General features: G+C 46.0%; 1 long non-coding RNA gene across 1 annotated transcript; it reads left to right on the forward strand.

Moving 5' to 3' along the window:
- Nucleotides 1-34,764: 34,764 nt before the first annotated feature.
- LOC129383142 (uncharacterized) lies at nt 34,765-58,277 on the forward strand. The gene is made up of 3 exons (XR_008611048.2): nt 34,765-34,943; nt 54,750-54,844; nt 57,863-58,277. It is a non-coding gene; the product is annotated as an uncharacterized lncRNA (long non-coding RNA).
- The last annotated feature ends 13,812 nt before the right edge of the window (nt 58,278-72,089 follow it).

A 72,089-nucleotide genomic window follows, 5' to 3' on the forward strand; every position in this document is an offset into this window, starting at 1 on the left:
GAAAGTGATTGAAGCGCGACTAAGTGATAAGGGGACAACCAACCTTAAACAAAAACTGTTTTATTTGAAAAACAAGACACAGATTGAACATATTCAAGTAAAATACCATTTCTATTGAAATTTATAGAGATGCGATCAGAAAAGAAAATACCTCTTCAATATTACAATTAAAAACGCTTTTTTTTCAGCACTCATAAAGATTGTTCACCTGGCTATCTATTGCTATGCAATGCAGCTGGTATAAGATATAGAGAGACGCGCTCGTAAAATTTCACCTACCATTACACGCCTTTTCAGGTGCTGTGTTGCTTTGCTTGTCAACGTTTGTCCGAATTCTGATGGCGTTGTGCTTACAAGGCGTGTGTCATCGCGAGTAACTCGATCAGTCAGAACTAGCGAGTTACGATGGCGAATAATTTTTCGCATAGCTTCCTTCGATCGGCTACGCTGGCCGACGGGCTTGGCGTCCCATGAGGTTACCAGCATTAAAAACCCAAAGGTATTTTATGGGTGCGATTGCGATACTAGTAGCTCTTGAGTTTCACTGCATCGCTTTCCACGCTAATAGCTCGAAACGGCCATGGTGTCCAAGTACGGTACATTTGAACATACTACCCTAATGGCAGGCCACGAAAGTACATGTCGGGACTTTTACAGCTTAATACCGTCGCTTCTCTTTTAACTGATATAGCGTTACTTTACTTTGTGTTCCGCCGGAAGCCTTTCCCTCGTAATATTGATGGCGCTAAGCCTCATGAACCGCCGATGAACCACCATGTTTCGAACTTATGGGCTTCTATGGAGGCTTCGCTAGCAGGCATACTTACCTTGACTTATACGCACTGGCGTTCCACGGATGCAATCTCGAAGGTCACGTGCTTCACCACATATGGCGGTGAATATCGAGGAATTAATTTTCAGCATTAGCACGAACCGTTTCCCTACGCAACTCTGAGGCCACACAAAAGAGGGAGTGGTGATTTCAAGCACACTTCTTTGGTACACCGCTATTGGGCGCTGTACGTCTGCTGTGCTGCCAGCATGCTAGCCTGCGCGCTGGCAGGTATGGTCCGGCCGTACAATTAAGCGCGCTGCGCACCAAAAAAGCTTAGTGCGGCGCGCACACTCGGCTGCCCCGAGGTAGCGCTGTTAGCCTAGGCTTATCTAATGTCCCTGAATAAAATTTAAAGGTAGTGGCTTCCTTTGAGCTTTGTTGCTTTCCCTTTCGCCTGCCACGCCTTTGGAGAGTCGACCCTCCTATTGCTCGAAGCGCCGTGGTCGCGTAATAGCACGCCCTTTTTTGGTCAGTAGCAGACACCAGCGCCATTCAGGGGTATCAAAATCGCGCTTTGGTTCGTTTCTTGCGGCGGAGTTTTGGCGGAGAGCGTTTCGCTAGCGCTGGTGCCGTTTACGTACCGCGGCGATGCCTAGCGTGTGTTGTTCGTATGGGTGCAACAACCCAGGAGGCTAGGGGAAAAGACTTTTCCTTATTCCATTCGGAACAAGCAACGCGGCTCGTCGAAAGAATTGGCTGCACAGGATCGGCCGGGAAAACTTTGAAAATGCGCGGGACCCGCACCTTTGAGAGGAAAGTGGAACCATTCATCAGAAGTCACTCGTATTTTTTTGGAAGATTTGGCGAGAAGCGCGAGCGCCTGCAGCCTTTCTTCGCACTAAATAACGTTCGGCACGGCTGTAGTTGGAAAGGTTCACTCAATACTGCGGAAGCCGTGCTTCATGTTGTCTGAGCCTCGCCGTTCACGCTTCTGGTTCGGCAGGCTTCATTGCGATGTTGCGCACATTGCTTGCCGCACTCGTTTCGTTGTTGTTGAAACCGTTTCTGGGCTCAGACACGAAAGTTGCCCTTCATATGTTAGTTCGACCCGCCGCTCAGTGACGTGTATTGCATACTGAAATGACGCGCATTGCCAGGCGTATTTTTTTTTTCTTGAGTTGGACTCCGCTGACAAACTCGAGACTAAAACAGCGGTTGTCATCGTTTGAGCCCCCGCTGTTCATGCAACTCGCAGTGCAGGTCTAGCTTTTATGTTGACTGAATTGGTGCACATATATTTGCGGGATTGCTACCAAAGTCTGCAGTTACTGCGCCGAGGCACAGTAACGGCAGCGATATCTTGAGTTCGCCATATCTGCGCGCATAATAAATCAGAATGCAGATACCTGCTAAACACAGACGAAATTATATTGGGTTCAAAGATGTCGTGCAAATCTAAGCTGGTTGAAGCATCAGTAACGCAGGTAGGTCAGGTAAAATAAACCTCTAACGAAGGGGCGCGCAATGACCCAGACCATGTTCAACGTTCGACGTTGATGAAATTGTTTTGGCCATGCACACGGTGGGCTGACATGTCAACAGTCCTTATTTTCGAAATTATTTGTGATATGCCGCGTTGTATTTTTTCTTCCGTGCCTTGTGACATTTTTGAGAAAGTTGTACCATACCAAATCGTATTTTATTCATCTTTGGATCATTTCACCGAAGACCAATCTGAAAGCCAAATCCTTCGGAATTAAGACGTCATGGAATTAAGGCCAGATTCATTACCAAGCCCTTTTGTAGTACGAGAAAACTCACCTTTGACAGAGCGTATTATGAAAGTAGCACGCCATCATCGGTTAATGCAAAGTCTAGACCACACGTGTCTCTAAACAATTAAGGGGAAATATTCACATACAAAGCGTATGTTGCTGCAATTTCTCTTGGCGGCGTTGAAGTTCAAATGAAGCTGATCAAAAGGCGGTGCTCGTGATAAAAGCACTGGATTAGCTCGCTTGCGCACACATCTCCACCTTTGATCCTCCTCCATCTTGCGTGCTATTGCATTGTACGACTAATGCTTTTGTTGCGTGACGCTTTCTATTTTTCGCCTTCTTCAATAATGGTTGTTTTACTTTGATGTAACCGTGCTCCCGTTTACGCTAAGCCTTCCCGAAAGCGACGCGCTGTATTTATAAATAAATAGATTTTGAGAAATCTACATGCCCTATGCAGACATGTGGGAAATGTGACCAGTATATTTTGTGTTCGGTGTAATTAACAATTCGATTGTTGCTGTGTTTAGGTATGGTAATAGATGCTTGGGTTACAACTACGTACCCTAATAGAAGAGTAAAAGATGGCCTCCTTTGTTATTTCATACTTGGTACACAATTGCTTGCTCCTTCCAGGCGTGTGACTGCGGCCCTCAGAAAATACCTGCACGGAAACTCATGCTACCGAATGTGCTAATTTTCATTATTCCAAGAAGTATATATTTTCTTAAATATGTCTGCACCGTATCTAAAACACTGCTTGTGCGTTTGCACATTGCGTTGGCACTTCGCCTTGAATATTTGCCCTAGGACTGTCATACTCAATGAGTATAGAAATAACCATAGGCATTACAACTTGAAGAAGAAATAAATTCTGTTGTGTACGTGCGAAAAACACGACGGAATTATTAAGCATGCCGTAGGAGGGGCTCAGGATTAGTTTTAAACCCTGAAAATTCGTTAACATGCATTTAAATCAAAGTAAGCGAGTCAATGCAGCATGTTGGTGTGGGCGGATTGCGCTACGGTATACTACACGCCCTAATATGCTGACAAAACGCATAGGTGAACGCAAGACTGAACCAGCTGGCGACTCATTTAAATATCTGAAACCGGCTCAGAAAACGAAAAACAAGCCTATAACTCCAAAATTGTGAAGTGTAGGGCGTTTTCTGCACATGACAGGCTGTTGCACAAGTATTCTATTTTTACTTGCCAACGTGATTGAAGTGGGGTGTGTGCGTGGAAAGAAAATTAACAAGTTTGAGAATAAATGTGCGTAAGCACGGACTTTGCCCGTTCGTAAACCGTCAGGTGTCATTTCCAAGTCAGTAAGCAATCACTTAGCAGCTCAAAGGGATTTTTTTTTTCCTTCGCCTAATTCCAGCCGCGGCAACAGTATACCGGAGCGCTCGAAATCCTCAGCGACGCACGAAAGGCCCTCAGATATGTGCGCCACGGTAGGACGACGGAGCCGGGCACGCCCACCGCTGAACTTACGTTCTCTCCGTGCGAGTAGGACGGTCGGAGCTAAACCTGCTGGTGAGCGCAATCTAAGAGGCCATGATATGTTTTGTAGACTCCACGCGGGCGGCGCTAGCTGACGCAGCATGTTCAGTGGGAAGCGGGAAAGATGAGCTGGGCTGCTGCCCAAGGCTCATATGTGACGTGTTTCGGGACAATATTATGCGTTTCAGCATTGGTTGATCGCTAGCCTCATTAACGTTGGCAGCAGTCGTCAGTAAGGATGTTCTTTTTTTTATGTTCACGCGCCGCTTGAGATATACAAACATGGAATTCGATGCGGTTTACATTTTATTGCTTCAAAAAGCGCATGACGTTGTTTTTTATCACACATTTGAGGCGCACATCTAACTATTGGCGATTAAGTGTGCGATAGGTATTATGTGCAGGTTTTATCATGGGGACAAAATTACCCGCTGGTCAAGAACACCACATCGGTGCCCGTGCCGTTTTACATTGTCCTGAATGTGAATAATGTTTACGCACAGACTTACTTTTTTAAGATCATATGGTTTTGGCGCACGTGGGATCTAAGCCTCTATATGCCATCTTTGCCGAAAAACAGCCCTTTCGCACCGGCAAATAGTGGTAGCGAGTCGCAAGAGGTATCAATACATAGGTCTCAAGAGGCATGAAGAAGAACGTTAGAATGTTTACCGAAGATTACTACACACCATAATGCAAAATTTGAGCGCAGCTCTATGCATATCTCTATTTCGCGTTATATTGGCTGGCGCGGACAATCTGTCTCGTGCGGCACGGCCCAAGCGGAGCGAAGTGTGGCGCGAGTGCCTCGCTAATTTGGAGATCGAGAGAGCCAGCGCGTGGGTGACGCGTGGACGCAAGTCACAGCAGCCGCCGCTGACAGACCTCCAGACGATGCGCACTACTTCGCCGCCCTCTCGTATCCATCTTACCCACACTCCGGTTTTCTTCTAACCCTTTCGCCATATCCTCATAATCAACTATCCGCCTTATGCTTCCGCTGCGCATTCCTCTTTCGTTTTCCTCCTCGCGTCTTTTATCCTCCGATGCTCTCCGCGTTCGCTTTTTCATCTTTCGCCACGTTCGTTCCATCGGTTACGCCGCCGCCGCCGACGCCGCCACTCGCCGCAGGAACGGGCGCCTAAAAGCTGCGCTCTAAAATTAGTCTTGGTAAAATTAAAGGTACAGTCACGATTACCTTCACTGCAGTCGAAAATAACCCCATTGCAGTAGAGACTGCACAATCTCCAGGATGAGTCCACCTGGCCTCGTGGTGCAAAAGCAATAGAAAGAAAGGGGGTGTCATCCTAACTCATCACGGAAGAAGACAACCCCACGCGGTACATATGCTTAAACAGAAAAAAAAAAACGTGTGAGAAAACTCGACATGAATAAAAGAAATAAAACTTCAGAAAAAACAGCCATGTCTGGCAATGGAACAAAGATCGTAAGGCTGATACTGCGAAAATATTGTTTCATAGCATTATGCAACACTGCATCATCTTTAGTGCCCCCAATAGTAGTAAATTTAAATGTATACAGGTTGTCCCAGCTACCGTGCATAGCGTATATAAAGAAGCACGGACCGTTCCGCGTGAAGATAGCCAAGTGCGTATTGGTTATGCACAGTCAGCGTTCCCAGTCGAGTAGAGCAATGCCCAAATACTTTTTGTTCAAGTCATTCAATTTATTAATGAATTGCAATTCGCTAATTTTTCTGGTTACTGTTCTGAGCGACCTGTTATCAATGAAGAATTTGTGGAAAATTGAAAGAACCTTGAAACTGGCATCATAAACATCATCATTATCATCGTCATCCTCAGTCTATTTTATGTCCACTCCAGGATGAAGGCCTCTCTCTCCCTCAATCTCGAATTACCCCTGTCCCGCTCCGACCGATTCCAACTAGTGCCTGCGAATTTCTTAATTTAATCACCCCCCCCCCCTCCCCTAGTCTCCTGCCATCCTCGACTGCGCTTCCCTTCTCTTTCCACCCATTCTGTAACCCTAATTGTCCACCGGTTATCGAACTTACGCATTACATGACTTGCCGCCCTCAATTTTTTTTCTAATAATGTCAGTTACTATATCGTCTATCCCCGTTTGCTCCTTGATCCACACCGTTCTCTTCCTATCTCTTAACGTTGTGCGTAACATTCTTCGCTCCATCGCTCTTTGCGCGGACTTTAACTTGTTTTCGAGCTTCTTTGTATATCTCCAAATTTCTGCCCCATATGTTAGCACCGGTAAAGTGCATTGTTTGTGCACCGTTTTTCTTCAATGATAATAGTACGTTTCCAGTCCGGATCTGACAATGTCTACTGTTTGCGCTCCAGCCCATTTTTATACTTCTGTAAATTTCCTTCTCATGATCAGAGTCTCCTGTGAGTAATTGATCTCTGTAAATATACTCCGTCCTAGACTCTGGAGAATGACTGGCGATCCTGAACTCTTGCACCGTAACGCGCCTATTGATCATTATCTTTGTCATTTGCATATTAATCTTAAACCCCACTCTTACACTCTCTCTGTTAACGTCCTCAATCATTTGTAGTAACTCGTAACCAGTGCTTCTGAACAGGACAATGTCATCTGCAATTCGAAGGTTGCTCAGATATTCGCCGTTGACACTCACTCATAAGCCATCCAAGTTTAACAGCTTGAATACTTCTTCCAAGCATGCAGTGAATAGCATTAGAGATTCTCTCTCCTTGTCCAAGCACTTTCTTTACAGGTATGATCATACTTTTCTTGGGGAGAATTAAGGTAGCTGCGGAATGTCTGTAGGTTTTTTCCAAGATATTTACGCAATAGTTCTTCACTCCTTGATTATGTAATGCCTCTGTGGCGGCTCGTATCTCCACTGAATGAAATGCTTTTTCCTAATCTATGAAAGCCATATAGAGAGGTTGTTTGAGAAGTGGCATATTTTCATCGAAGTGCATTTCGCCTGATTTTTTTGTGTATAAAGAAAATTCGCACAAAATAAAAAAGGAATGTCACCTGACTAATCGTCTGCCCGCATGAAAAAGCAACGACCTCAAGCACACTCCAACAGAGTTCTACTGAAACGTTCTACTCAAGTAAAAATGGGTGAAGTATATATAAACTTGTTTTGTCTTTAGATTAAAAAAATTATATGAAAAATTAAAAGAAAGCTTTAGCTCGGGTACTTCTCTCCAAATACATGTAAAAGCAGAATTCGTTTATGTCGGCAATCACTACACCAGATTAGGCGAGATTTATTGAACTTAATAGGTAAACTTAAACTCTAGTGACTGTTGGTCTTGAATTTTTCATTTGGGTGGTCAATCTTTTATAAAAAATTGGCAAAAATCGACAACTTTCAGAAAACGAAACTATCAAGTTTACAACTCTGTAAGTCAGCAATGGAAAATGATATGACAATCTTGCGAATTGCACCTAATAGTACATCTCAAGCGGACAATATTGATATGTTAAACAGGAAGCTCAGAAATTTAGCAATATGAAAATATAGCTTTTGCAGACTCTTTGTACACAACGTCACGAATTCACGTAACCTATAAATTGGCATAGGAAATTTGTCTGCTCTGAACGTTCTAATGGATGCCGTTTACGGAAGCGCGATATCTGTTCTTGATGCGGAGCTGTTACTTTGTAAGCTTCGTGCTTCTATTTCTGCAAGCTTTCAAATATTTGAAAATCTTTCTTATAAATTAAATCCCGAAATCGAAATTTCACTCCTTACAGTCACTACAATTTAATTTCTCTCTTAAATGCAACAAATTTTATTAAAATTGGTCCAGGGGTTGTAATAGAAAGGCGCTTTTGCATTCTACATGTACTTGAATAGACCGCCTCGAACTTGGGCCCGAGCTAAAGCTCCCTCTTAAAGCAAATACGTACACAAGGAATTCTGTCAATAAACTTAAAATTATCTTGATGTAAAGATAAACCTTTAGTTATAGAATGCATATATGACAAAGTGTTGAGCACGGCTTACAGCATCACTAGCTGTAAAGTCACGCGTTTGAGCACTTCTCTCCGTAGTTCAACTGTTTTTTGATTTGTTGAAAAGTGCCTTCTTGCTTTTCACAGGGTGGACTCCGAAGCGTTGTGTGGGCGGACTGCATACAGGCTGTTGTCATGTTAGCCTCGCCAATCATAATCGTGGCTAAAGTCTTCTACGACTCTTACCGTGTAAGCGTGCCACTCAGACCGCTTAGTGAGTTCAACGTCACAAAGTACATTTTAGGGTAAGAAAACGTTATTCCTAAATGTTTTTACTCGTTTCCTTGTTTACCAGACATTATTTTGTGACGAAATCGACACTCATTCTTCTATGCTCTAGCAAGCCTTAAGCCTATTCTTACTGACCAACAAATGCTAATTTAACCGGAAGAGATACGCCATCGCATCGTCCTTTTTTTTGTTCGCTAGAATAGCTACGTTGCTTGCACAAACTTCGGATGCAGTGTAGTGTAATCTATAGGAGCAAAAGGGAGAAATCCCTCTATGGAACAATGTCAAACAGCAGAAAAAACTCAGAAGGGAACTGTTTTTTATGAAAATGTTACTGCAACTAAATCTTGTTAAAACAGAGAGCTCCTATCCAGCGAGAAATGTGGAAGCAGCATGTTTGACCAAGATTTTATGTTTAAAGGCCAGAAGGCTGAACATAAATAAAATCAGCTGTGAATACTATTTAAAGGGAGCTGGAAGATTGGTGGCACAAAAAATGGACAGCGCGCAATAAAGCGAGCTTTCTCCAATGGTTAACGCATATTACAGTATAAAGACATTTCGAGATTTTAATGCAACAGCAACAGTATTAGATTTAGCTTGCTGGCATGAGCCAACGCCACGCGTAAACAGAGCTGCGTATACTATCATCACTGTCTTTATCTTCATCATAATCTCTAGACATGCAGCTTCCTTCAAATTTTAAATTCTGGGGCTTTACATGCCAGAACCACAATCTGGTTATGATACACGCCGCAGAGAGTATGCCAAGTGATGCACGCCGTAGAGACGGAGGAAGAATAGTGACCACCTAGAGTCCCTCAGAATGCACCTAATGCACGGGCTTTCTTTATATTTCACCCCAATCGAAATGCGGGCGCCCTCGCCGGGATTCGATCACGTGACATCTGGCTTAGAAGCGCTAAGCCATAACCAGTACGCACCATCCATGGCGGGTCCTCGTTCAAATACAGGAAACGAAGTTCCTAACAGGAAAAATGCACGCGCTTACGAGCGTTTTGAATTCAGATACCACGCCGATCAGTGCTTTAGAATTGAGTGAATGATAGATTTTAGAGCAAATAGTAGTAAATAAACAAAGAATACAATTGTTGAAGATGTGCCGTTGGCAACCGTAATTCCAAAGATTTGTGTACCTTCCGGGCATGTGATATTTGACGTGGTTAACTCGGCACAAATGAGTGTTATGGTAATAAATGCGCGGAGATGGGAGCTTCAGGCAGGGAAAATTCAAAGCAAAATGAAGTCTACGTTTTGGAACAGATGCTGAAAAAACTTGCATAAGTGCCATTTGGACAGACTATTTAGAAACCTTTTTGAAGTGACGAAAATTTATTCCTGTTATACCTGATCTGCTTAACAGCATGACATTCAGCACGCAACGTGGCCAGGCCCTCCTGTTCCTGTTCTAGTATTCCTGAATGCTTTTGTATGGTACAGTGAGTGAATTGCAGCATAGCCATTTATCGCATAGACAGTCATAGCAACGGAAGATGTTCACCAACCAGTTTCTTGTAATCGCGCTTAGATGAAATCAATGTGCCAGGCATCATATATGCTGAACCAATAATGTTTTCGGGGAGCCTTAACCACTGAGAAACTTGTCGATGAATAAGCTGAATACGTCAATTACCACTGCTTTTGTAAAGCTCCTGCGGGTTCTGCTCGGCAGGAGTGACTTCGACGTCACCACTGACGAGAATATGTGGACTGCACTGGTGGCTTGCATACCCTACACGATTGTACGCGTGGGGTTTGACCAAATGGCTGTCCAGAGGTTTATGGCTGCCAGGACCGCCCGTGGGGCTAAACGGTGTGTACTTTGATACTTCATTGGTCGCCACTAGCACCAAGACATAAGTACTTTGCATGCACTTACGGTAGTGGGTATCTTTTGTTGCAGGATCGCCATCGGTGGAGGGCTGATGGTGTCCATGTTCTTTGTACTCGTTGGATTCACCGGCATAGCCGTAGTTTACTGGTACAGGGACTGTGACCCTTTGCTCTCTGGCGCCATCTCTCACTACGATCAGGTTACTGAAATTTTTGGTGTTCCGTAAGGAGCTAAATTGGAAAAAAATCAGTGTAGAACGTTATTTTTTGACAAGCATAAGTAGAATACAAGTAAACATCGGTGCGATTATCGGGCTGTGTCTTGTCTCACCAAGGACAACTGTTATGCAGAATACATAATGCATACGGTTCTTTTATCTGTATTAAATATTAAGACATACATAATACAGGGTGCTTTTCTTAGATAATACAGTGTCTTTGTAATCAGATGGATAAGCATAACGGTCATGACGTTTTTGCAGACGAGATCCTAGGCGAGAATATGCTATGCCGCTTCTAACGTGAGCTTCAGAAGACTTTATTACTTAAGTATTTTTATTAATGTTCTAGGGGCACGTTTAAATGACGAATTGAAATGAACTCACGTTTTCATGCACCCTCATTTTTTGCAGATCTTGAACAAATGAACTAAATCGAGAAGTTTTTATCGTATTTCAACGCTAAATCTAGCCAATATCGAAACCGAGCGCCGGGTGAAAGCAGAAAAGGCGGCCCCGTTGGCTTATCAGACCCAATCGTCCCGTGACGACAAGTGCGAGGAACTACAAAATGGCACGCCTCGGGCAATAGCGGCAGCTGCAGATACTTTGACTGACAACCACGTGCCGCTGTGTCGGGTCAGCATTTGCCGTGGCATGCTGTCATTCAAACTTCGCCCCCCCCCCCCCCACTTCTTACGGGGCGTTGCCGTTCGGTGTGCTGCGGGATGAAGTAAGTCTCCGATTTGCCTGGATTCGGCCTTCGATGTCGATGATGAATAGCTCAAACTGCGTTCGATGTTTTTTTGTTAACGAAAACCATATGCCATAAATGACGACGCCACACAAGTTCTTCGTATAAACCACAGGCCTCACGTTATATAATAATTAAATGGTTAATTAGCGCATTGTGTTACCTAGTCTTGTCAGAGTAACTTAAGCAGCGTGAAAGCATTTCCACCTTGTCGTAGAGCTAGTACGTGAAGACGACAGGCGTCTCACGGTCATAGGATTTTATAAAAGATTGGTATTGTCTAAAGAAAGAACACTGTATATGTCACCTGAGTGACGCAGTCAAAAGAAGTGATGAAAGTAGCGCTAATGCCAGGCAGAGAAAATTTCCTCCGCATGAGCTTTTCATGCGGGTCATCTGAAGTGGATCTCAACAACCTGGAACCCGGCCGGAGAATATCAGGTGTCGTGGACGCGCCAGGCAAAGCATATTTTGATAATTTACCTTACGGCACTGTCATACAGGAACTATTGCAGTCGTATCTATTTTATTCATATCTTTTCCTTCACTACTTCCACCTAATTTTACTTTTTGTTTCTAGTTTTGCTTTTAACAATTCTTATCGAAACAAAAATAGCCTTTTTTTTGCAGCCAAAGGGCATCTTTAAATTCACTTCGCTCTCAAACTTTTTATTTCAGCAAAAGTTAGCCTAAACTGTCAACGTTCCGAATTTTAGCAAATACCACGAGGCACCCAGGACGATAGTCAGTTCTCTTGCTTTTGATGCGTAATCTGCTCTATGATTTGCTCTCTTTCAGATCCTCCCGTATTACATAAAAGAAAGCCTATCCAACGTGAAAACACTACGGGGTTTGTTCTTGGCGGGACTACTTAGCGCGTCAACAAGGTGTGATTTTGTTTTTATATAATAAGCTGTGTTTAGAAGCGTAAGCTGACCAATTTCGCCCACTTTGTCTTTTGGAAGCGTACGCACTCAGTCACGAACGCTGGCATCGTGATATTTTTATGCAGTGCACATTCATTGGTCGAGGTCTATATAACCAGAGCACTGCATCTGGCATTCTTCTCATGAAACTTGACATCAGTGTGCAACAGGTATTAGAAGGTTTTACTCAGTAATTACAGGTATATAAAGCAAATTAGAACATCTGGTGAGTAGAAAACACCAAACTGTGTCTGTAGAAGGCGGAACCCTATGTAGTGGGCAACACTTCCAGAAAAGTTCTTTCTGGGAAAATTCACTTTCAAAGTTGTCGTGCATTCCCGACTACTTGACTTCTTTGTACCTGCTTAGTCAGCAATTACAGGCATATAAAGTGAAATAAATATTTTGGTCATTAGTGAAAAGCAAGCATTAACTCGGAAGCCTTGAGGCATCAGAGCCCTGTGTCATTAGCAAGAATCCCTGATTTGAGCATTGCAAGAAAATTTACGTCCAAAGTGAACGTTGCATTCAATATTCCACTTCTTCATGCGTGCAGCACCGTGTCATCGGTCGTGAATTCACATGCAGCTACAATCTACATGGACGTCGTCGCACCCCACTTCGACTTGAGTAAGAGAAGAGCCGTAGATCTGATGCGTCTTCTAGGTAAGCAGTACCACGTTCAATCTTCCTGAGAAAGTGCTGCATTTAAGCAAGTTTTATTGCAGCAATATTTTAGACAAGTTTACGAATAGTCTCCCCAGAGAAAATTTCAATAGCGTGCACTCTACAATGTCGGCGATTTTCGTTTAGTATTTGACGTGCACCTCGCATTACGAAGCAGTGCATGCGATACCGTAGAAAGTAGATCAGTTGGCAATAAGTAATCTGCTTTCATATAACACCATTCTTTTCCTAGTTCATAATATGAAAGAAGTACAATATATATATATATATATATATATATATATATATATATATATATATATATATATATATATATATATATATATATATATATATATATATATATATATATATATATATATATATATATATATATATATCTTGTGATGCAGCAGTTATCACGACGTTTATTACGCGTCGGAGATGCGGCGAACCGACCACGCGCAAAGCACGGATCACACAAGAGCGAGCCCCACAAGCGATGAAGAAGAACCCCATATGAACCCCACATGATGTTGATCATGTACAGATGACAAAGTATAGCTTATGAATGCCCACACTAATGCCCCCTCGCGCGAGAGCGGCCATCCTGGCCGCAATTCAAAGGGGCGGCGAACGCCTCGTGAAAAGCTTCATACGGGAAACGTGCACAAACTCAGCAGCACGGCAGCGGCGGTCATTTGGAACAATAACCGGTGCCACGCGATAATTAACCGGAGAGGTCTGCTCCAAGACTTTGTAGGGGCCAATGAACCGAAGCTTAAACTTGTCACACAAGCCAGGAATACGAACTGGTGTCCAGAGCAGCACTTCCTCGCCAGGGCGGAAGCACACGACGCGGTGAGAGGCGCCGTAATGCTGCTTGCGGTCCTGTTGCCGTGCTTCAGTGTTGATGCGGACGAGCTGGCGACAACGCAGAATGTGGGACACATATTCTTCATAGGAGGATGGGTATCGATCGACAGTTGGCGCGAAGAAAGAGACGTCAAGGCAGGAAGAGGGCGAACGACCATAGACAAGGTAAAACGGCGAGTAACCGGTCGTGCGTTGAACGGCGGTATTGTACGCAAAAGTCACGAATGGCAAAATTGCGTCCCAGTTTCTGTGATCTGGTTCGATGTACATAGCTAGCATGTCGGACAGCGTGCGATGAAATCGCTCCGTTAGGCCGTTGGTTTGCGGATGGCAACTGGAGGTAGTCTTGTGGGTGGTTCCGGAGGCTCTGAGTACTTCGTCTAGTAGTTGCGAGAGGAATGCTTTTTCAGGGTCGCTCAGGAGGACGCGAGGAGCACCGTGACGCAGTATTAAGGCTTGAAGTATGAATGCAGCAACTTCAGACGCTGAGGCAGAACTCACACAAGCTGTTTCGGCGTAGCGTGTCAAATGGTCAACGGCTGTCGCAATCCATCGTTTACCGGTGAGAGTCACAGGAAGAGGACCATGCAGGTCAATGCCAACGACTTCAAATGGTTGCGACGGACACGGAACCGGTTGCAGTTGTCCGCTTGGAGCTGATGTAGGGAGCTTTCGACGCTGACATAGGGCGCAGGAAGCCACATACCTCGCTACTCTGGCGGACAAGCCAGGCCTGTAGAAGCGACCTTTGATGCGGTCATAGGTTTTCTGGAAACCAAGGTGACCAGCAGTCATGTCGTCGTTAGAAGCCTGCAGGACATGAGCACGTAGAGAGCGTGGCAGGACAGGAACCCAGCGTTGACCGTCAGGGTGATAGACATGACCGTATAGAACGCGGTTGTCAATCTTAAATTGCGTCAGCTGCCGACGAAGGCGGGCGTTAGGCGGGCGCGAAGCTCCTTGAAGGTGGTCTATGATGCGTCGACAGCAAGAGTCTGCAAGTTGCTGAGATTGGAAAAATCTGTTGTCGTGTGTAGGCATCTCCTCTACAGTGGCCAACGAGAAAGCATGTGAAGAGGGGTCGTGCGTAAGCTTTTCAGGGATGATAGTTGGAGGTCCATTGCTTGGTGTCATAGGAAGCGGACAGCGAGAAAGTGCGTCTGCATCCTGGTGTGTTTTTCCGCACTTGTAGGTAATAGTAAAGTCGTATTCTTGCAGACGAAGGATCCACCGACCAAGTCGCCCAGACAAGTTCTTCAGCGTCGAAAGCCAGCATAATGCATGATGGTCTGTAACTATGGTGAAATGGCGACCGTGAAGATAAGGTCGAAACTTCTGCACAGACCAAACGATAGCTAGGCATTCCTGCTCCGTGATGGTGTAATTCTTTTCGGCGTTTGTGAGAACGCGACTTGCGTACGCGATGACCCTCTCACCTAAAGTGTCGTCTCGCTGTAGGAGAATGCCACCAATGCCGTGACCACTAGCATCCGTATGCAGGAGGGTAGGAGCAGCTTCATCAAAATGGCGAAGTACTGGTTCAGATGTGAGAGCGCGCTTTAGATGGGCGAACGCTGATTCACATTCGGGAGACCACACAAAGGGAACATTAGAACTCAGTAATTTGTGCAGAAGTGACGCTATTGAGGCGAAGTCTCGTATGAATCGGCGAAAATAGGAAGCGAGGCCTAGGAAACTGCGCAAATCTTTGGTCTTTTCGGGACGAGGGAAGTGCTGAACTGCAGAAACCTTGTCAGGGTCTGGACGAATGCCATCTTTGCTCACAATGTGACCAAATACCTTGATCGTCTTGCTTGCAAAATGCCATTTCTTGGTGTTTAGCTGAAGTCCACCGTTGGCAAGGCACGTGAGAACTTCATCCAGACGTTTCAGGTGCTGAGAGAAGGTTGACAAGAAAACAACAATATCGTCCAGATAGCACAAGCAAGTCTTCCACTTCAGGCCACGAAGAACGGTGTCAATCATGCGCTCGAACGTTGCGGGCGCGTTGCAGAGGCTGAAAGGCATGACATTCAACTCGTAGAGCCCATCTGGTGTCGAAAATGCTGTTTTCTCTTTATCGTCCTCATGCATAGGTATCTGCCAGTAGCCAGAACGCAGATCGAGACTGGAGAAGTACTCGGCACCCTGCAGGGAATCCAAAGCATCGTCTATTCGTGGCATAGGGTATACGTCCTTGCGTGTGATCTTGTTAAGTGCTCGGTAGTCGATACAAAATCGAACAGAGCCGTCTTTTTTACGAACCAAAACAACGGGGGATGACCAAGGGCTAGCAGAGGGGCGTATTATGTTCCGTTGGAGCATGTCGGTGACGTTCTCGTCAATGACTTTCCTCTCGGCTAGCGATACGCGATAAGGTCTACGGCGCACGATAGATGTGCCATCTGTCTCTATCCGATGCGTCGTAATCGAAGTCTTTCCCAACGAAGATGAATGCGCGTCAAAGGAAGCTTCATGTTTGTGGAGCAAAGCAAGCAATTGTTTTGACTGCGAAGGTGTCAGGTCGGAACTGATGGCAGCTGCAAGAGCTGAAGGAGATGCGGCCCGTCCGGTACAAGGACCTTCAGAGGAAGCTGCTTTAAAGGAAACAACAGATAGACTCCCATTCAGTGGCGCAAGCCAATGTGCTGCCTTTAGGTCTGAGAATCTTTTCGGATGTCGGGTTTGTAACGCAGAGAAGTGCAGAGCCATGATCAAACTGAACCAGCCCTGATGCAAAGGCTATCCCTCTTGCGAGACAGCGTGCAGATGGTAATACGAGCACGTCGCCGCAGTCAATGACATCAGACGTGATAGCAACAATGCTTTGATGGCGAGGTGGTAGCGCGGTATCTTCTGCAGCAAGCAAGTGAAGTGGTGCGTCATCTACATGAAGTGAATAGGTCGTGTCAGTCATGTGGAGAACGCGTTGCCCGCAGCAGATGGAGGCGGAGGCCATAGAAAGAAAATCCCATCCCAATATGAGCTGCTGGGCACACGAACTAAGCACTGCAAATTGCACGTAATGCAGAAGTCCGTCAATGGAAATACGAGCAGTGCAGATGGCGATAGGTCTAATGGCGGCCCCTTGAGCAGCGAGTAACGTTGGTCCATCATAGGGGGTCGTAACTTTCCGGAGTCGCGAACACAATGCACGGTGAATAATTGAAACACTAGCACCAGTGTCTATCAAAGCTTCCACTTATACACCTTCTACTATAACCAATATCATATTGTACGGACGCGAAGGAGGAATTTCTGTCCTGTCGTTCGATGCAGCTTTTCCTCCAAAAGCTGCATAATTCCGTTTTCCGGACGACGCTCGGCGAATTGAGAAGCAGGTCGAAGTGGGGACGTAGAGCGGCGAAGGGGTGACGGCGAGCAGCGTCTCGCAGTACGATACGTCGGAACCGTCTCGGAGGCTACAGTAGGTGATGGAGAGCGGCCGCGCGGTGGAGCATAAGGACGGCGTTGGCCATGCAGGCTCCCTAGACGTTGGATGCTAGCTCCGGGCGAAAAGTCATCCCGTTCGTATGCGTTATATCCACGACGCTCGTCTTGCTGGCGCTTGCGGCAAAAACGTGCTATATGGCCGCGATAGCCGCAGTAGTAGCAGATGGGATGAGGAGGACGCCACTGCGGATAGCGGGTTTGGGTTCGTGCGCTGGTAGTCAGGGAAGCCATGTGGCCCGGCATTGGTTTTTGAGGCATCGGTGGAACGATGACTGGAGTAACGGCCGCTACTTCTGCGTACGTTGGTGGGGCCCGAGGGGTTAGAGGGTCCGTGTACGCTGCGCCAGCCATGGACGCCAATTCCTCCTTGACAACGTCTCGCAGATTGGTATCCGATACATGAGAAGGCGTAGGCCCTGCGGCGAAGCCAAGATACTGTAGCTCTTCGCGAATTATTGAGCGGATCATTGCTCGTAACGTGGGGTCGTCGGCGGTAGTGGTTGCAGTGGTGTCTGGCTGCAACCGTACTGATTCGAGTTCGTCGAGGCGCTGGCAGGTAGCGACGATATCAGTGATGGTAGCGGGGTTCTTGGAGTGTGCTTTACGGTCCTGCGTCCTCTGACTCCCCGTTGAACCTCCTGGAGCTTCGATCAGGTCGCCGATTGTGCCAGCTGTCCGCCAGTATGTCGCAGGACGAGCCAACGGGCACTTCTACTTCAACCATCTCGGCCTCGGCTACCCCGCACCTCCACCACTTGTGATGCAGCAGTTATCACGACGTTTATTACGCGTCGGAGATGCGGCTAACCGACCACGCGCAAAGCACGGATCACACAAGAGCGAGCCCCACAAGCGATGAAGAAGAACCCCATATGAACCCCACATGATGATGATCATGTACAGATGACAAAGTATGGCTTATGAATGTCCACAATATATATATATATATATATATATATATATATATATATATATATATATATATATATATATATATATATATATATATATATATACATATATATATAATTTTTTACAATACTGTCACTCTCAGCCGAGAGCCCAGCAGACGGGCATGAACACTTTCTTTTCCGTACATAAATACATGTGCGAGCTACACAAAGAATGAAAAAGCAACGATATTCAACCAAATGCAAAAAATAAGGTAGATAAGGTATACAATAGACCACTAAACAACGCAGAATAAGATGAACAACCGGGGCACATCATAGACAAAGCAAAAATGTGAAATATTTGGGAACAAACAAATGCATACAATTTTTTTCTAAGTACTGTCCGTGAAACATAAAGAGAATAGGGAACAAACATTAAACGTCGTTAATGATCTCTTGTGATGAGCTCCAGCTGTGACATGAACAGGGATAAAGAGTTTGTCGCTAATGACGAGTTAAGTTCATTCCATTCTCTGATTACCCAAGGAAAGAATGAGTACCTGAATACGTCATTAGAAAAGGAATACTCGGTTAGCGTATGCTCGTGTTGATGCCGTGTTATTCTGGATTGTGAATATGAAATGTACTGGGTGATATGAATTTTATACTCAGGGTGCAGAATTTGAAACAGGAATTTTAGTCGACCTTGTTTTGCTCTCGTCGATAATGTGTTGAGGCCTGCGGAAGCTAAGGGACGCGAAGGTGAGTCAGGAGAACGATATTTGCTATGAATGAAACTGGCGGCTTTTCTTTGTACGGCTTCGACTTTAGCTATGTTAAAGGCTGTCTAAGGAAACCATATTGTGTTAGCGTATACTAAAATAGGTGTCACAAATGCTTTGTAGGCCAGAAGCTTAATGCTCGTTGGGAGTGATCTTCAGGCGCCTTTTTAGAAAAATAGCTTTCGAAGTGCACTATTTGTCATATTAGTTATGTGTGTTTCCCAATTGAGGTTTGAAGTCAGCGTTGTCCCTAAATATTTATGTTGCTCAACCATCGAAAGAGGCGTGCCATTAACAATATAGGTGAAATTAGAAGGTCGCTTTGTTCTTGTTACTGTCATTGCCACTGATTGATTGACCTTAATAGACATTTGCCACTGGGAGCACCACTAGGCTAGCGTACTAATATATATATATATAGTGTCGCGAAGCAGTTTGGGCAATAAGCGTTCGCGACTAGAAAGCTAGAGCAGCGAGAGGTAGTAGAGCCGATCGAGCGCCGAAACAAGATTTTTCTCTCTCGTCGTCGTTCTCTCGCTCATAGCCACAGCCCCACTCCTCCTTATTTTACAGTACAGTAATCTCCTCCGCGGAAAAGGGAGCCCTCTCGGCGACCTACGGGTAGGACAAAGCAGTTGGGTCATAGTACGGCTTAACACGCTGGGCATGCACAATTTCACGTCCTCGACGGCGATAATTTAAAGGTAGGTCGATGGGTTCCACGATATAGTTTACTAGAGACGTATGGTTGATCACGCGGTATCGAACCTGGTACTTCGACGCGAGTTTCTGTGAAAGTCCAGGGGTAGGGGCTGGAAACCAAATCCACACAAGCGAGCCAGGAGCATAGGATATAGGAGTATGGGAAGTTTCTCGATGGTGCTTGTGGCGTTGCTGGACTTCTGAAGTAAATATACGGGATAGCTTGCGACCCTCTTCTGCCTGTGCAGCCGCTTGGGATAAGGTAGTGCTTTCCGTGATGTCAGGGCGGTACAGAAGAATAGTATCTATTGTGGGAAAAGGTTCGCGGCCTTACAGGAGAAAGAAGGGCGAAAATCTCGTGGTAGTCTGCGTAGTGGTATTGTAAGCGTTGGTGAGAAATGGTGGAACATGGTCCCATTTGCTTCGGTCGGGTGCAATGTACATAGCCAGCACGTCACCAATAGTGCGATTAAAGCGCTCGGTCATGCCATTAGTCTGCGGATGATATACAGTAGTGGTACGATGAATGATGCAACATTCCTTGAGTAGAGCCTCGATTACCTCGGAGAGGAAGACGCGGCCTCTGTTACTGAGTCATTCCCTGGGAGCTCCGTGGCGAAGGATTATGAGGCGCCCGAAAAACTAGGCGACGTCCCGTGCAGAAGCGCTGGACAAAGGGGAAGTTTCCGCATAGCGTGTAAGATGGTCGATGGCCACGATTACCAAGCGATTGCCGTCTGTTCTGGTTGGCAGAGGTCCATAAATGTCGATGCCTACTTGATCAAAAGCACGCGCTGGACAAGGCAAAGGCTGCAATGGGGCGGTTGAACGACGATGGGGATCTTTGCGGTGTTGGCAAAGAAGACAGGAGCGGACATAATGACGGATGAATCAATAGATCCTCCGCCAGTAGTAACGAAGGCGTAGACGTGCGCGTGTCTTCAGTACACCCCATGCGTGCACTGGGGGTCGTCGGGGAATGCTGCACAAATATCCGAACGCAGATGCCGATGGATGACAAGCAACCATACGCGGCCGTCCGATAGGTAGTTTCGACGGTACAAGAGCTCGTCGCGAATGGAGAAGTGATGTGCTTGGGGCCGTAATGCGCGATTGGTAGCGTCGGTGGAGTGGACAAGAAACCCAGCATGAACACAATCCACGGGTCTTTCTTCTGCTCCAGAAGAATATCCGAGGCAGCAAGGGAAGACTAGGACAATGAGGCCTTCGGGGAGCTAACCTCGTCTGTTAGTGGTGAAGGAGATAAAGCATATGCATCCGAGTGTTTTCAACCAGAACGGTACATAACTCGAATGTCGTACTCCTGCAGTCGAATGGCCCATGAAGCAAGACGACTGGATGGTGCTTTTAAGTACGACAGCCAGCACAGTAATTGGTGATCAGTTATCACGTGAAATGGGTGGCAATAGACATACGGACGGAATTTAGGCATTATTTGTCTGTTACAGAATAGTTCGCTTCAGGTTTAGTGAGTGCACGACTGGCGAAAGCGACGACGTACTCATCGAAGCCCGCCTTTCTCTGCGCGAGAACGGCACCAAGACGGCGACACCACTGCCATCTGTGTGTATTTCAGTTGGAGCGCTTGGGTCGAAATGGCACAGGATTGGTGGTGGCGTCAAGAGGCGACACAGCTTTGTGAATGCGGCATGGCAATCCGGTTACCAGGTGGAAAGGTTGTGGCCACCACGATGAAGCTGCGTTAAAGGTGCTATCATATTATGGTGGTGAAATTGCGGTTGAAACGGCGGAAGTATGGCGCTACCCCAATGAAGCTGCGCAGTTCTTTCAATGTCGTTGATCGCGGAAAATGGGCAACAGCTTGTAGTTTCGCCGGATCAGGTAGTACACCTTCTTTCGACACGACATGACCGAGGATGACCAGCTGCCGTGCTGGGAAGCGAACTTCTTCAAGTTAAGCTGGAGGCCAGCATCGGCGAGTCACTTGAGGATGCGTTCAACTCGAAGTGGGAAGGAAAGTCCGGGGGAAAGATAGCGATGTCGTCCAAATAACACAGGCATATCTGCCATTTGAGGCAGTGCAATTTGTTGTCCATCATTATTTTAAATATGGCAGGCGCGTTACACAGGCCAAATGGCATCACGGTGAATTCAAATAAACCGTCAGGTGCGATGAAGGCCGTTTTTTGAATGGTCTGATTCAGCCGCTGGCACTTGCCAGTACCGGGATCGTAAATCTAAACATGAGAAGAATTCCGTGCCTTAGAGACATTCTAGCGCGTCGTCAATACGGGGTAGTGGATAAGCGTCCTTGCGGGTGATCTTATTGAGTCGCTGGTAGTGCACTGAAAAGCGAATTGTGCCATCTCTCTTTTTGACCAGCACTACAGGAGAAGCCCAGGGACTGTGCGAAGGTTGTATGATGCCACGTTGGAGCATGTCTCCAACTTGCTCAGCGATGACGCTACGCCCCGTGGTGGATACACGATACGACCTGTGGCGTAAAGACGCATGGTTGCCGGTGTCGATGTGATGGACAACAGTGGAAGTACTGCCTAAGCAAGATTGTTGTGCGTCGAAGGACGTGCGAATGCGGTCAAGGAGATCGACAATCTGGGCCTGCTGACCTGGAGTGATGTTCGCATCAATAGACCGGGAAAATGTTGGTTCACACGGCGGTGAGGGAAGAGAAACTTGAAGGGCCTGAGCGTCAAACGGAGGAGAAGCCGGGTCGTCAGGCACATCGTAAAGGAAACTTGGTTCGATTTCGTCAGCATAACCAATACATTCATCGTGGAGCAGGCTAGCAGGGCAAGAAAACAGGTTCGATACATAAAGTGCGCTGGAACCTTGTCAAATCGGTGGAATCGGTTCCGACAGCTATCTTGTTTACGCATCGTTGTCTCTCTTGCAAATATTGTAAACACATATTTTATGTGACTTCTGCAACGTAACATTATTCTCCACTACATTCACTTCCACTGCGGAAAAGAGCCATACTGGCGACACATGGACGGGACGGCACGACAGCGGGATCATAGTACTGCTTTAGCCGATCTATAGGCACGATCTCACGTCCTAAGGGCCGTGGAACTTTGAAACAAGTTTCACGGACTGAGCGGGGCTGGTTGACGGGATCCAGAGCCATACAAATGGGTCGGGGATATATAGCATTGGGGACACCGAGACATTGCGATTGTATTTCTGCCGTTGCTGATAAGCAGTGGTGAGAGAGCGAGCAATCTGGCGAGAGTCTTCAGCGTATTTAGCAGTTTGAAAAAATGTCGTCGACTCACTCACGTCAGGGTGGTATGGAAGGATGGTGTCTAGCGTGTACGAGAGCTCGTGCCCGTAAAGTAAGAATTATGGAGAGAATCCAATGGAAGTCTGCGGAACGGTATTATGCGCGCACGTCACAAAGGAAAGAACACAGTCTCAATTTGAGTGGTAGGAATCGAAGTACATTAGCAGCATGTCGCCCAGTGTTCGGTAAACCTTTCTATACAATCATTCCTATGAGGATGGTAGGCAGTGGTAGTTGGGTGAACAACATGGCATTGCTTTAGAACCAATTTGAGAACGTCCGATAGAAAGACACGTCCTCGTTCGCCAAGCATCTGCTGTGAAGCAGCATGCCGTAATATCATGTGTTCTAAAACGAAGGAGGCAGCTTAACTTGCCGACGCAGACGGCAACAGTGAAATCTCTGCTTATCGCGTGACATGGTTGGTCGTAACGATTATTCAACGGTTGCCAGGAGTAGTGGTGGGAAGAGGTCCATACAACTCGATGCCGACGCTGTGAAAACGGCACACATGACAAAATAACGGCTGTAGTGGAACGGTTTAACGGCCGGGAGGATTCTTTCGGTGCTGGCAAGCGAGACAAGAACGAACGTAGCGGCGAAGTGGTACATTTTGCGCCAATAGTAACGGAGGGGAATGCGGGTGTAAGTTTTCAGTCCTCTGGCATTTACGTACTCTAAGTTAGCGTGTGGAGGGCCCTGCTTATGTCAGAGCGTAGATGGCGGCGAATTACCAAGAGCTACTTGTGTCCTTCGGAAAAGTAGTCGCGACGGTACAGCAACCCTTCGCGAGAATGAATTGGAGCACTTGACGGCGTATTTCCACTGAGACGGGTGCAACGTGGGTTGAATCAACAAGCGGATAACGGAAGCAAGCCAGGGGTCCTTTCTTTGCACTTGAAGTATGCTGATGATGGCTAAGGAGGAGACGTCGTAAGTTGACACAGACGGGGTCACAACACCAGGTGAGAAAAGGAGCAGGACAGACCATCTGCATCTGAGTGTCTGCGTCCCGATCAGTAAATGAAGCGAATGTTGTACTCCCGAAGACTTAATTCCTAACGGGTGAGTCCACCAGATGGAACATTCAAGGAGGAGAGCCAACATAACGAATAGAAAAGGAACCAAGTTCATCAATACTGTCAAGCCACTCGCCCCGCAGTAAAGTGGAAGGGCAGGGAAGCGGATTGGAAACGTAGATGGCAGTGGAAGTATCGTCAATTATCAGAATGGCGAAAGGAACCATAGAGCACTTGCGACGGACAGCGGTCTCAGAAAGAGTAAAAAGCACAGTTGAGCCAGTAAGGACTTCACAAGGAAGAGGTGCCAGAGCGGATGAGAAAGGGTGTATCGCAGCCACAGCGGCAACGAACCATTTTGCAGGCAGGGGTGGCGAGTCAACGAAAGCGAGGTCACACAACGGCGAAAACTCGACTTCCGCGCGAGCAGAGTCGATGACCGCATGGTGAGCGGGAAGTAAGTCCCAGCCCCCTATGACGCGATGGGAGCATTTCGAAAGCACAACAAACTCGACGGCGCATCAAAAACCTTGAATAACGACGCGTGCTGTGCGCGCCGCGAAAGGTCGGCTTCGTTGCGAACTCGCAGTGCTCAATGTAAATTCACCAAGCAGCGTCATTACTTTTCGGAGTTCGCGGCAATTTTTTCAGCCATTTCAGACACTGCTGTGCCCGTGTCAACAAGGCTAGGAGAGGCACACCTCTACGCAGGCGGCAACAACATTGGTAGAGTAGAAACGCGGTCTTGAAGAGCGCAAGAGCTGCGTAGTTCTTGCTCCCGAAACTGCGGCTTCTAGTTTTCCTCAGGGACATGCTGAGGGCGTCGCAGCTTTGGTGATATCGGAGTATTGTCAGGGGTGCACCACATGTTTGGAAAACGAGGTGCCGGTCGATAAATTGGACGGACAGCCTGGTGCATAGGTTGAGACGATGCAAGGAATGTGCGTGGTGGCACGTAGGAGCTAGCGATGGGTAGAGCCTGAGCAGTGACCACAGTTTCGGAGTACGTGCGTGGAAGCAGAGGCGTGACCACGGATCCCGCGTGATTGAGCGGAGCAGTCATCGATAGCGCAGGAGCTGGGGTAGCGCCTCAGAAACTTGCTCTTGAACGATGCGCCGTATCGAGGATGGCAGCGTAGATTGGGCAGCAGCGAGTCTACAAGGTACAAGTGACAGCTGGCAGGCAACTTGCTCGTGCACAAACTGCTTAACCTCATTAAGCTATAATGAGACCAGCAGCAGTTCTTAAGGCCGAAATGGTTTCTTCGGGCAAGCAGGCACCACGATTGGAGTCGCGTTGCTTCGGCAGCTCCCCATAGCTCTGACACAAGACCAGCAGTTGTTAAGGCCGAAATGGTTTCTTCAGGCAAGCAGGCACCGCGATTGGAGTCGCGTTTCTTCGGCAGCTAGTCATAGCTCTGACACAGTTTAATGACGTCGACCACCGTTTGTAGGTTTTTAGGGACACGCATCTGAAATGCATCGTCATCGCTACTTTTCACTATTTGTTTGATCTTGTCAGCGTCTGGAATGGATGGATTGTCATGCTTGCAAAGGCTGACCACATCTTCAAAGTAGCTTGTGTACGTTTTGCCACTTTGTTGAGCTCGTCCTCGCAAGCGCTGTCCGGCACAGAACTTCCGAACAGCTGGACGACCGAATAGCCCGAAATGTTTCATTCTGAAGGCCAACCAAGTGGTAAGGTCAGTCTAACGGTCGCGGAGCTGCTGATTGGCGATGTCAATCACTTAAAATACGACAGTGTTGAGCTTATGCGCGTCAGCTTACTTATTGTGCTGGCTTACCCGGTCGTATGACTCAAACTAGTCCTCTACATCCTGGTCGTTGGCTCCTCGGAAGAAAGCGGTGTCGGGTTGTAGGGAAGTAGTAACCTCCACCAAACATAATGGGCCGTTTTGAATCAATAGCCCTTTCGATAAAACAGACGCAGGCACACCCAGCGAAAGGACAAGAGCAGGCAACACCATAGACCTCGAGCTTCTGAATCGTCAGCATCCTGCATGAGCAGGCAGCGCGCTAAAATTCTTCACTACAATATACATACAAACGCACACCCACAATGGCATATATATATATATGTATATATATATATATATATATATATATATATATATATATATATATACATAGTAGCACCAACGAAGCAACGCGCTAAAAGACGACACAAGCCTACTGCCGACGCCGTCAGCGTTTCCCCGCGTTCGTCGTGAATGTGGGCTGTGGCCGTGACTATCCGTGCATCATCATCATCACCATCATCGTCATCATCATCCTGGCTACGCCCACTGCTGGACAAATGCCTCTCCCCTACTTCCATGGGAGAGGCCTATATGTATACCCTCCTGAGACCCCGGATGCATTTGGGTGCACAGATTTTCTCCAAAATTTCAGAATAAATTAGTAGGGTTATGAAGGTGAAAAGTGTTAAATATTTTTTCAATAGCCCTGACAGTTGCAGCTCAGCGCGATGTCCAATATATTGGACACGGGGATGCTATCCGGTCTTTTTTCACCCAGCAAGCACCGAATGACGTAACGCAGACATTGCGCTCAAACTCGTGTGCAAAAATATTTTAATAACTCGAAAGGCAAAGTGGTGAATAAAATACATAAAAAGAGCGTTCCTCTGCTTAACGAAAGTTTTTTTGTGTTCACTTCCTGTAGGCAATATTAAAACACCTTTTTCTCATTTTTGATGCAGCAGAAGAGCCGACATTTGGTGCAAAAGAACTTTGTTTTCATGTCGCAGCCCTGTAGTCTGCTACGGGCAGTGTTTGCAGTGTCTGCCAGCATTGAGCATTGGGTAGTGCTCTTTTCTTGGGGTTCTCGAGGAGACAGTCGAGCCTGCTTTGATGGCGGCTGCCACTTGGCTTCGTTCTCACTCTCCATTTCATCCTGCTTCTTCCCTTGAGCCACGAGTCTCAGCCACAGATTGGCGGAACTGCATATATTTGAGTATTTCTTTCCGCTGTTTCTTTAGGGAGCTTATGTCCCACGTGTACTGCACCCAGGAGTTGTTGAGGGCAATGTAGAAGAGGTGAAGAATGGCTCTGATTGTCCACTTGTTGACGCGTGCTTTTATCCTGTAGTAACTTATCATTCGGTCGGCCATGCCAACACCGCCCATGTTGACGTTGTACATGCGAACAATATCTGGTAGAGGGATATGGATATGTTCTTTTCCCTTACGAGACCACCTGCGACAGCTGGTGTCTTGCGGGTCCAAGCCATGGATTGAAAAAAGAAAAGTTATCGGCTTAATTCATCAGACACGCGAGGCCGGTCCCCTAAAGAAAAAAAGAGACGCGATTTCGTCCACAAGCCGCTAAATGCCAACAGTACTCGCCTGCTGTTCATAACAAGGCCATCGCAAAAGTGCGGTCAAAATAACCGGGTTGAGTCCTAGCGTCCAACGTAATGGACACGCGAAATCAAAGGAAGCGTAAAAAAAAGTAAATGCGCAAACAGATTAAATTTCGTATTCTGCGCGTACGCTGTTGCATTAACTTTAATATAAAATCAAAGGTATGCCCTAAAAGCAGGTAGAAATACGAGAAACAGTGCTTACTTCTCCGGCAGCTGCCGTAAAACGCCGCGGCGCTGAATGCCGTCATTGTGGAACTGTTTCGGCGGGAATTGGAACGATGTATTTTCATCAATGCTGCACAGATGGCGCAAGCAGGTGTCCAATGAGTTGGACAACGCGGTTTTATGAGGATGAAAGCCTTGTCACAGGAGTACTGGCTCATATCTGAATGTCCAATATATTGGACAAATCCCCATAGCGGGGTCTCAGGAGGATACTATGTAGGAGGCGATAGATGTGTGCGTGTCTATACGTGTACGTATATATATATATATGTATACATATATATATAAACACGCTTATATATGAACTTTCTATGCGACTTCGTACAAGCAGACTTGCCTCCCACTAGCACGCCGGAAGCTACCGTCAAGTTTGAATTAGCGCACACCTCCGTCGGTTGAAAAAAAGTATTGCACTCGGATCTTACAGGCTTGACAAAGCATCGCATGTTTATCGCCAGCTAACCCCGAACATGCGGTTCTCTTTAATCCCCAATCGCGCATCTTGTAGTTCTGGTACACGTTCAAGGAATGATAAATATCTGCGCAATGGCAAACATATTTTATCTGAGAGTCAAACGGAGGGAGGATAGTGTCTAAAACATACAATGTCTGAAACGTTACAGAGTCTACGTTTGGAGGAAATTTACATCAGAGCAAATAAGTCGTTTTATAGAGAAAGCCAAGCAAAACAATGTTTTTTGTTGCTGCAATTTTATATGCACTCATATGCATTTTATATGCTCCAGTTACGAGAATATCGTCTAGAGTTCTGATTGAGCCGGCCTTGGATCTTTGCAGAATACAGTGTCTCTACGCTCCTAAATCTCCAGCAGACTCGAGTTTCTTCCTTTATTTCAGCGTTTGCAAGCGGCGTTATAATGACGCTTTTTGCGATGGCCGTGCCAGTGATGGGATCGGCTACACGGGTACGTAAATTTGGAGGCACTTCCAGCAGCTTTTTTGCGTGACACATTCTCATGATTTATTCATAAGCATTTATCTGGATGCAGCTGTTCGTCGCCTTTTACTCGTCTGCTTCGGGACCATTCGCTGGGCTCGTTCTTCTTGCCATCTCGTCTCCGTGGGTCAATGCGAAGGCAAGTTTCTGGCAACATCGAGGCAAGCTATCTGTCACTGTACCTGTTCAGCAAAGTGCATTTGCATCATTCGCTCGTTGCGTTTCCTATTTCTAAGACAATATATCGACACCACCTCATTCGTCCTTGAAGTATGATGGCGTAAACAATCATACAGATGTTCGTGTCGTGTTACCGCCGTCGACTTCAGCGCCACCGTAAAGTACCTTAATAATTAGATTATGCTGCATTACAGCATAATTAATTTATTTCGGTTCAGTGTGCTGAGCGCGCGTGTGTAAGGGGCGTGAGCCGCCGAGGGTTTATAAATGAGCCAAAAATCATGGTGTTGTTTCTTTTCTAAGCTAGGTTCTTTATTTTATCTTGTAGGCTATACCACAGTAAATCATCAAATTTTAGTCTCTAAACTGTATTCATATGGATTTAGGGGTCCTTTTTTGTCACTAATTAAAAACTATCTTCACAATCGCTCACAAGTAGTCATGTTTGGGCCTATCTGCAGTGACGCGGTAAATCTGGTGTGCGGTGTCCCGCAAGGGTCTATCTTATCTCCTTTGTTGTTCAACTTATATGTGAATGATATATGTGACCACGTGAAAGCATCCACCGTATTCCTTTATGCCGATGACACTTTACTAGTGTCAAGCAACCCTAAGTTTTCATGTGCCCTGGCTAACCTTCAAGAGGACGCTATTAAAGTTAGTGATTGGTTTGCCTCAAACTTAATACTTAATAGTACCTTAAAGCTTAATAGCACCAAATCCAGGCTTGTCTGTTTTCGTAACCCGCACGAAGATGTACCAAGCGTCGCTTCCATATATTTACACCCTTCATATTGCTCTTTGTGCTCTTGTCAACCTATAGCTAGCGTCCAGTCGGTTAAGTATCTTGGTGTGCACATAGACAGTGATGTGACGTCGAATACTCATTTGACCCGCATTTGTAAGAAACTTAGAAGTGTTGCATGTTTGTTGTTTAATTTAAAAACCATGATGCCTTTTTCTATCAGAAAACTAATCGCCCAGGCTCTGGGGTATAGTGTTTTAAGATACGGTATGTGTTGTTTTTTTAACTGCTCTTTCACATGGAAACGTCGAGTTAATAGGATTTTGAAAAACATCGCTACAAGCGTCCTCTACATGCCACAGGAGAATTTGCCCAGCAGTGTCTTTAGAACAGCCGGTTTGCCTTCTTTTGAGAATCTTTTTAAACAAATCGTAGTACTTAAATATTTTTGGAACAGTGCATACAGGCACATAAATACGAAACCGGTACCGTTGAGACATGTTCCTCGTTATCTTAAACCGAGAGTGCGCACTCACTACGGTAAAGCAACAAGACGCTATTATGTTCCTGCTATCTTCAATGAACTACCGGACGATGTATTTTCTTTGTCCATCCGCAAAACACTGAGAGTTGCTGTTCAAGCGTTAGAGAACCTTTAATATGTACTGATGTTATCAGTGCATCTTTGATAATGTGTGATGGTTGTGCCAAATGCACAACCAGCTTCTGATGGAGTTCTGGTGTGGCGCGTAGATTGCCGCGGCTGCCGGTTGTCGCCGCACAAGCCCTCTTGTGGCTTCGGCGATTCCGTTTTGTATACTGTTTTAACTATACTGAATAAAGATTATTATTATTATTATTAAATATCCTCTCCCCTTCCCTCTTCCCCTGTGCAGAGTAGTAGACTAGAGCGCACTAGCTCCAGGTCGACCTGTCCTTCCTATCAATAAAACACATATCTCTCTCTCTCTCTCCTTTCAGAAGTCAAATAACGGCTGCAGTTACTGCCTCCTCCCATAAAGGAATGCTCGCAGCCGTATACCAAGAAGTAATGTGCCTTCAAGCTCCCAACAATCTGACGCCTTATTCTCGCACTAGCTTTTCGGCAAGATTTTTATCTTCATGCAACTGACCTTACCACTGTAATATTGTTTCGCGAACGAAGTATTGAGACTGGAGACTAAATACAAAGTATATTTACAAGGAGCAACTGCAGCGCTGGCCAGTTCAGCCGACAGCTCAAGATCTAGAAAGCGTTTGTAGTCTTCGTCGGGCGTCCGCGTGCATCGTCCACAAGAAACACGCAATCTGCATGTATCATTATGCCCGGCGGCAGAAGCACCGTCCCGGTGCATCTAAATATCGGTGATAACAGGACAGTAATATGGTTTGAGGCATGCGACATGCACAACGTCAGTGAAATTTGGGGCAGGTGAGGCACTGGTACTGACTGGGGCGATTTCGTACGTAACTGGAGTCACGGCTCGCAGGTATGGGCCTGTGTACCGAGACAGGAGTTTTTCTGACAGGCCAACGTGACGATTCGGGGACCAGAGGAGTACGAGAGATCCAGGTGAAAAGTGGGCGTGTTTGTTTTGGCAACCGTACAAACGCCGTTCCTTTTTTTTTAAATTATGGGGGTTTTACGTGCCAAAACCACTTTCTGATTATGAGGCACGCCGTAGTGGGGGACTCCAGAAATTTCGAGGACCTGGGGTTCTTTAACGTGCACCTAAATCTAAGTACATGGGTGTTTTCGCATTTCGCCCCCATCGAAATGCGGCCGCCATGGCCGGGATTCGATCCCGCGACCTCGTGCTCAGCAGCCCAACACCATAGCCACTGAGCAACCACGGCGGATGAACGCCGTTCCTTCTCTTGGTAGGTCAGGAAGCGAGCATGGGGCAATCTCGCCTGCTTGGGCTGCCCTGGGCATGGCGTGAAGTGCATACTCGCTGGTCTCTGCTGTGGCGGATGGAGGGGATGCGTCCAGTGGCTATGTGGGTTATCGGCCGAACAATAGAAAGAACGGAGAATAGCGGGCAGTGTCATGACGCCTGGAATTATACGCAAAAGTGAAATAGGGCAGGGCAAGGTACCAAGCAATATGGTCGGACGAGACATACTTTGCAAGCATGTCTGTTAAGTCGAGATTCAGACGCTCCATGAGGGCATTAGTCTGTGGATGGTAAGAAGTAATCAGTTTGTGCTTGGTTGAGCAGGACTGCAGGATGTCGGCGATGACTATGGAAAGAAATGTCCGACCATGGCCAATGAGCAGTTGGTGTAGAGCACCATGCTACAAAATTACGTCGCGTCAAACAAAATCATCAGCGACATCTGTGGCGTAGCTTGTTGGAAGGGCTCCATTGATTGCGTAGCGCGTGCCGAAATATGTCGCCACAGCGACCCGCTTGTTGCCAGACCTGGATAGAGGGAAAGGGCCAAGTAAGTCCAAGCCAACGCGAGAGAACGACTCCGAAGGAATGTCGAGTGGTTGAAGTCACCCGTCAGGGTGCGTGGATCGTGTTTTTCGGCGCTGGCATTTCTCACACACAGCAACCTATTTTCGGATGGAGCGCGCAAGGCCTGGCCAAAAGAATCAACGGCAAATCCGGTCGCAGGGGCGGGAGACGCCAAGGTGACCTACCATTGGTTAATCGTGAAGTTGTTGGAGAGCAGCTGACCGGAGGTGCTTGAAAATGACGAGGAGTAGGGCAGCACGGTCATGGCGTACATTGTGGCGGTAAAATACTCCATCCGGGACAACGAACAGGTGAAAGGACGAATCAGAACGAGGTATTCTGATACCAACCCATCAATGATGGCGCACAAGGAGGCATCACGGCGTTGCTCGTCGGCGACGTGTAGCAGCTGAGAAACAAAGAAAATGCAAGCGTTGGCATCGGGGCCACTGTAGGTGGGTGGTTCTTCCACTGGATAGCGTGACAAAATGTCTGCGTCTTGATCTTATCGGCCCGACTTTTACACTACTGCAGAAGAATATTCTGGTAGCCGCAGAGCCCAGCGACCAAGCCGGCCGGTAGGATCCTTGAGTGAGGAAAGCCAGCAGACCGCGTGGTGGTGCGTGATGACTGAGAAGTGCGTGCCATACAAGCACGGGCGGAATTCGTAAACCACCTAGACGAGAGCCACGCATTCACGATCTGTAATCCAATAGTTGTGCTCCGCTGCTGTGAGGAGGCGGCTAGCGTAGGCACGATCTTGAACCTGTTGGCGGCGGGCTAAGACGGCTCCGATACCGTGAGCACTGGCATCGGTACGCACCTCTCTAGGAAAAGACGGGTCAAAGTAGGCCAGTACAGGTGCCGTGGTGAGAATGTTGGTGATGTGGGCAAACGCGGAAATTTGAACGGGGCCCCATGCAAACGGCACGTCCTTCTTCAGAAGAACAGTAAGTGGTCGGGCAATCGCTGCGAAGTCTTTAACGAAGCGTTGGAAGTAGGAGCAGAGTCCTACAAACTTCGGACGTCTGTGAGAGACTGAGGTACAGGAAAAGACGTGACAGCACGAATTTTCTCCGGGTCTGGTCGAGTACCGGAAGCGTCGACGAGGTGGCCCAGCACAGTAATCTGCCGACGACCGAAGAGACACTCCGATAAATTTAGTTGGAGCCCAGCCTCATGGAAGACGTGAAGAACAGCTGATAAGCGCTCAAGGTGTGTCTCAAATGTAGGTGAAAATACGAGAACGTCGTCTAGGTAGCAGCGGTATGTTGACCATTTGAACCCTTGAAGCAAAGAGTCCATCATACGTTCGAACGTTGCTGGGGCGTTGCATAGGCCGAATGGCACAACTGTGAACTTATATAGACTATCAGGGGGGGACCAACGAGGTCTTCTGTTGGTCCTTTTCATCCACGGAAATTTGCCAATAATCAGACCGAAAGTATATTGATGAAAATAGTTGGCACAGTCGAGACAATCGAAGGCCTTCACCTCCACTGAAATGTTGCGCGAACGAAGCATTAAGAATTTGAGGCTCTTTACAGAGTGTATTTACAAAGAAAAACTGCAGTGCTGGCCTGTTTAGCCGACAGTTCGAGAGACAGGGAGTGTTCGTCGCCTTCGTTCCGGAGCCCGCATTCATCATCCACAAGAAACACGCAATATGCATCTATCAATATTTTTAGGTCATCATCATTTCGATTCACTTCATACGCTCAATACATGAAGGAGCACTGATAAGTTGATAAAATCGATATTTCCTTAATTCATGTAGTTTCAATTAAAAGTCAAATCATCATAAATTAACGTTTAAAGATACAGCAGCGAACCCTGTATGAGATAAAAAGCAATAATGGGTGTCATATAATTGGCGCTCATTCATTAATCTTCCTCCCTTATTGCAGGCAGCAGCATGGGCAAGCCTGTTGGTGTGCGGCCTGCAGCTATGGCACGCCATTGGCAGGAGCCTGTCAGGTATATCGACGCCACCAATCCTTTACGGAACGCTGGATCGTTGCCCATTGCTCACAAATTCCACTGACGGAACGGACACGCCCGTTTCGACAAATGCGTTGTCGCATGAAAGCTATGTGCCCCGTACATGTAAACAAACACACGCAAAAAAATTTGCTCGATAAAATAGGAGAATCACTGCAAGCAGCGTAAATAGAGTGGGCTCCTTTTTTTTAACGGCGCTGCCTGCAGGAAGTAAACTTCATTGTCTTTTTCTGCCTGTGTAGCCAATCAGAATTCGACATTATCATCATGTAGAGAAATGGCCGCCTTAAACTGAAGTGCTTGACATTGCACTGGTAAAGGAGCCCAAGGCACGGTTGCGCGCTTCACGCGACATTACCAGGTAACTTTCAATCGAAACACCGAATTTGTGAGTGTGGAGAATGCGCGATTGTATGCGAGATTCATGACAGATTTTTCATGAAAGAATGACATGCTGACTGGATTTTTTCGCATTTATTTGTTACAGTGCTTCCTTTCTTTATTTAGCATGAAGCGTGAGGAATATTAGTTCTTCTTACTCTTACAATGTGGTCTCGCACTTCAAAGACATATGTAGAAACCTCCGGAGCATCAATGGTTACGGGAGTAGGGGACAAGATGAAGTGCTGCTTATTTCATCACCAACGCAACGAACAGGACTCGGACAGAGCATTTAGGGCTCATGTGTATTTCTCCTCTTTTTCCAGTCTCGGCATGTTCTTCAGAAAATCATCCTTGAGTTGTAATCCTCACGAACATTGATATGCGACCTGCATTCGACCATATGTAAACATGATCTCGCCGTAAATACAACACTTCGTAGTTGTCATTTTCATAGTTTCCTCTGTCCCTCCCTTTTTTTCCCTTGTGAAACCTGGACCAAGGCTACTATAATCCCTCGTTATTCAATTCGTTTTCACCTACTCCGATATTTTAAGAGAACTGTACGAATATTCATTTCCCCGTAGACAACTTCAACGATTTTCCTTAGTGCCACAATTACAATTATACTCACACTCCTAAATTTAGAAAAAAAATAGTTCGCACTTTTCCAAAAGTAGATGAAGTACCTCGTAGGTGTATGCCTACTTATAGTTGTGTTGCTGTATTTGTTTGACTTTGATAAGTGATAGTTCGTGCCTTATATGTATGCTCTTATTCTGCAGTTCAAACGTCTTCCCACTGTATCAGCTTTCGTCCTTTTCGATTTCCTTTGTCGGAGCTCTGTTAACCATGCTGCTCGGCAACATCTTCAGTATTGCTAAAGGTGCGTACAGTGCTCGCTTCTGTTCGTATTGCTCATAGCGAATACCTGTGGCGCTAAACTCAGACCAACGCAACAAGAAAGGCTCCTGAAGTAGTTGTCTGAATATCGTAATATGACCGAGCCCAGGTTGCAAGTACGCTCATTCTTCTTCATTAAGTGAGCCTAAATTTGGAGATACGCTCACGTAAAAAAAAGATGAAAATTTTGAAGGCGAAGGATAGTGTACTGTTTCTTTCTTTGAGAAAGAAACAGTACACTATCAGTACACTATAGGCTGAGAACTCTGTTGCCAACGTCGAAAGTCTTGCAGAGGGTGGCGGACCTGTTTTTTGTCATCATTGTGTCATGTGTCATGGCAACGTGCCGTAAAGTCAATGGGATTCAGGGTGCTGTTTGGAATACTTGCTGAATTATTTTTCTCTTTCACATACCTATCGAAAAAAAGTTACTAATGCTTTGAGATGACCAAATTTATCCGTAAATTACCCACTATACAACAAGTGACATCATGAATAAATCCAGAGCTGTATTAACCGAGCAGCTAAGATTTGTCCTCCACTTTTTAGGAATGTTCCATTGAAATTTCTCAATTGCAGCGACTATGAATATTCGAGGAAAATGACCTCAGTATAATAAATCAAATATGGAGTGCCTACTCAATTCTAAACAAAGTCAAACATGAATCTTATCGGCAGTGTACCGCTTAAACCTAGACAGTGTGGAAAAATGACACCGACCAACCAAAGAAAGCTCATGCTTTCAACTAAATGCCTGTGTCTTTTTTCGTTCTTATTATGCATGCAATGTATAAAAATAGACATAAATCCTTTAAACCCACTGCCAGAAGGCTAGTGTCGGGTAAAATACAGACAATGGTGCAAGGGTAAGCAATCATCAGAAGAGCAATGGTTGACAAGAATATATACGATAGGAAAGGCAATATATATATATGTGGCACAAACACACTAGCAACGATTTAAACAGATTAGTGCAGAAGCAGTAGTGTAAAAATGAAATTACAATATTGCTACGAATTTTTATGTTTTATTACCATCCAAATTTGGCACCCTTTCATTCGATCAGTCGTTGACCATAAGTGTTATGACATGGTAGGAGGTTAAATTTATGGCGGTTTGCAGCCCTTTTGGTTCTAGAAGGTAGACTCAAGACGTCTTCAGGAAGTCGGTCATTAGACGCTTCACTATTATGTACCACGACTACTGTGTGCACTGCTATGTACGAACCAGTTTTCAGCTGCAGTATTTAGTATGTGCATAGAGTTTAAGGGTAGTAATATCAGGGATTTGAATAAACGCTATGTTGAGTAAGTGTACTTTTAGTTCGTAACAATCCTAATTACTCGTCTTTTCATACGGACAACGGGATCTAGATCCGTCTTCTAGGTACCACCCCAAGATTATGTACAGTAGCTAAGCTGGCTGTTAACTAAACCAAATAAATAATTGGCAGGATGCGGTGATCAAACCACTGACGAAGCTTTTAGAAATAGGTGACAAACATAAGCTACTTTCGAACACACACTGCGCGTTTGTTTTATCCAATTAATATCTGATTCAAACATGACGCGGTTGTCCCGTTCTTGCGACTCCTGTGTCTTTCTTCAATCCTTTGTGGGTCCAGGCACTGCCCTTCATACAAGAATCACTGCCAACTTGGCCATTTTGCTGTATCCTTATGGAACATGAAATTCACGCAGAATTCATTTCTTAAATGAGTTAGCTAACGTGTATTATTAAAAAGACAGCACTGAAACAAGGAAGCAGAATGCCACCGGATGCTCCTATGGAAGGTGACGTTCATTGAAGAAGAAAATTTTATTACTACAGCAGCGCGCATTGTTTCGAAGGAACACAAACATGGTGCGCCTATCCAAATAATGAATTGCGACATGAAATTCAACCTAGATAGGCTACCTCAAACAGAAAAATTCTTATGAAATTGCTGGATATTAATAAGACAAAATTATGTTTCCAGTGCGCTTGCTCAGGAACTGGCACCTGTCTTGTCATTCGTTCCTGCCGGTCCTCTTACAATGAATTCCTTGTCATTAGTGGGTAGAATGCAGATACCGAGCGTCCCAATCCCAATCCCAATCCTAGACTTTGTCTAGCTGAGCCCCACAAGCAATGCCGCGCTCGACGCAAAAACAACTGCGAATTGTGGATGCTCCTACCGACTGCCTCATACCTCCTTAACACGGGCAAACGCATCTCTCACCCTACAATCACATCAATTATGACGCAATTATACATCACATTAAGCGTAGGCTAGGCCTACTAATTTGTCACGTATGCAAGTAGCATTCAAATGCGGTATACGTGTACCGTGAATACCCCCGTGCCATCTCCTCACCCCATATTAACCCACGCGCAAACATCCTCCCCCATTCCCTGCACCTGGCCAAGCTTGTTCCTGCAACTCCTGCGTCAGAACTTATGGCTTCTCCTGGTGCGCAGCCTCTGCCATATCAAGGGGGTCGATGCAAAGGGTGCAAAAAGGTTTAAAGGTGCAAAAAGGTTTACGTTGTATCCTTTTAACGTTGCCAATCCTTGAGAGTCACTAGAGGAACCAGTTTTAAGATAAACGCAAAGCTGTACCCGCTCCGCTAGCAACAGGGAGCGGCGGTGTCCATGGGGCTTCCAACCCACCGCTGCCGCCGCTCTTAGAGCCCTAAGAAAAAGCGTCCAGCTTCGCTTCTGTTTAAGTTTGTGGCACGGTTTGTTGCCACATTTCCCTCGCGTTGTTTGCATTAGTGTGTAATAGCACTAAGAAGTGCGGCTGAGCACTATTTTGAAGTTTCTTTCGCAGTTTCATCTGCGGGGCGCTTGGAACTTTTCCAGAATCTTGAACGCGCCAAATGAACGACCAGTACCACTATGTTCTGAGGGCACAAGTAATCTGGCGGGTGGTTCAATTGAATAGAATTTAATTTCTCCGTCATTCAAATGAGGGTAGACTGGGACCATAGGCGTAAAGCCTGACAAATGCCTCAGCTCCCGTATGCGACAAGGTTGACAGAAGGCTGCACACACATGAATAATTTTACAAGGTACAACTCACTCGACTACTGCGAAAGAAAAGCATAAGAACAGTGTCTATTGTAATTGTATTCAAGTACCTTCAAATTTATAAAGAAATGTACATCCCCGCAGAGTGAAAATAAATATTTCAGATTGAGATGGTCTAAAGTTATGCAATTAATATATTTAAATGAACCCTTTCAAATTTCTAAAGCATTATAAAGTAACAACATGGGCCCTAGAAAAATCGCACATCTTAATTGGCTTCTAAAATAATAAAAAATAGAATGAAAATGAAATGAAATTGAAAAATCGGACATGGATGCATTCAAATATTAAATATATGAAGGCAGAAAACACGCCAAAATAGAAATAGTTCACATCGTGATAACATGTGGAACCCGAACAGAAATTGTGTAATTCATGGAAGAAACATTGTTCATATGATTAACTCATCTGTTCAATTTTAAAGTGTCTTCCCTATTTAACCATTCTTGTATTTCTTTTAAATCTCCTGAAAGAAGTATGTTAGGATACAAATTCACTGTACCTGTTAATTATTTTTGTTGACTGATAGACAAATGAATGTTTTCCATAATTTGTCTATGTTTTTGGTGCGCGTTGTGTGCTGTGTCGCAAGAAGTATCTGGAAAGTTTACGTTGAGCACATTGCGCGCTTGGGTTTCTCTTTCGGATTTCTAGAAGAAGTTGGGCATAGTATATCCTGCCCACACGGAGCATGTCATAGTCTTGGTATAATGGCGCTGTTCTTAGTTCTTAAAAACGGCCGTAGTAATTTGCATATAGGTAAATAAATCGTTTTTGTAAGATTATCCATTTCGTGTAAATTGTCCTGGTTCTCATACCAATACTCCGTAGCAAAAATTTGAATGAGTAAGTGCGGTTGTTTCAGCCATAGAGGAATGCAGTTGTGCAATTCGATAGCCATTTGAGGGTCGACTTTTTTCGCCATATGCGACCGCCCAGGGTCGATTTTTGTTATTGCAGGTTTCGATTCTTCTTAAGGATTTATTTCGAAAAAAATTACCTTTAAGTTTTTTCTAGGGTGACCGTAAAGTGCGAAAAAGATATTTTACGTTGGTATATATGCACTCTTCATTCATGAATAACAACAATATAAAAGAAAATACACTTATCAGAATGAAAAACTTGATGCATTTTCATGCACAAAGTTAAAGGCTTTGAAAATCCGCACACGAGAATATTTCGCAAGCCTCAAATGTTCCTGTTCTTACACTAATACGTACGTACAGTACGTAGCGTAAACGAATTGCGTAGGTGCGCGCACTCAAGAAACCTGTTTGGTTGTGTGCCCATCAAAAAAAAGCAACACGTGTGACAAAGTTCCGCTAATCTTAATCTTATCACCAACCAGCTAGGGCAATTAGTTTTCGCGAGTCTTATAAAAGAGAAAAGAAACGGAAACGCATGCATGGCGGCATCCTTCCTATGGGCACCCCTGTGAGCACTAAACGAGCGAGAAACAAGTGGTCGCCCTTTGATCGATTAGGAACGACATAACAATCAGTTTTGCAAGCGCAAAAAGCCGAAACCGCCCACGAAACAAAATTCAAACGGCCGCCCACCAGCGCGCACGCCAATGCACGAGCGGTAGTATATAGACGCGCGGGAGTAAACTAGCGCTAAAGCAAACCACGCAACGAAAACCGGAAGAGGGAGGCGAACGAAAAAAAAAAAATTCCCTGTATCCCCACATAGTGGCAGCACATGACAGAAAAGAAAAAGTAGGGAATTGGCGTGCTTTTGAAGCGTACAGACGGCGCCGTAAATATACGACTTCGACCATTTTCGGACTTGTTCGCGGCGCCGTATATTTACGTCATTGACCGTCAAAGGGTTAGATTACACAGGCATTTTTTTAATAATTCACTGCAAATGCAATTCACATGTGTATTACACAATAAGAATTCTCTACAATGTATTCCCAAGAATGTTTGTTGTTTGGCCTGTTTTAGGGAAGTTGTTACATTTTACTTGTATTCTGCCCTCAGTTCTTTTATTCCGTGCCCTAAATATAATATACATTGCTTTATTTCGTTCAGCTGGAGTCTGTTTGTCATCAACCAGTCAGGCAACAAACATGTATATTCATTTACACACTGCTGTAATTCTGTTGTGTTATCGGCTGTAAAGAACGCACTTATACCATCTGCATACATCACCGCTTTTGGGAACCTGGTAAATCTGTAATGTCATTCACGTAAATTAGAAATAACACCGGAACTAACTTTTAACGTTGCGGGACACCTTCCTGTAGTGTGAGCATGACAGGTGCAGTAGTTGCCACATGAACCAACTGTTTTCTCTTGCGAACATATACGCGCCATGCTGCCCGAACTTCACGAAATTGTGTCCTGCTTACTATTTGACTGAGGTTGTAAACACAAAGAGCCTGCGAAAGAACGCCCTAGTGAAAACGATCGAATATAAACGCGTTCATTTTCACCTATGTCTAAATTGGCTTATAATTGACTACGCTATGTGCATCTCAAAGCTGTTAATGATTTTGTGGGAGTGGTAAACTGGTTGGTGAAAATTCACTACTGAGCCAGTGTTATGTCGCTATAGTTTGATGGCCAACCTTCGCGGCTGTCGCGTTACAAAGCGGTCCCACCTGATGTGATAACGCCCGCGCGCTGTAGAGCTTATCAGGGGTTCGCCTTCCACGAAACTATTGCCTTGACCACGCCTCCGCCAACGGCGCGCGCGGATTGGCTGTTTTAGCAAAACCGGAAAATAAATAGCGTGATCGACTAGTTCTGGCCTGCGTCATTTTAATGTCATATTCCCGATGGGTGCTCTCGACATGTATTGAATATACGAGTACGTCTTGTGGCGTTCGATTGGTGGTGGAGTGTAGTAGATATGAGGCGTGGTAGTTTATAGTAGCCTTTTTGGTGGCGTCTTACACACGTTGTTTCGCGATCATATTAGTTGTTTCATTTAAAATAAAACATTTCACACTTTCTTTTCCAAGTTAGTTTACCTAAAGCGGCCGTAGCCAAAGGTAGTCAGTGCGCAGAGCCCATACTGCGGCCACTAAACCACAACAATGCACCCTAGCGGCTCTGCACTCGCAAGGTGCGCCCTCTAATGCTATGTGAAGCGTTGGAGGGCGCGTGTGGGTAGTGCATGCTGACGTCACGGGTAAGCAGTCGCCCGATTTATTGAACCTGACTGTCGAGGAAGGCCAACGTTTCAGAATACGACCCTAGTGTACCTGTCAACGTATGACCTTTATAACTGGTTAATATCCCTCGGACAGATGTCGCGTTTTAGAAACGAGAGCGAAAGAGATAGCATGCAATTACAATCTACATTCTTACATCATAGGCTGTTTAGTAGCGATCATTTACCTTTAGCCGCTTCACACAAACCGCAGTAAACTTGGTACAGCAGAAAGTGACAACATGGTCCTTATATCACGCTTAGCTTTGCAGCACTTTTTCTGCTGTACCGGTTTCAGAAACTTCCCTGAATAAGCTTGTTCGAAGCAAGTACCCTTATCGTGTGTTGAATTTTAGGCATCGCTATTTCTTTGCAATCTTGCGCCACCACCTTTCTCAACAACTTGAAGACATGCAGAAGAGGCCGATGGGGCCGATCCAGCCATTCACCACCCTCTCCTATCTTCCTTGCCTAAGTTCCCCCATGCTCTAGCGTTCGCGCCTGCTTTACGGTCGTGGGGGAGAGTACCATCTGCGTGACATATGATGACGGAATTCGGAAGAAGTTTTTTTTTTTTTTGTTAAGTTGTGTCTTTATACGTGAGGCAGTGTTCTGTATCCCTCTTGATCACCATGCTGGTTGTCTCGCTAGCGGTCAAACAGATGCGGTGTTTTCTGAAGGCGAGTTCCGTTGGTAGCGCACGTAGCGCCACATCACTTCGTGCGCTACCAACGGGGACGCGTCACGTGACGCTGCTGCTGCAAGCGCTGGCTTTAAGATGTGCCACACGAGGGCGTTGCGCCCATGGTGGCCTTGCTTCGATATGCCATGGGGGCGTGTTCAAATCCTGCTGTGGCTCTCAGCCGCACCATTGCAACACTCCGGGCGAGGCACTGAAAGTATATAGCAGGAGTGCAAAATGAGAGGTTAAAGGTATTTACTATGCCAACATATTGTTCTGAAGTACCTTTTAGTGTATTTCTAGTCAACAAGGCCAAGAATGCAAAGATATCAGAAAAAGAAAGATCAGTTAGAATCGATGCCGTTTTGCTGCTGCAGCGAAGGCAGTTTTTGATTTTCTCGGACCACACCACTAAATGGCGCCAATTTATATTCAACAAGGCGAGTGCCACGAAACATGAACGTGACAGCATACGACCGCTCCGAACGGCGAGCAAACCTGTTGTAGGACGCCTCGGTGGGAGCAGCTAAGTTGTAGATCGAGCAAGCGCAATATAAAGACAGCAGAGACACTTAAGACTGCTTACGTGTGGTAATGTGGAAGCACTATAATCGCTTAGGTGAAATGTCTTTCATTGATGCTTTCGGCATTAATTAAAGTTCTTTCTGCTAAATCGGTGTGTGTGTGCGTCTGTGGGTGTGTGTTTGCGTTTATGTTTGCCACAGGGAGGAAATATTCAGACCATTTTGTTGCATAACGATGAATTTCTGCGTGACTATGTCGTCTTTTTATCTGTACCCTTGCTGGCGTGCTTCCGTGCACGACAACCATTCACAGCTGCCGCTGATGTAGACGCCACGGAGTGCATCCCAGTAGACACAGTACTGATGAAATCCAAAGAACAAGTGACGCGAGGTAGGTAGCGACGTGACGTTTGCAATGAGGCACGCACTAGGTAAAACTTTAGTCAACCAACGCCATGGTGCCACCATGGCGTCGGGAAAGCGTGCTCGTTTCGCACCGCAGAGTCTCGGGTTCGGTTCCCATCGAGAGCGATATTTGCCTTTTCTTTCGAAGGCATTAACTTACTTTGTTTACAAAACCTTGTCTGACAAATTTGATGACAATCCGAGCATTTCTTGAAGTGTTTTTTTACTCTTCGCGCCGTCGGCCATTTCTGGTACCATCTTTACGTCACGCTGTCAACGACAACGCCCGATTTTCGAGTAATGGGGCATAGAATGCTTTCGCATTAAAAGCACCGCACCGCGGACGGACAGAGAGCTACAAAGAAAGGGGTACGAAGGTTGAAACCTGACAGACGTATGATGTAGGAGAGGGACGGAGTATGTACCTCTTCTCCATGGGAATGGCAGCGGCGGGCTCTCAGACACGCACTTCGCGCCATCTGTGTAGCGTCACGTTGCGGCAACTCACTGAACTATGGCGCGCCCCAACGGCTCCCATTGGGAAGCGAGCGATTGCGCTGGAATGGAAATAATACAGCGACCGATAGGCCTGATGTGTGCTTAGACGTGCAGTAAGCTCCAACATTTAAAGCACTCTTATATGTAATGGCCTTCCGTAACTGGAGCCAGTGAAATAATGTAAGATATTCCGTTTTTCTTTCGCTCCTACTCCCGGACGTATTCTTCCCTGTGCCTGAAGGATTCCTAGCCGAAACGGTAACCCGAGGTGCAACAGCTACTACCAACTTCGAGTTCTAAAATAATTATGATTTGAGTTGGTATAACAACGCAGTATGACTCAGGTGACTACTCCACTGCGCCGCGAAGCGAGATCTGAGACCGACTCATCAGACGTAATAACTTGGCCAATGTTGTCTGGGCCTCATTACCAATTCCGTATGTTTGTGCTATTTATTTTCACACCTAAATGTACTGCAAATCTGACATATTTTTCCTGAGCTGTCTCTGTGCAAACGCTTGTCTGAAATAATATCCTGGGTGGCGGCAATGGAAAAGAAACCTGCCATGAGTAACTACTTAAGAGGAAAAAACGAAATCAGAGCAGAAACACTGTATGATAACTCAAAGGGAAGCTGATTATTTTCAATGCAAGATTGGGACGCCTTAGAATACGCACCTATAAAGCGAGACATAAGAAGGAAGAGGAAGGATGCGCTTGCTGTGGTAAAGGTAGGGTAACGATGGAACATGTTTTATTAGCATGTGAAGACGTCTGCCCAGTGGTCGATTTAGGCACCACTGTCCTTCTTGGCAGTCATCCTTGAAACTAGGAGTCGGATTCCTGATTAATAAGAACATAGCTGGTAACATACAGGAATTCTATAGCATTAACGAGAGGGTGGCATGTCTTGTTGTGAAACTTAATAAGAGGTACAAAATGAAGGTTGTACAGGTCTACGCCCCTACATCTAGTCATGATGACCAGGAAGTCGAAAGCTTCTATTAAGACGTGGAATCGGCGATGGATAAAGTCAAAACAAAATACAGTATACTTATGGGCGATTTCAATGCCAGGGTAGGCAAGAAGCAGGCCGGAGACAAGTCAGTGGGGGAATATGGCATAGGCTCTAGGGATAGCAGAGGAGAGTTATTAGTAGAGTTTGCAGAACAGAATAATATGCGGATAATGAATACCTTTTTCCGCAAGCGGGTTAGCCGAAAGTGGACGTGGAGGAGCCCGAATGGTGAGACTAGAAATGAAAGCGACGTCATAGTCTGCGCGAACCCTGGCATCATACAAGATGTAGACGTGCCCGGCAAGGTGCGCTGCAGTGACCATAGGATGGTAAGAACTCGAATTAGCCTTGACTTGAGGAGGGAACGGAAGAAACTGGTACATAAGAAGCCATTCAATGAGTTAGCGGTAAGAGGGAAACTAGAGGAACTCCGGATCAAGCTACAGAACAGGTATTCGGCTTTAACCCAGGAAGAGGACCATAGTGTTGAAGCAATGAACGACAATCTTATGGACATCATTAAGGAGTGCGCAATAGAAGTCGGTGGTAACGCCGTTAAACAGGAAACCAGTAAGCTATCGCAGGAGACGAAAGATCTGATCAAGAAACGCCAATGTATGAAAGCCTCTAACCCTACAGATAGAATAGAGCTGGCAGAACTTTCTAAGTTAATCAACAAGCGTAAGACAGCGAACATAAGGAACTATAATATGGATAGAATTGAACAGGCTCTCAGGAACGGAGGAAGCCTAAAAGCAGTGAAGAAGAAACTAGGAATAGGCAAGAATCAGATGTGTGCGTTAAGAGACAAAGCCGGCAATATCGTTACTAATATGGATGAGATAGTTTAAGTGGCTGAAGAGTTTTATAGAGATTTATACAGTACCAGTAACACCCACGACGATAAGGTGAGAGAGAATAGGCTAGGAACTTGAAATCCCACAAGTAACACCGGAAGAGGTAAAGAACGCCTTGGGAGCTATGCAAAGGGGCAAGGCATCTGGGGAGGATCTGGTAACAGCAGATTTGTTGAAGGATGGTGGGAACACTGTCCTAGAAAGACTGGCCGCCCTATATACACAATGCCTCATGACCTCAAACGTACCGGAATCTTGGAAGAACGCTAACATAATCCTAATCCATAAGAAAGGGGACACCAAAGACTTGAAAAATTATAGACCGATCAGCTTACTGTCCGTTGCCTACAAAGTATTTACTAAGGTAATCGCAAATAGAATCAGGAATACCTTAGACTTCTTTCAACCAAAGGACCAGGCAGGATTCCGTAAAGGCTACTCAACAATAGACCATATTCACACTATCAATCAGGTGATAGAGAAATGTGCGGAATATAACCAACCCTTATATATAGCCTTCATTGATTACGAAAAAGCATTTGATTCAGTCGAAACGTTAGCAGTCATGAAGGCACTACGGAATCAGGGTGTAGATGAGCCATATGTAAAGATACTGGAAGATATCTATAGCGGTTCCACTGCCACCGTAATCCTCCACAAAGAAAGCAACAAAATCCCAATAAAGAAAGGCGTCAGACAGGGAGATACGATATCTCCAATGCTATTCACAGCATGTTTACAGAAGGTATTCAGAGACCCGGAGTGGGAAGAATTGGGGATAACAGTTGATGCAGAATACCTTAGCAACTTGCGTTTCGCTGATGATATTGCCTTGCTTAGTAACTCAGGAGACCAATTGCAATGCATGCTCAATGACCTGGAGAGGCAAAGCAGAAGGGTGGGTCTGAAAATAAATCTACAGAAAACTAAAGTAATGTTTAACAGTCTCGGAAGAGAACAGCAGTTTACGATAGGTAGCGAGGCACTGGAAGTGGTAAGGGAATACTTCTACTTAGGGCAGGTAGTGACCACGGACCCGGATCATGAGACTGAAATAACCAGAAGAATAAGAATGGGCTGGGGTGCGTTTGGCAGGCATTCTCAAATCATGAACAGCAAGTTGCCACTATCCCTCAAGAGGAAAGTGTATAACAGCTGTGTCTTACCAGTACTCACCTACGGGGCAGAAACCTGGAGGCTTACGAAAAGGGTTATGCTGAAATTGAGGACGACGCAACGAGCTATGGAAAGAAGAATTATAGGTGTAACGTTAAGGGATAAGAAAAGAGCAGATTGGGTGAGGGAACAAACGCGGGTAAATGACATCTTAGTTGAAATCAAGAAAAAGAAATGGGCATGGGCCGGACATGTAATGAGGAGGGAAGATAACCGATGGTCATTAATGGTTACGGACTGGATTCCAAGGGAAGGGAAGCGTAGTAGGGGGAGGCAGAAAGTTAGGTGGGCAGATGACATTAAGACGTTTGCAGGGACAACATGGCCACACTTAGTACATGACCGGGGTAGCTGGAGAAGTATGGGAGAGGCCTTTGCCCTGCAGTGGGCGTAACTAGGCTGATGATGATGATGTCCTCCTTGAAGAGCTTAGGTTCAGCGAGAGCAGTGGAAAATAAACATGTCCGCAATAGAGATTAGTAAGAGGCGATAGGAAGATTGGTGGGAGAAAAGTAGGGGAACGACAAAAAACGGAGACGTATAAAAGCAAAGTTCACCATAGGGGATCGGAAAATATGTATGATTGTGGGGGTTCATAGGTTCTTTCTTTCTTTTTTTTTAACCCAGGTAGGACATTAGGCAGTACAATAGCAAGTGCTTGGTGCCGCAATCCACCGCCCCGTTCCAAAGGGGAGTCTCATAACATCCATCCTTCTATCCATCTCGGTCAATGCAATAGGCCGCGTTTCTGGCAGAAGGCCCGCCTTAGTGCATAGCGTTTCCCGCCAGCGTTCGCCTAGTCCCCCCGTACATTATCTGCATGAAAGAGGCGGGAGAGCAGCCGGAGCCAATTATGGGGTATAAAATACAGTACGACCCCAGCTACCGTAGGGTGGCCACGCTCGTCCGCAAAGATTGGGCAACAGCAATGACAGTGCTCCCCAGTGAGGAAATCCCAGATCTCATCATCTCGATAAGGCCTGTCAAGAAGGGGAGACCTAAACAATTCGTATGCAATATATACAGCCCGCTCCCCCCCCCGCAACATAAGTGCTGACTTCGCGTCATTGTTCCGGCACCTACAGGGATTGCTTGAACACCGCGATCGCCTAATTATAACCGGGGATTTCAATGCAAAGCACAGCACGTGGGGCTACTCGAAAGCAGGCACCAAGGGCACCAAGCTCCTAGAAACCATAGAGCACCACGAATGCACACTAATTACTGTACCAGGTACGCCTACTCGAGTAGTAAACAGTGCCACAAGTCCACAAGTCAAAAAATACTACAGGACCAACGTCTTGAAAAAACACAATACGCTCCCCCACATAAAGCTCTCAATAAACTCCAGGTAAGGGACTGGCGCCGCCTGCAAACGAACACACACCCACACTTGTCTTGTCTACATGCAATCTGCCCAGACGGATATACGTCGCGGACATGTCTCTGGTGTACCACCCACACAGCGACACTCGCGAACATAACACGCGAATGCAGCGACCGTCCGGGCCACACCATATCGCCAGGAGTCACAGCATACACACTCAGTACGTAGTCTTGGGAGGCGAGACTCTCCGAACTTGACCCGGGAAGCCAACTGGCACCCTCGACCAGACCCGGCGAGCCGCAATCGGTAATGGAGCCCTGCCAGAGGGAGCCACCCAGGACTAAACCGCTCAACGGTTTCTGCAATAATAAAGTTAATACTCCTCCTCCTGCCGCTAAACGTGACGGTTACGTAAACTGCACTTTCCGGGAAGCGTGGGAATGCTATCGCGTTCTACTGTGAAAGAAGAAGCTTAGGCGCCCTCTATTTTCATTCATTCATTCATTCATTCATTCATTCATTCATTCATTCATTCATTCATTCATTCATTCATTCATTCATTCAGTTATTTATTAAAGCGAAAGCCATATAAGTGACTCAAACCCCCCATGGTCTGGAAAACGCGGGATGTGGTAGAGAGTCATGTCAGCTCTCCTCGCGCAGACACGCGCTCGTACCACTGCTTGCGCATTCTTCTTCCACAGCAGGCTCGGTTGCCGCTCATCATGCCAACGTTTCTCTACTGCACCTTGCGGTAGTGCCACTGCTCTCGCGTTTGTCGTCGTCCTCTTCCAGAGCTGGCTCCGATGTCGCTCACCATGCCAAAAAAGGCAACGTTAATTAACATAGAGCTTAGTCAGGCAGGCGAAACCATAACCTTCGGTGGGAGTCGAACTTTCGAGCTTATGCGGAAGTCGAACTCACAACCTTTGGTGCTAAGGCAAAGTTAATTATAATATAGGTAAATAATGCGCTCGAACCCACTACCTTTAGTAGGAATGGCAACCTCGAGCTTTGGTGCTATTACAGCGACATTAATTAAGGAACAGTTAATTAAAGCAGCGTAAATAACGGCACTCGTACCCATGGCCTTTGGTGGGTACAACAACGCATTCGAATGATTGTGTCAAGTAATTTAATGAATGTACTTGAGCGCACAGGCTTTGGCATTCACCATCTTTGGCGTATGCTGAAATCTCTGCCAATTTCTTTTATGAATATTGTGGACCACCTTGTGATCCATGTGGAATGTGCCATAAAAGAAACAAGTCAGAGTCATAACACGCAACTAACAACTATACGGATACGGATACTAAGAACTTTATTGAAAGGATCCTGAGAAGCGTCGTCCTTTAGGGCGGCACCGCGCGCCGCTCCTACGTGGGGCAGTTAGGCCCAATCTAACCGCCGCATTGCAGGCTCTCTGAACAGACCAAAGCTGACGATGATATTGCGGCCTCTCGATCACCGAGTTACACTTCTGTCCAGTGATGTCTTTATCCTTCCGTAACGAGGAACACGACCAGAGCATGTGATCTAAATTGCATGTCTCCCCGCAGCTAGGGCACTCTGAACTAAAGACGTCCGGGAATAAAGAGTGTATGAAGGCCGGAGTAGGATAAGAGCTAGTATGAAGCATCCTAAGGGTTATAGCTTGAGGTCTTGTGAGCTTTTTATGTGGCGGAGGAAAGATTCATCTGTCCAGATAGAAATGTGGAATAGAAAATTGCCGATAGGAAACTCCTCATTGCTATGTTTAAGAGAAGTGGAGATACCACGGCCTTTTGGGCCGCGCCCCTAGGTCTGAGCTCGAATGCCTTGTCTTGAGATCCCCAATCTTGAGTGTCGCCTGCCACCTCTTGAGAAAGGAGCTTATATAGCTATGAAAGGCGGCACCCAGATTGAGCTCGTACATGAAATTCAGAATCTGAACGTGAGGCGAATTGTGAAAAGCCTCCAGATCTAAACCCATGATAGCCCTGGCATCTCTGGTTGCGTTGTCAATGTCTAGGCATTTTATGAGTTTCATCACATCCTGTGGGGACAAAGAAGGATGAAAGGCAATCATGTTGTATGGGAATAAATTGGTCTTCTGAACTGGTTCCGAACTACGGTTGTGAATTACGTGCTCGGCCAACTTACCCACGCAGGACGTCAGAGATATGGGCCGAAGATTTTCAAGGCCAGGTGGCTTTTCTGGCTTCGGAATTAGGACAACCGATACCGACTTCCAGGTTTCCAGCAGCGATCCCCGCTCCAAGACCCGATTTATCACTCCAGTCAGATGCTCAATGAAGTCATCGTCCAGGTTCTTTAGAGCTCTATTAGAGATTCCGTCTGGACCAGGGGCAGACTTGCCATTTAGTGACTCAGAAGGGCTTGGGTGTGAGCTAGTTGGTACGGATCATTCATATTTAAACCAGCGCCAAACACACGGACAAGGATGGACACAGGACGAGCGCTGACTGCCAACAGCACCTTTATTGAAGCCTGCGCAAATATATACATTTTGCAACGGGCATAAAGAGAGTGAAAAAGAAAGGAAAGGTGGGTCATCGGCGGTCAACTCCTGCTGCGCATGCGTCAATAACATTAAACACTACAAATATAACCATACACATAGTGGACACAGGCCAAACTGATTAACATCCAAGGAACTTAAGTTCTTTATCACAAAGAGCTATGAACGGGAACTAACATAGGTGGCTCCTGACACATTGTAAATGCCTCAAAGATTTCTCTGGCCATCTGATTGCTGTACTTTTTCGGCACACGTGTGTCGTCCAGGAGTCGTGAACAGCTACACTTTGCACAATGAACAGCCAGATTACTACCAGTCTTAATCTTGGCACAGTGCGCATGCTCACGCAAACGATCATTGATACAACGTCTTGTTTGCCCTATGAAAGTGCAGCCGCAAGAGGTGGGAATGAAATACACCACATTGGTACAGCAATCTACAGGCTTGGCGACACGCTGCTTATTGCACAGTCGAGGCGTTCTCCGGCTTTTGTCGACTTTTTCGCACAACCTTCCCAACTTGTTTGGCGCGGTAAACACCACATTTTCATGGGCCCGGCCTGCAGCTTTCTTGATGCGATGGGACACAGCATGAATATACGGGATCGCAACAGTCTTGGTTAGGTCATCAACCACTTCGCGCTGTTTATTGGGGGAACGAACCTTTTGCAATAAAACTTCCGTCAAGGATGACAGCAGTTGTGCAGGATAGCCACTTGCTTTAAGCCGCTGGACTTCATTGAAGAAGCTGCAGGACATCGAGTGGGGGCAAGAGCGGACGATCGCTTTTCTAAGGGCCACTAGGGCAATGGAGCGCTTCACCCCTTTTCAGTGATTGCATGTGTAGGGGAGAAGGTGTTTTTTTGAACGCGGGGCATACATGCAACACGTATGCCCTTGCTGGAGGTGTAGTGCAAGGTAAAGGGAGCGGATTTGGCCTTTTCGGGCAATTCCCTTCTGAACGTCAAACCTCGATAGATGATCCTGAATTTTTCAAACACTTGGTCGAAGAGGTTTGTGGCTTCATTAAGGTGGGCAGAAAGGAGCACCCGAAAATCGTCAACGTTCTATGAAGAGTTCTATCTTCAAAATAACGGGATAGGCATAGGCTCACGCATTGCGCCCATAATGAGTGATTTGTTGTTGGCGCTCTACGATAGTCTCCTTCAGGAGAAACGCAGGACAATTCCTGTGAAGGTGCCTCGCCACGTTGACAATTTTCAGGTGATCCTTCCTGCCCACCCTATTGCAGGAGCTGACCGACGATGACTCGCCTTCCTTTTCCTCTTTTACTCTCTTTATGCCCGTTGCGAATTATATATATTTGTGCAGGCGTCAATAAAGGTGTTGTTGGCAATCAGCGCTCGTTCTGTGTCCTCCCTTGTCCCTGTTTATTGGCGCTGTTTTAAATATGAATTGCTATTTAGACCATGTAGCACCACTCTAACTTCGCTAGTGCTGAATGGCTCGTCGAGCTTTGGATTTGGCTTGCCCTTGTATGCAGGGTATTCGATTGGACTGGCGTTTCCGACCGGAAGATTTCTGCTTGCCAGCCCATCTGCAATAGCATGTTCGGTTTCCGATTGCCTCGCCTTGTTGAGAACCTTCTAAATCCGTTGCCTTTGATTAGACATGGAGTTCATGTAATCTAAGAGGTGTTTGAGCAGGTTTAATTTACCCCTTACTCCCATTTGACCTTCCACCGAAGTACAAACTTTATCCCACTACTGTTTGGCTAGCTCTTGACAATGCTCCTCTATCGTTCTGTTCATTTCTGCAAACTTATTACGGAGTTTGCGATTGAACCTGCATCCCTCCCATCTGTTGATGAACGACTTCTTGGCTTCCAGAAGATGCGCACGACGACTGTACATCCTGTCGACTTCGAGGTCGGTCTGGATCGACTCGGTAGCCGCCCTGACATCTTCTTTTAGCTACTCTCAGCATTGGTCTAGGGTCGGGGTTGAGTGTCAGGTCTGCTTACGTTCTTCCCTGATTTTGCAAAACAGGTCCCAATCTGTGATGCTAAAATTTCTGAGCCGTTTCTTCTCCACGTCAATACTAGTGGCTAATATGATGTGATCGCTACCCAGATCCGTTCCTCTTGCGCTGGAATCCCCTACAATTCAACTGCCAGATTCTAATTCACTTACGGTTTGCCGCCATGATTACACTTAGAAGTTAGTTGGTTAAATAAGATGCCGCTAGATGCAGCCGCTGTCTGCTCGGTCGAGGCAGAACTTGACTTCTTCCCTTTAGAATGCTGTGGTGCTTGACTCATGTCAAACACAGGCTTCTCCAGATCATCCTGTCTGCTACTATGTGATTTGACTACAAGCAAGAAAAATGAATAAAAAGGTCCAGTAAAAGCAAGCAATACAAATACTTTAACAACGATCGAAATAGAGGAGTTACAATTTCCGTACAATATTAGTTCCATCAATAAGAGTGGAGTATAGAGTCTTCCAGTTTGACACTGTTTCAGGACAATAAACTCAGTGTCCTTCCACTCTGTGAAGAAGAATGACCAGCGTAGCTATGCATGTGGGCCCCTTAATGGCGAAATGTTCCTCCACCGTGGGAAAATGGGTTATGTATGTATTGTAAAATTGGAAAAGGGTATGTATAAAGCTAAGAGCGAGGGTTGAGACACAGTTTTGTATATGTACATTGTTATAATTTCCAAGACAGTTATCGTTCCTAAAAATATGAAGGACGCTTAAGCTTCGCCTTTAAGAATGGCATGCGACTACATTCAAAGATCCCTCACTTCTCCTCACGCTTCCTGGCAACTGGAGCTTATGTAACGCTAATGTTTACCTGGAAATACTGGCTGCGAACGCTATGCACGAAGCCGGGCTTTCTGGTAGAAACACGGCCTCTTGCATAGGCCGCGATGCGGCAGAGGCGATCGCCATCTGGAGGCATTGTGAGGAACCGGGCGCGCTGCTGTGTGGCCTCCAAGATACTCACGTGCCGGTGCGCGCAAGTGTGAGACGCCGAGGCAGGTCAATGTATGGTAGACGCTTGAAAAGGTGTTTGTGTTTTTGGGTAACATAATTGCATTTTCTCGTATAGTCAAATTATAATCTGACGCTATCATCTCTGTAGGTTGTGTGTAAGTCGTACTTTACAATTTTTCTACATATTTTAGCTTCAGAAATTCAATTAGTTCAGTTGCTTCCTTGCGCCACATGGAGGGCCTGGGTAGCGGTGGTTCGACAATGCGTGCGCCAAAACGATGTCCGACGCCGGATTTTCTGCGACACGAGGCCCTTAACGCAATCACGTTAGTAGCGGATATATTTAACCAAAATACGAACTATTCTACTGTCCTGAATATCATGAAATAGTAATTTATCTTCTGCAGTACATTTTATATGGCACTTCTACGTTTTTACGACCTGCGTATTTCGTCTTTCACTCCGTGAGGTCGCGCAACATTTAGAAAACAAAAATCGCAAATCGACGCAGTCTAAATGAAGATTTTTCCACCTTGTAAGTTGTCGACAGTGTGGACCACACAAAAGAACACAAAACTATTTACTATTTACCAGAGCCTAATTTCACCATACCTACGCAAAATAATACACTTTACTAAATACTCTTAAGCTGTGGACGAGTTTTGTATTCGATAGACCTTTCAAAGCTTCAACGACAGGGCAGGACAGCACAATAATGACGTCGGAAAACGACATTACACCCATTTGTGTGAACACTACGAAAAGTTTGCACGCATATCTGTGTTTTCCAACAAAAAAACATTTTCATGCAAAGATAAAAAAAAACGATACCGAATGCGAATTACTCGAAGCGTTTTGTATGAGGAAAGTAGGCGACTAGCATGATAGCTGCCCGTCTTTGGCGCTGCATAAAGAAGTGGTGTCATTCTCTTCCAGGTTTATGTAGACACATAAAGAGCCCATATTTAAACACTTCTGCTTGATATATGCCTTTATAGGGCTGACGCAGTGTGCAAAAATAGCCGTTCGTTTGGAATAAACGCAAATAGTATGTTCAGCGCCCATCCTGTCGTGTGTGCCCATTTAGTCTCCGTCCTTGTCATTTAGTTATAAGAAGAATCTGAAGGCGAAGTAACTCACACAATTCCAGGTGTTGAATTTGCAATAGCTATTGCTTGCCGACTCGTGCTTCATGTATATCAGTGCGCACGAATTGTTCAGAAGAAAGAGACAAAGTTTCAATATATTTCTTTCATCGCAGGTGTTCTTTAAATTCACATTTGTGCACAAAAAAGACTTCTGCAAACGTAAAGGTAAAGGGGTAAACGATGAGACAGTTGATCACGCTTAAGGGTGCAAACAGGTTTACGCTCTATCCTTGTAATTATATCGTTCCCTTAAAACATTATTCAGGTAACTAGTTCAATTAGTGATTGATTACTGACCGGCATTTCTTCCCAGGTGTCGAAACAACCTGCGTAACTCGACTGCCGCCACAGCGCAGAATTGTTGGTTCGTTCATTGTGTCAACTTTGATAGTAAATCTTTATGACACTGTCATGCCGCCTCTTCTTTTTTTTGCAGGGAAAGACACTGAATTGCAAAAAAATATCCACCTCACATCCCCCGCATTCTTGAAGATGTGGTGCCGCTTCAAATGTATACGGCGAGCGCTGAATGTAAGTACATTACGTGCCCGGCTTTAATAGATTATATATTGTCAACCTATGAAGCAGAAGCGAGCTACACACACACACACACACGCACACACACAAACACAAATTCACACGAGGCATACACCAAAACATGCACTCGACTGCACACTGGCGTATTCATAGTGGCAAATTTGTCTTTCGAATTCCATGCTCAGAAGCCTCGTTTTTCTCAGCAACTAATATTCCTGTTAAGTAGAAAGGTAGCAATGAACAACATCACTTCCCTTATATGATCAGCGTCACGGAGATAACATGCGTTTTCTTAGCTGTGACAGTGCTTGGAAATCGAGCCATATTGCTTTAAACCGTATTCTGGTAGATGAAGTACTCAGTTCACAAGAAAATGTGCAAAATCATCATCATCATCATCATCATCATCATCATCGTCATTATAATCATCAGCATGGCTACGCCCACTGCTGGGCAAAGGCCTCTCCCATACTTTTCCAACTACAACGGTCATGTGCTAATTGTGGCCATCTTGTCTCTGCAGATTTCTTAATCTCATCCGCTCGCCTAACTTTCTGCCGCCCCCTGCTACGCTTCCCTTCTTTTGGAATCCAGTCCGTAACGTTTAACGACCATCGGTTATCTTCCCTCCTCGTTACATGCCGTGCCCATGTCTATTTCTTTTTATTGATTTCAACTAAGATGCCATTAACTCGCGTTTGTTCTCTCACCCAATCTGTCCCCTTCCTATTCCCCTTAACGTTACACCCATCCTTCTTTCCATAGCTCGTTGCCCAGTCCTCAGTTTAAGTAGAACTCTTTTCGTAAGCCTCCAGGTTTTTGCTCCGTACGTGAGTACTGGTAAGACACAGCTGTTATACACTTTTCTCTTGAGGGATACTGGCAACCGGCTGTTCATGATTTGAGAATGCCTGCCAAACGCACCCCAGCCCATTCTTATTCTTCTGGTTATTTCAGTCTCATGATCCGGATTCGTGGTCACTACCTGCCCTAAGTAGATGTATTCCCTTACCACTTCCAGTGCCTCGCTACCTATCGGAAACTGCTGTTCTCTTCCGAGACTGTTAAACAGTACTTTAGTTTTCTGCAGACTAATTTTTAGACCCATCCTTCCGCTTTGCCTCTGCAGTTCAGTGAGCATGCATTGGAATTGGTCACGTGAGTTATTTAGCAAGGCAATATCATCAGTGAATTGCAAGTTACTAAGGTATTCTCTATTAAATATTATCCACAATTCTTCTCAATCCAGGTCTCTGAATACCTCCTGTAAACACGCTGTGAATAGCATTGGAGAGATCGTATCTCCCTGCGTGACGCCTTTCTCTATGTAGGACTACGGTGGCTGTGGAGCCGCTATAGATATCTTTCAGTATTTTTACATACGGCTCGTCTACCCCCTGATCCCGTAATGCCTCCATGACTGCTGAGATTTCGACTGAATCAAACGCTTTCTCTTAATCAATGAAATATATATATAAGGATTGGCTGTATTCCGCAGATTTCTCCATCACTTGATTGATAGTGTGAATATGGTCTATTGTTGAGTAGCCTTTACGAAATCCTGCTTGGTCCTTTGGTTGACAGAAGTCTAAGGTGTTCCTGATTCTATTTGCGATTACCTCATTAAATACTTTTTAGGCAACGGACAGTGATCTGATTGGTCTATAATTTTTCAAGTCTTTGGCGTCCCATTTCTTATGGATTAGGATTACGTTGGCGTTCTTGCAAGATTTCGGTGAGCTCGAGGTCATGAGGCATTGCCTATACGGGGTACCAGTTTTTCTAGAACAATCTGTCCACCATCCTTCAACAAATCAGCTATTACCTGATCCTCCCCCACTGCCTTCGCCCTTTGCATAGTTGCCAAGGCTTTCTTTAGTTGTTCCGGCGTTACTTGTGGGATGTCAAATTCAGCTAGGCTATTCCCTCTTGCATTATCGTCGTGGGTGCTACTGGTAATGTTTAAGTCTCTATAGAACTCCTCAGCCACTTGAACTATCTTATCCAAATTAGTAATCATATTGCCGGCTTTATCTTGTAAGGCATACATATGATTCTGGCCTATTCCTAGTTTCTTCTTCACTGCCTTTAGGCTCCCTCCGTTCCTGAGAACATGTTCAATTCTATCCATATTATACTTCCTTATGTCAGCTATCTTACGCTTGTTGATTAACTTGGAAAGTTCTGCTAATTGTATTCTAGCTGTAGGGTTAGAGGCTTTCATACATTGGCGTTTCTTGATCAGACCTTTCGTCTCCTGCGATAGTTTACTGGTATCCTGTCCAACGGAGCTACCACCGACTTCTATTGGACACTCCTTAATGATGGCCTTAAGATGGTCGTTCATTGCTCCCACACTAAGGTCCTCTTCCTGAGTTAAAGCCGAATACCTGCTCTGTAGCTTGATCCGGAATTCCTCTAGTTTACCCCTTACCGCTAACCCACTCATTGGCTTCTTATGTACCAGTTTCTTCCGTTCCCTCCTCAAGTCTAGGCTTGAGGAGGGAACGAATGTATCGCTCTTTTTGCACCAATAATTCTATTGGCATGGTATGGAGGTTTCTTTCACAACTTTGCTGGTACTACGCTATTTCATCAAGAACAACTAGCACTTTAGTTCTCATTCGTGATAAAATATTGAAGCGAGTCATCTTATATAATATAAGATGTCCGGATATCACTGAAGCGCTTTATACTATGTACAATAATACTGCGCCTATCCCGCGTGTACCAACATGAATCAACTTGTGGAATCTTGTGCCAAACGAATATTTCACAATATGCTGCCTAACTCCGGACGAGCAATTCATGCTGCCTTCCTGGATATCATTGAGCATAATGTCCGTTATCAAAACTATGAGTGCTGCACTTAAGACCATAATGACGCTTGGAACATGTATACCTAAAACAATCCCGCATTAAAAACACAGCCGCTACAGACACAGCAGCCATTCTTATTATTACTGTCCATGATTAACATTTTGTTATTGAACATTATCTTTTTTTCAACAGCTGGACCAAAATACTCCGATGACATTTGTCCTCAGCTCATGTGATCAAGGCGAAGCCGATTACGGAGAGTTTGAAACCAAACTTCTCGAAACAGAGGAACAGCGATCAAAATAATAAAAAATGGGTATTACAGAAGAAACAGCGCGAAAGACACCACTCTCATCCAGTAAAGAACTAAGACAGCGTTCTTTACAACGTGTGCACTCCGCGTCCCTGCTGTTGTTCTTGGCCGAACAGAGCAAAGGAACAGAGGCCGAATGCGCGAAGTTTTCAATCATAGGAGTTCTTTGCCATTGGCAAACCGCCTTTGCTAGCGATACATCCCGCATTAGGATTGGCTGAAACTCTCACCTATGAACATTCTAGCGTAGTCGCTTTGTTGTGAACAAAGGCAGAGAACACAAGTGATTCTTGTTTTCAACATCAATAAAAAATATTTTTTGAAGATTTGCTTTTCCATCACTGTCAGCCAAACGGAAATGACACAGGCTTGATGACACGAGCATGACGGTCAAAAAGCTGCTATTCTGACTCTCTGGTATCATTGAGGCTGAAGCGTGGGATTCATAATGCATTCCCCAGCAGGGTCCACAAAAGCAAATAACGCAGTGTACGTAATAATGAACTTAAGTGAACTGGGAATAATATTGCGTTCGTTCATATCGCCACAAAAATTATTTGTCTGCTTTCGTGGCAAAGTACGAAAACTTGCATGGTATGAAGGAACATTGTCTTCTCTCGTTTATTACAGAGATGTGCTCCGTCGTATATTATTGGCATAGTGGCAAAGAGCAATCCGGTGGTCCTGCCTGAGGACCTGGCATCCTGTTCCTTCTCAGAAAAAGCTACGGGTCCTATATTACAGTAATTTGTAGACGCGTGTTGTACACGCGTGTTGTACACTCGCTAGGTCAAGATATTTAATAGCTATTTTGTCTACATTTAGTCCATGAGAAGCTGTCAAGTGGCATTTGCACACAAACAGCTCTACCATCCGTCCGCATGGGTGCCCGTATACTTCCATCTGAATCGCCAGCACCTTTAGACGCACTAGCGCATATGGACTGAAATAACAACGCAAACAGACGAATTACAGCAATCACTTTTCGGAGAATCTTCCATCGTTCTGTGTGTACCCAAAGAGCGAAAAACTGCACATATAAGCGAGAACGTATGAAAAGGAACATACAAGCGATTTCTGGTCCAGCATCTTCCTCTTCGTTTCCCTTCTGTTGTTCGCGCTTTTTCGCTACGTACGCGGCATAAAAAAATTGCCTTGTTTGAATTTTATTGGCTTCCTTTTGCACCTGCGTGCTTTCAAAGTTGCACCTGACACATATTCGCATTATTTAATGATCCAGCGCAATGACAACCTAGCGTTTATAAATAAAATCCCGAACCTAACATCCTCAGACAAATCTGCATTTGCAACTTGCACAGATTACAGGCAGCCTTCTTACACACAATCCTATAAAAGAGCTCCTCCCTCAAATAGTCCTGTAATGCCCTGGGCTTTGAGATCTTATAAAAATACGTCACAATGCACGCTTCTGGATTCATATTGCAGTAACGTCTTAAGATAGCAACTTTCGCACCATGGCTTTCGATATATTGAATGCGGGTACGCTACGGATCTCGGAGGCTGCAACCGTCTTTCGTTATGTGTCTAGACGAGTGGGCGCACGCTAAGTACGAATCGAGCTTCTCGCTCGATAGCTCCTCACGCACTTGTTAGAGGCATGTGTGTGTTCAGCTGGGCCTTTAGTGACTGTGTAACCTTGCTTTCACTGCAAAATTATTGTTTTGTTCGACATGCAATAATAAAAAGTGACCTAGCTCGATAACTTACTGGTCAGGGAGCCGAAGTACAATATGCACATTGGTTTATTGACAACGTTTCTCAACTAAGTGTTGCCGGCTGGGAACAAATGTTTTTTTTTTTACCTGTGGCGATGCTGAAAATAAAGATAGCAAAGCGGCGTCGCGACGACAAAAACACATTCATTACGACAATGGCTTTCGTTACCGTAACGGGACAAACGGATAGATGGATGCACAAGGCACGCCCTCTCTCGAGCATTTTTCTTAAAATATTGCAGTTGTTACAATTACCCATACTAAAACATGCCTCCTGACGATGAACAAGAACTACTTTCTGTAAGAAAATTTTGAACAAAGGAGCATATTTTATTACAAACATTTTCTCGGATAATATACAATAGATATAGATATATCTCGTAGATATATGCTGTTCGGTATGCCGTCAGCATGACGGGAACCTCATGCAATATTCCCCTTCTTTCGCTATGTTAAATCTGTCAACATCGTACAAGGCAACGACATCAGAGGATGATAATCAATAAATGGTAGGCGATCAACGGAAACAACCGCTTCGATACAACGTTTCACAACCGCCTATGCCTAAGGGCTCACAAGAAGACAGGGTCGCTCCTTGAAATATTGGCTCGAGGCTAAGCCTGCCCTCTTTGGCCCTGTAATGCGTGTTCTCTGAACAATTGAGGAAACTACTGGTGAAATCAGCTGGTGTCTTTAGCTGTCCATGAGCAGTCCAGCAATTTGCAATAAACCAATCTGCAGGTCACTTGCCGAACGGATTTGTGTTATTCCGAGACGGTGGAGCGGTTGAATTAGTCATTGATCAAGCTGCGAACTTCTGGAAAAAGCAAGTGAAAACAATAAAAGGTTTTCTGCCCTTCATGGCTGCTTCTAAGGCACCAAGACGATTTATGAAGATGTCTGTCGCAGCTAATTTGGTGTCTGGTATGAAAGGTGCATCGACCTCCGCATCAAGTGTTGTAGTGACTGGGGTGGCTCTGAAGTCCCCCATAGGACGTGTTTGATCCACAAGAAAAGTCAAAATTCTGCGAAAGCGTTCACGCTCTGCAATTTGGGTAGTGTTTTGATGCACGGTTGCAGCCCGATGCTTGTGTGCAAAGTCGATTCCGCGAAATGATGCAGTCAATGTCGTAACGAAGCGTGGGGTGAACAACATTGGGGTACTCGCTGCATGTACGGTTTCCGTTTGATACGCTAACGGAGACTTAATAAGTAGGGGTTTCGCAGGTGACATTTCATGTCTTTCTTTCGTCGTCGATACTGCAGCATCACTTCAAAAACGATAAAAGCATCACTTCATCACGATAAAAGCATCACTTCCTTCTTTTTAATTGATCACAGCGTTTGCTTTCTAGCTGCTGAAGTTATTTGATGCTCCTCTGCTTTTGTTTTCTCCTGATCAACAGGAGCGGTCTGAACAGTTAACGCTTGAGTAGTAAGTGTTCCAGCCATGTTGTCATCAGAGCTTTCTGTGGCAATACGAAGTGAAGCCGTAGGGCTGCTGTGGTTATTGAGTACTCTCGAAAACTGTCGAACTTGTACTAATACATTGAATAAGATGCTCGCCGATTCGCTGGAAAGACAGACCGTAGAAGTTGTGTAATACTTTTTGACGTTAATGAACGAACAAGATTTTCACTGCTAGCTTCATGGCAGTCAAGGCCTGCTTTTTGATTTATTCTTTGTTCGTCTCCGATATCAGATTTTGTCGTGGGCTGTGTTCCAATAGAAGGCATTGTAACTGGCATAAAATTTTAATGAGCCATTTGATACCATCAGCTCGGCGCAGCTATGCGAAGGTAAGTGGAGAGGAGGAAATACTACGCGAGAGATAGGGAGTCAACAACGAGGAGTGCTCCTCGCTGCGCAGGTGTTTGGTTGATGAGGCGCGTAGTGGGGGATTGGCTGCGCCTAGTGACGACCTATGCTCTAACGTGCATGTGCACTCCTCCTTGAGAGAGTGTCCCATCCACCGAATAAGATGGGCACAACTTGGAAGGTGCTCTCTCCCGAAGAAGCGATGGCGAAGGAGGAGGAGGCAGGGGTAGGAGGAGGAGACCAATGAGAAGCCGCGCAGTGCGCAAGGAGGAAAGCCGATCGGCAGGTGCGTCTGTGCGGAGCGCCGTTTCGAAAAATTGAACGTGCTCGTCCCGAGCGCCAGCGGGTGCTTGCACGAGAATGTGGCGAAGGAATCGGCGGTGGCGCCGACGGCCGCCTCCCTCGACTCCGCTGCTTACGCAAAATGGAGGCGGCTGCTGCTGCGTCAGCGACACAGCTGCTTGCACATTTTGCAACATACCGCTGCAACCACCTTCAAGGTTCACGTCCGTTACCTCAGGGTGTATATTCTCCAAACGTACTTCGCAGTTGGTGCGAAGTACGTGGTGCTTCGATTTGTCGTCCAGGACTGCCTCAGGACTGCCTGAGTAACTGCGTACACCAATGATCACTGACTATCTCTACTCGTCTTTTGACCGTAACTACCACGTGACAATAGTGCATTACCGGGACGAATCGCAGCAGAGGTGAAGCAGGCTTTAAGCACTCCCCATACGTGGGCCGATCCCGAAGATAAAGAAATACCGGGCAGATACGTGGCGGAGGAGCAGTTCGCCATTAAGAGGCCCACATAAACAGCTTCGCTGGTCATACTTCTTCACTGAATGGAAGAACACTGTAGTTTGTTATTTTCTGGTTTCTGACTATTCGAGAAAGCACAGCGAAGCTGTTTTTTTCACGCATCGTATTTAGGAAGGTGTGCGTTGAAACAGGCACCTGACGTGAGTTTCTCATATGTCTGAGCATTGAGAATTCTTAAACATTGAATTTTATCGCACAAAGGCTACAAACAGAAATATCAAGCAGCTAACCAAACATAAAGATGCATCTCTCGAACGTGTTCTTCTCTGGCTTCCCGGCTTCTGCACATTCTATGACACCCGCCGTGGTTGCTCAGTGGCTATGGTGTTGGGCTGGTGAGCCCGAGGACGTGGGATCGAATCCCAACCGCGGTGGCCGCATTTCGATGGAGGCAAAATGCGAAAACATCCGTGTACATAGATTTAAGTGCACGTTAAAGAACCCCAGGTGGTCAAAATTTTCGGAGTCCTCCACTACGACGTACTTCATAATCAGAAAGTGGTTTGGGCACCCTATAATTATTTTTTTTAAAGATTCTGTGACGTTATAACATTTGGAACTGAATGTTAATATAACAAACGCGTTGCTTTAAGACGTCAAAGTCCTTACTTAAACTCTTTTTTGCCTTGAAAGAGCAGAGGAATGCAGGCAACTGATCCGGATAGCTAGGTGTTCCCCTATGTTCAAGCTGTTCGCCGAATGAAACAGATTGGTCAAGAAGTAAATACAGCTGCTAATGTGAAGGCAAAGAGAAAATTCCGTAAAGGAACCAAAGCTCAGAATAGGGCGTTTAGAAATTGAGGAATGTAACAAAAACAAGGGAAAACCTTCAAATCACCAATAAGAATTATCATGTGGTCAGCCACGTAGGGGCCAGACACTCATGTTATATATGTAGGCCTTATATCAAACCCGCACTGTACAGTGAGATACTTCCATTATTGGTTACTGACATCTTCAATGATAATGACTAGCAGCAGGTCGGTTTTCCATGCCGTCTTGCTGTTCGCATTTCTTCGATGTTCGGACTGAGAATTCGCTAGATACATGACGAAGTTACTGTGTATTATTCCAACAAAGCTACGTACCGTTTTCCTCTAGATGCGAATATATTATGAATATCTTCCACCACGTTGCCTGCAGGTTGCCTAGGAAACCAGGAGACCTATTTCGGGGTTGCTTTTTGGCGTTGTTTCGCATTCTGCCATCGGAGGAGTGTCGCTAATGCGTACTTATAATTTATCTAGTGCTCTAAGTGCGCCAGGTTGCTGAAAGCGCGGTAGTTATGGGAAAATGTGAGCACGAGGCGAGCAAACGATTTAGAACTGTTCGTAGCAAGTGATTCCAGTGGCGTAGTGACTTTTAGCTGCGTAGAAATCCCAGCGCATAGCTTCATTTAGGGGAACGAATACTGTTAGTAGTGTTCATTGGGGTGCCTTCCGTGTATTTTTGAGCGCTGTGGCATGTGTGATATGACTGAACTTTACTATGACTAGAACTTTACATGCTATCAGCATCAATCAGAAAACAATCTTGCTACACAGACATTGGTGTAAGCGACCTCGAGGAGCTCCGTAATGGTGAACAAAAATGATGTGACTAAGTGGAAGATAAGGAACAAGCTTTGACTGCCTTTGTTGGCCAACAAAGGCAGCCAACAAAGGCAGTCAAATCTCACATCAATGACACCTCCACATACGACTGCGTATGTGGACGTGTCATTTGAGATGTGAGAAAAGCTTCCCATGCATGCAAGCCTATCTTGCACCGACCGATCAATTTTAACATTTGATAGCCGGTGAAAATTGGTCACCAGGGAAAAGATAATCAAGTGCACATGTCACTATACGTCTGTGGATATTTCAAAAGTGTACTGCGCAAGTCTCCAATTCCGCGTAAATTTTTCTATGTCGTTGATTTATTGTTGATTCATAATCGTATTAAACAAAACCTTGTGGAGAATATTATGACTCTAGTGCAGTATAATTATTGTCGTAATGTAACAAGTCTTGACTAGGAATACATTGTTACTGAAAAACTGCATTCTTCCATTTCCCGAATGTTTAGCATTGTTAATAATTTTACTGTTTTCTTAATTTCTCGAGTTTCTAAAAATGGATGAATATCTCGCATTCCGTAATGCCTTAGTGCATTTAGGTTAGAATTTAGTGAAGCGACGTAAAATATTTTAGAACTTAGTGTTCTTCAAACAAACAGGACGTAGAAAAGGAGCAGGCACCCCACGCGTTCGCTCACAACTGATGTTTAATGCACTTATAGAAAAAATACATGTATAGAGAATGCACGCGTCGCGCAAGTCAAGACGAGGTGCAATGCAGGCATTTATGCAAGCCACGTGTTAACATGGGTTTGTAAAACTGAATTTTTTGTCATGCAGTAATAACGTTGGTTGGCTTACCCACAATGCGGTGTTCGTAGTGATATGATTGGCTTCCAAGATTTCTCGTGTGGTTTGGTTAGGGTTATGGAACAAAATGGCCGTGTGTTCGATACACGGAAGCGATTTACAATGGCCGGCAAGATGGGAGGATTGCGCGTCATTTGATAAATTTCTCTGCTCTCTGAGGCGTACGTTTAGAGATCGGCCTGTTTTGTTAGTTTAGATATGACCACAGCTTAGGAGCATTTTGTATACTGATTTTGAGATAATATATAGAAAACGAGGAACATGCTTACGGGTGCATTTCCTGTCATGCAATGACGTGGCCTGTGCCTTTCTGTGCACAATGAAGCAAATGCGACTAAGCCTGTGGGGTGCAGAAAATGCCACCCCAACGCTATTACGCTTTACCATGTTTTTCATGCCCTGTGACATTTCATGTACGCAGCGAATAACTATCAATTTTGCATTTCTTTTGAACGGAAGGACGATGCCGGCATTTTGTTTGGTTGGCAATGGGCATGCTCTTAACAAACTGATGTTATGAGGTGCATAGGATAACCTGCGGCGATAAGGCATTCTTGCATTAGGAAACTCGTCCTTAACTTCTCCACGCAAGTTGTTTTTTCCAAGGCCGCAAGTAAGCACGACAGAACGATTCCGTCTTTTACAATTTTCGAGTGCCCTATGCAAAATATAAATCTGGTTTTGCAGATCGTGGTTTGTACTTCCAGCAGACATGATCCGCACTGAAATGCGTGAACACGTCAAAAGACTCCAATACATACTTACACAGCGGCTCGGAGGTGAATTTTAGGCCTATCCCTTCTCTTGCAAGCAATCAGCATTGCCTTCATTTCTCTGTGCGGCGCGCTATTTGTAAAGAAGAATCGAAGAATCGTCCACATATCACAATATTGATACACCCTCCTGAAGTTTGGCGTTTACAACCCAATCTTCCGTGCTAAGAAAAATAGACCTTAGTATTGGCGACTCAGACTGCACTCAAGTTCATCACGGTCTTTCCCGCTCATTTTGCTGAGCCCTTTCTCTTGGCTGTGGTTTCGCTTGATAGTAGATAGGAACTGCGCGAATCACGTTAATCCTTTCATGCGCCTCACTATTTAGATGACGAGGCATTTAGCTAGCGACGTATATTACCACATGGTTTGAGTGGCGCCATTGGCCACAGCAAGACAGTGTAGAAGAGGTTTCAGAAGGACCGGCATCGGTGAGTAAGGTAGAGACTATGTTGCCTCTTACTGTCCGATGCCAGCGTACCCAAGGCGTCGTAGGACAGGCTTCCTTGGGGAAAGCTGTTGTACTCAATTGTTTCACACGTCTTTTTAATGTTGCCAGATGGCTTACTTATGAGACATAAGAGTGAAGACGCGTTAATCAGTGGGCAATTATGTAAACATCAGAAAAAAAACAAGAATATGCAAAATGGCTCGAACGAAATTGTGATTTCTTGTCAGGGCTACACATGCTTTCTAAACCTACTGAAACAGACTAAACTGCCTCTAAGGACACCAACAGTCAGCCATGACAAATCAGCTCTTCATTATCCCAGAATACCTCCTAAGTATGTCTCTTCGCATACCACATTTCTTGCACCAGATACCGTTCCAGATGAGAACTTCTGCACATCAAAGCAGCTGTGGAGAACGGCATACCTAGAAGCCTTCTTGCGTGATTTATGCTTTAAAACCCTCTTCATTGGCGTCCTACACAAAAGCTATGTCTACTACTATGATATTGTCACCTGTATCGATGACAAGGTCGGGTTTATGCCTGCTCCCATCGCCAGATGTTGAGCGAGGCTCTTCCTGAACAAGATCACTGGGATTCTTCTGCTATACCGGACGAGCAACATGGGCAGCGACAAAGCTGTGACGTGCAGTGTGCGCGAGCTGAACTGATTCACATTCCATGTATAGCACGACTATAATCTGGTGGGCACACCAGAGAAGTAACTCTGTTGTGCACACGGCGTAGCCCTAAACAATCCTAGTGCCCACACCACATGACACCAAGTCACTCTTGTGTGCAAACCAGAACACCACAAGCCACTCGGGTGTGCAGGCCAGAAGACATCAAGCCGCTCCGGTGTACACAACAGAATACGCCAGGCCACTCTAGTATGCACTCCAGGTAACACCAGACCGGACTAGAGTTTACAGTAGGAAACAACAATACAACAACCTGGTTTGGTGTATTTTTCAACTTGGCATCTAGGTTGAAATGGCTGAGGAATTCCGCACTCAGTATGGCTAAGCTGGCGTCGGCAATCACAAACACCCATCAGTTCAAGCGCCGGAATCCAATGTCTAGCGTTATTGACCAGAGAACATACCAGGCGATGGCAGTGTTTCTTCACTGTGTGGTGCTTGGGTGTGGACATGCCGCGTTGGCTATCTGCAGCCGTGGCGGGAACGATAGACAGCTCGGCTCCGACGTCGATGAGGAGGCGGGTGCTGGTGATACGGTTGACTAAGAAGAATCAGCTGTTTGCGTGAGGGCCGATGTCACATGCCAATGTTAGCGACTGACCGGTGCGTTTCCCGTCCACAAACAGGGCTAGGTACAGCGACTCGCTTATTCTCCAAAGCGACGGTGATACCAGGACAGCTGCCTCGGCGAGTCCCTAGGCGCGCTACGAGACTGCGAATGCGAATGGTTGCTCCGTTTTAACCGGATGGTAAACGTTTTAATAGGTTGAGAACGGAGAGCCGCCTCCACTTCCAAGAAGGCCAGGGGGCAGTGAGCCCCACGTTGATGCTAGGCGCGGTACCGTGGTTTCCCAGAAGCGGGGACGATGTGTAGTAATGGACGGTCGCTACATGTTCATTGCATCTCCTGATCATCGAAACTGCGATGAGCACTGCGTCCCGGCGCATGGCATTCACATCTAATATGACCGGTGCTATGACAGCAAAGGCAGAGAGTTGCCTTTCCAGGCATTATGACGACGGCAAGATTCCGACCCGTAGGCTTCTGGGGGCGAAGGTCTACGACCGTGATGCTGCCATGAGCGTAAGGGTCACGCACCATGTAGAGCATTGTCACTGCAATCTTATACTCTGCATCGTACCTTGAGATGCCCGTCACTTTGCCGAACGGTGAAAGCGAATCCTTAACGTCTTACGCTTGCACATTGTGCAAGAGCCAGTAGAGCTTGAGGCGCCGGGATTCGTTACCCCGCTTTCCTTTCACCTTCACGTCGGTTGCAGTAAGTATTTTCTTTACTCCTTCGGCGTTCTTGAAAGTGACTGCCTGCAGGTGTGTTATCTCGTATGCCCCCATGACTTCAACCTCGGGCAGCAAAGTCAAATCAACCAGTGTGACTCGAAAACGTTCGATTCTGTATGTGCGGGCTTGCACGCCAGCTTGCAAAAACACTGTGTTCGTACCGAAAGCGGTTCCGGCGAAATCGCGCCGTAATTGGGCGAAGCTGAAACAGCGCGCCTAGAACCGCGGCCCTCATAGGCCGCTGATTAAGCTCCTGCGGAGCTCAGCATTCCAAGGCCGTGCGCTAGCGTGCCCCAAATTCGAATCTTGCGCGACGCACACATGAATCATCAAGCGGCATACAACACCTTCATGAATTCCTCGCGCGAGCCCCTTGGGACGCTTGGGACGTTTCAATTCGTCATTACCAAGGCGAAGATAGAGGGCAGGCGAGAGTTTTCAAGGCCTAGGAAGATACGAATAACGCAAGCAACAAGAGCTTTACACCTACAACAAAAAGGACACCCTTCGGAAAAGGACGCATTGGAAAGAAGCCGATCGTGTCGGAGGCTAAACAGGCGAGAAAAGAAGAAGTGAGTCTCCATATATATTTGAGTGTCCAGAAAGATTGCAGTGCGCATATAATCGCGGCAGCAGCCGCGAGCCAATTGGCCTCCGTGCATTTGTCGCTTCAACGCGAACGAAACACCGAAAGCACAGCGCATACGAAGCTACCGGCAATACGCTCACGCTGCAAACACCTCAGATCAGTTTGAAGATGAGGCTCACGCAGGCGCGACCTTTGGTCACGTCGCAGGTTGTGTTCAAGACACACGAGCGCCGGCAACGAGTCTCTAAAGCCGAGACCACACGTACGCTTGCGGACGCGCGCTAGCTCGCGTCCGCGCGCCTAGCGCCTGCCGCGCCTCGCGAGCAATGGTGGTTTGCATCCACAAAGACGCGCGACAGCGCGCGCTCACTGGGCTCACTTACAGACGCCTCGGCAGGCGCCGCTTCGTGCTTTGTTACTGACAGCGTTTCAAGATGCTTCGGTATTTATAAACGTAATTGTTATATTTTTATAGCTGTTAGATCAGTGCGAAAAGGAAGGAAGAATCACATTCTTGCACGATATAAATCTGCTTCACTGAGAGTTGAACGCTGCGCGCCGTAGCTGCGTAGTCAGGCGCGCCGACGCGAGACAACCCAAGCGCGCCATGAGCGCGCGATAACAGAGAGGAGCTGTTCCCCGAGATAACGCCGCGTTTCGACGCGTACGAGCCATGCCGCACCGTGTGCGCATGCGTGGGCGCGTGAACGCGAGCTTGCGCGCGTCCGCAAGCGTACGTGTGGTCTGGGCTTAAGGCGTCCACCAAAGGCGCCTACTATGGCGTGCGCGATTCTCGTCGCCAACGCCGTAGTAGACGGCGCAATGTCTCCATTCTCTATGGAGCGGTGGGCGAAGAGGACATGGAGACACCTTGGTAGGCGCCGGAAAATAAAGACCCCTCCTCTCTTGCTTGACCCCCATTGCCTCGCGCGCCACAAGAGTGGGCGCGCATCCGGGCCGCGTACCTGGCAAGGCTCGCGTAAGTGAACCGCGTTCACCGGTTCGCCCTCATATGCTTTCACTCATACGGAACCTCATGGGGACGGCGACGACAGAAATCAGCCTAGAGTGTCCGTATACCTGCTACCGCAATAAAAAAGATCTATCATCATCAGCAATTGCTCGAGCGTCTACGGCTTCTTCCACAGATGGCTCGTTGGCGACCCTCAGAGCCAACGAAAAAAATGACACATTGGCACCGATGCCGACATCAATGTGTGTCCTGTTTTGCTTGTGCAATCCTAGCAATGAACAAAAACAGGTGAACCCCAAACCCCTGACTTTCGTTAACCACAAAAATATGAAGCCAACCGTTATTTCAGTTGAACCTAATTTGATTTGTTAAAATGAAGTAAAAAGAAGCACAGGTAAAAATTATCAGTTAGCTTTATTAGGACTGAAACGAGAACGTAAACGGACATGAAAGTGAACAAAAAGCAACTTGCAGCCAATGGGAAGCCAATGTGCACTTCCCTCCTCACTGCATTTTGCGACGTTGCTTTAGCAGTCGAACTAGAGGGCTGGTTGGTGTGCCCACAATCGCATGGCAGTCGGGTGCTCGAATACGTACTCGAACACGAGAAATGGCTGTGCAGTACACAACGCTAAGTAGAGGAAGGCCGAACACATTTTTCCTGTCCCATATTTCTGAGCGAAGGCGTGCACCGCGGCGCAGCAGGCAAATGCGACGTGCACCTGCCGGTGCGCACAAAGTATGCAAACTGCAGTTGACGCAGCTGCACAAGCTGCATTTCCGCAGCACCGTCACTTTCCCATCAAGGTATGCTTGGCTAACACTTTCTCGGCTTGTATAAGTACTATATGCCGTGATGGCGTATGATAACCTAAAAGTAACGTTCAAAGGTACGTTGTATTCAAGGGCGATATCCTGGAGCGACCATTTCCGGCAGTGCATCATCTTCAAGATATTTCGTGCATCTCTACATCGGACGCGTCAAAGTAGACGAACAAAATTCAGTGTGACACAGTGCCAGAAACGAGCGGAAACTAAATGCTGCATTCGTTAAGAAGGAGAACGTGACACAGCTGCCATGGTGTAGATGCGGTGGGAAGCCATGCAATTCTGTTTTTAGCTGTGTCACTTTATTCCATGCGAAATTTACAGAAAGGTTGTGATCCGAATAATCAAACCCAGTCATCCTTCCGGTACTCGCTAGTGGTCCCTTTAGTCTGCCAGAACTGCAGAAGCCGTGGCGTTGGGTAAGCGTGCTGGTCTTGCACACTGGAGGCTCGGTTTGCATTCCCACAGAGAACCAAATGTAGAAGATTTTCTTTTCAATTCCTATAATGTACTCTGTTCTCAGAAACCTCCATGAGGAGTTTCACGAGAATCGGAGCATTTTTGTTGTGCTTTTTACTCTTTGTGCCTTCGGCCCTTTTTTCCGACCATCGTTTGATCATGCCAGCATTTGTGCTTCGTTGGACATAAAATGCTTTCGCATTAAATAAGACAGGAAGGTTAACGTACTAGCACCCGGTTTGCTGCCCTAGATTGGAGGAGATGGGAAGCGCGCAGAAAAGGAAATAGAAAAGCAATAAAACCTGCTATGCATCCACACGCTGAAGAGTTTATAGTGCAATCAAAGCCAGTCGCAGTGCTCAGATGTCTTCGAAAGGCATTGGAGTGCCTTTAGGGTCGTGTACATGCCTGATGATCCTGTGTTGGCCCGAATTTGTTTTTTGTAGCGAAGCTGTATAGCTATACCGTCCAAGGAAATTTTCGTGTCGTTGTCAGAAAAAGCTTCTCATACGGGGACCGATCTCGGAGACAGTGCAAAGTCGGGCCGAACCGAGGCGCAGGCGAAGCAGGCGTTAAGCACTCGCCGTACTTGGGCCGTTCCCCAAGATAGTGCTATGCCGGGCCGACCCGCGGCGGAGGTACAGTTCGCCATTAGGGACCCACATACACAGCTTCGCTGGTCATCGTTCTTCACAGACTGGAAGAGCACCGAGTTTTTTCTCTGAACTCTCGTAGACCAGTGCAAGCGCTCCATCTAATAGGTTGAATGGCAGATGGGGTCTACTAACACAACTGTATTTATCAAGAACCTACAGAGAAATAAAATAATCTTGGGCGTCTGAATTACCAGCGATCTTGCTAAGCGAGCTGCTGTTTCGATAGCATGCTCCTGCGAACGACAGGTGTTCATATGCAGCAGCGCTGATGGTGGTAGAGAGCAGTTTTCTGTTGAAAGCAGGAAAGCCGACGTGCGATCCATGCAAGGACGCAGACGATGAGCGAAAAGCTGGCATCCGGTGAACATTTTCATGTCTGCTGTGTTGTTAAGCGGAATAGTGCTGTATGAGCGCAGTAAGAGCAGACGCTGTACCGTCACTGAATCCTTTAGGACATCCAATCTTTTTTTTAATTGCAAGTCCGAGGTGAGGACCATGGTGATTATTTGAGAGCATGCCTGCGGTCTACTTGTGTCCACAAATTCTAAAGTAGGCGCAGTTATTTGTTAAAG

This window comes from Dermacentor andersoni, chromosome 3 (assembly GCF_023375885.2).
Source record: "Dermacentor andersoni chromosome 3, qqDerAnde1_hic_scaffold, whole genome shotgun sequence".
In the NCBI taxonomy this organism is placed as follows: Eukaryota; Metazoa; Arthropoda; class Arachnida; order Ixodida; family Ixodidae; genus Dermacentor; species Dermacentor andersoni.